Consider the following 72089-nt stretch of genomic DNA (forward strand, 5'->3'; position numbering starts at 1 on the left):
TCTTATTTTTAAGTCTATTGATGTGGTGAATAACATTTATTGATTTCCATATATTGAACCAGCCTTGAATCCCAGGGATGAATCCTACTTGATCATGGTGCACAATTTTTTTGATATGTTTTTGTATCCGATTCACCAGAATTTTATTGAGGATTTTTGCATCTAGGTTCATTAGAGATATTGGTCTGTAGTTTTCTTTCTTTGAAGTGTCTTTGTCTGGTTTCGGAATCAGGGTGATGTTGGCCTAGTAGAATGAATTGGAAGTTCTCCCTCTTTTTCTATTTCCTGAAATAGCTTAAAAAGTATTGGTATTCGTTCCTCTTTAAAGGTTTTGTAAAACTCCGCTGTATACCCATCCGGTCCTGGGCTTTTGTTAGTTGGTAGTCTTTTGATGGTTTCTTATATTTCCTCAATTGATATTGGTCTGTTTAGGTTGTCTACATCTTCCTGATTCAATCTGGGCAGATCATATGACTTAAGAAATTTATCGATGCCTTCACTATCTTCTATTTTATTGGAGTATAAGGATTCAAAATAATTTCTGATTATCTTCTGTATTTCTGAAGTGTCTGTTGTGATATTGCCTTTTTCATCCCGTATGCTAGTAATTTGAGTTCTCTCTCTTCTTCTCTTCGTTAGCATGGCTAAGGGTCTGTCGATTTTATTTATTTTTTCAAAGAACCAACTTTTAGTTTTGTCAGTTTTTTCAATTGTTTCTTTTGTTTTGATTTCATTAATTTCAGCTCTGATTTTAATTATTTCTTGCCTTCTACTTCTTTTGCTGTTGTTTTGCTCTTCTTTTTCTAGGATTTTGAGATGAAGTATGAGATCATTTATTTGTTGGTTTTTTCTTTTTTTTAAGGAATGAAGTCCAAGCAATGAATTTTCCTCTTAGATCTGCTTTCAATGTGTCCCATAGATTCTGATATGTTGTGTCTGTGTTTTCATTTATCTCTAAGAATTTTTTAATTTCCTCCTTGATGTCTTCTATAACCCATTGATCATTCAGTAACCTATTGTTCATTCTCCAAGTGATGCATGATTTTTCCTTCCTTCTTTTATCATTGATTTTCAGTTTCATTCTATTATGATCAGATAAGATGCATGGTATTATCTCTACTCCTTTATAATGTCTAAGAGTTGCCCTGTGACATAATATATGATCTATTTTTGAGAAGGATCCATGTGCTGCTGAGAAAAAAGTGTAAGTGCTTGATGTTGGGTGGTATATTCTATATATGTCAATTAAGTCTAGGTTATTGTGTTATTGAGTTCTATAGTTTCCTTATTCAACTTTTGTTTGGAAGATCTGTCCAGTGGTGAGAGAGGTGTGTTGAAGTCTCCCATGATTATTGTATGGTGGTCTATTAGACTCTTGAACTTGAGAAGAGTTTGTTTGATGAACATAGCTGCACCATTGTTTGGGGCATATATATTTATAATTGTTATGTCTTGTTGGTGTATGGTTCCCTTGAGCAGTATGTTGTGTCCCCCTTTATCCCTTTTGATTAACTTTGGCTTGAAATCTATTTTATTTGATATGAGTATGGACACTCCTGCTTGTTTCCGAAGTCCATATGAGTGATATGATTTTTCCCAACCTTTCACCTTCAGTCTATGTATGTCTTTTCCTATCAAATGCGTCTCCTGTAGGCAGCAATTGTTGGGTCTTGTTTTGTGATCCATTCTCCTAGCCTGTCTCTTAATTGGTGAGTTTAAGCCATTAACATTTAGGGTTATTATTGAGATATGGGTTGTTCTTCCAGTCATATTTGTTTATTTATGTTACTAAACATGGTTTTTTCCTCTTTGATTATTTTCCCTCCTTTACTGTACTACCTCCTACTGTTGGTTTTCATTGTTATTTTTCATTTCCTCTTCCTGTAATGTTTTGCCAAGGATTTTTTGGAGAGATGGTTTTCTAGCTGCGAATTCTTTTAACTTTTGTTTATTGTGGAAGGTTTTAATTTCATCTTCCATCCTGAAGCTTAATTTCACTGGATACACAATTCTTGGTTGGAACCCATTTTCTTTCAGTGTTTGAAATATATTATTCCAGGATCTTCTAGCTTTCAGAGTCTGTGTTGAAAGATCAGCTGTTATTCTGATTGGTTTACCCCTAAATGTAATCTGCTTCCTTTCTCTTGTAGCTTTTAAAATTCTCTCCTTATTCTGTATGTTGGGCATCTTCATTATAATGTGTCTAGGTGTGGATCTCTTATGATTTTGCACATTCAGCGTCCTGTAGGCTTCTAGGATGTGGGATTCTGTCTCATTCCTCAAGTCTGGGAAGTTTTCTCGTATTATTTCATTGAATAGATTGCTCATTCCTTTGGTTTGGATCTCTGTATCCCAATGACTCTTAAGTTTGGTCTCTTTATGTTATCCCATATTTCTTGGATGTTCTGCTCATGGTTTCTTAACAGTCTTGCTGAGCTGTCTATGTTCTTCTTTTCAAGTTAAAATACTTTGCCTCATTGTCTGATGTTCTATCTTCTAAGTGTTCTACTCTGCTGGTAGTATTCTCAGTTGAGTTTTTAAGTTGGTTTACTGCTTCATGCATTTCTAGGATTTCTGTTTGTTTGTGTTTTATAACCTCTATCTTTCTGTATAGTTTGTCTTTTCCTTCTTGGATTTGTTTATGTAATTCATTGTCGAAGTGATCTTTCATTGTCTGATTTTGCTGTCTAAGTCTTCCTTGAGACTCCAGATCATCTGAAGCATGTATATCCTGAATTCTTTATCTGACATTTCATCTGCTGCAGATATTACCTCTTCTAACATTGAGTTGACCTGCATTGCTTATGGTCCTTTCTTTCCTTGTCTTTTCATATTGTTCACGTTTCTTTCTGCTTGGTGAAACTGTTGTGTTATTGAATTTTCCCCCTATATATTTATATTGCTGTTGTATAATTGCAAAGTCTCCCTCGCAGGCACGGGTGGCGGCTCTGCCCCTTCTCCAATTGGGGCAATGTGCCTAACACTCCGGCAGGCCGCTGGGCCTGTTCTGCCGGTTGGTAGCAGGTCCGCCTACCTTGCAGGCGCAGGGAGAGGGGCCGCTTTTCCCCTCCACAGGTTGCTAGGCCTGTTTTATCTGTCGGTTGCAGGTCTGTCTACCTTGCTGGCACGGGTGGCAGCTCTGCCCCTCCTCCAACCAGGGCAATGTGTCTACCACCCTGGTGGGCATCTGGGCCTATTCTCGTGTGGTTATTTCAAGCAGCCCAGTTAGCCCAGTTCCCCTGGATGACCCCCTGAGTGTTTTAGTCATGAATGCAACCCGGCATATATACATGAATATAGTATAATTGGTTCAATCTCTGTGGTAGTCAGTTTTTCATTTCTGTGACCAAAATACCTGATTAGAAAAACTTAGAGGAGAAAAAGTTTATTTGGAACCTACAGTTGCAGAGGTTCAGTCAATGGCTTTTTGACTAAATTGCTCTGGACCTCAGGTGAGACTGAATTACGTGGAAAAAGCTACTTAGCTCATGGCAGATGAGAATAAAAGAGAGAGAGGGAAGGGGAGAGAGAGAGAGAGAGAGAGAGAGAGAGAGAGAGAGAGAGAGAGAGAGAGAGAGAGAAATTCCCAAGGGTCTGCCCACAGTGGCCTACTTCCTCTAGCCATGCCCCGCTAGTTGCCATCCTGAATCCATTCAGATTATTAATCCATCTAATGAGTTACTTCAAAGGTTACTGCTTTTCTAATCTAATAATTTCCCCTATGAACTTTTCGGCTTTGCCACATGAGTTTTTAAAGGGACATCTCATATTCAAATTGTAACAATCTCATACCCAGTACCTTTCTTTTCCTTCCCACATTACTTCCCCTATCTGCTTGCTCTGCTTTACTATATTTTAATTAATGAATCATAATCATAATTATGTGTGTGTGTTTGTGTGTGTGTGTGTGTGTGTGTGTGTGTGTATTTAATGTTGAGAACCTTTTCATATGTCTTTGGACAAATGTCTTCTTTGGGGAAATGGGATTACAGAATGCTTTTTTACTCTGCTGATTGCTTCCTTTGCTATGTACAAGCTTGTAAATATCCCATTTTACAATTTTTTATTTAATTGCTGGTCTTTTTTTAAGAAATTCAAGAAATCATTGTTAAGACCAGTGTCAAGAGGTTTTTCACATATATTTCCTTGAGGGACTTTTATAGTCTCAGGCCTTATTATTTAAATCTTTAATCCATTTTGAGTTGATTTTAGTAGATGTGGTAAGAGATGGTCCAATTTCATTTTCTACATGTGAATAACTAGTTTCTGAGCACCCTTTATTGGAGAGACTGTCCTTTTCCCATTGTGTGTTCTTGGTACTCTTGTCAAAAATCACTTGATTGCATACACATGAATTTATTTCTGGACTCTCTATTCAGTTGCACTGATCTATATGTCTGTATGCTAGTATCACTGCTTTAACTAAATATAAGACATTTGATTTGGAAAGGAAGAAGTAAAATTGTCTGCATATGACATGATTGTATATGTCAAAAACTCTTAAGACTCAAAAAAGAAAACAATAAAACCTCCTATGATTCATGAAAAAAATCACTAAAGTTGAAGGATACAAATTGATTTGTAAAAATTATTTCCATTTTTATACACTAATAGCAAACTATTGTAAAAAATTTTTTAAAGCAGTCTTATTTACAATAGCAAAAAATAATAAAATATTGAGAGATAAGTATATCTAAGAAGGTCAAAGCCTGTATACTGAAAACTATAAAATATTGATGAAACAAGTTGAAGACACAATTGATAGGACAACTCATACTTAGAAATTAGAAGAATTAATATTAGTAAAATTTTATACTACCTCAAATGATGTACATATTAATTGAAATTACTGTCAAAATCCCAGTAGCATATTTTTTTCAGATACATAGAAGTTTATTTTATAAAGTAGATGCAAATTCAAGGGGGAATGGGAGTGATCTCAAGACAGAGCCACTTTTGCAGGTAAAGCAAGGAAAACCCATTCAAGGGATTATGAAGGCTATTTCCAGAGAGAGAGACAGCAACCTGTTGGAGTGGGATGTTAATATTCATGGAGGGATAGTTGCTAAAGGCTGGCCTAGAGGTGGAGCCAGGGCAGAGCCACACAATTTCTTCAGTTTGCCCTGCACTTGTGCACTGATCTCATAGTCTCTCTGCCAAGAAAAGCTGCTGGTTGTGGAAAGAGCCAGGCTAAAAAATCCCTATGTCCTGCAACTGGCAAGGCCAAAGGGGTGGGGCTGCCCAAGCCCTTTGGAGAGAACATTTTGCCTCTGTGTGTCCTAATGCTGTACTTGGAGTTAGTGGACCAGGTTGTCCAGCTGGAATTTCATTTTGCATTGGCTTCACCTCTTCTTTGTATATCCCTTTCCTCCATTTTGGAATTGGAATGTTTATTATGTGCCACTGTATATTTTGATTTTTACAGAGTTTGCTTTGAGTCTCAGATGAGAGTTTGTATTTGGACTTTTGGATAAAACTGAAACTAATAAGACTATGGAGGCCCATAGAGATGGACTAAATTCATTTTGCATTGTGAGATGGGAATGGGTTTCCAGGGGCTAGGGGCAGAATGCTATAGTTTAGATGTAAAGTATCCCCCCAAAAGTTTCTGCTAATGTAAGAATGTTCACAGGTAAAATTATTATATTTTGAGAGCTATAACGTAATCAGTCCATCTTAGTTTGAATAGACTGATTGGATGGTAAATGTAGGCAGCTGGGTTATGACTGGAGGAGGTGTCACTTGGGATGTGTCCTGGAAGGTACATCTTCCCTGTGGCCCCACTCTTTTCTGCTACCTGGTTGCCAAGCCCTGAGTACTTTTCTTTACCATGACCTTCTGCCATGATGATCTACTTCACCTTGGGCCCAGAGTTGGTTTATCATGCTCTGAATCTCTGAAACAGTGAGCCAAAATAAACTTCCTTTTCTAAGTTTTTTTTGTTGAATGTTTTGGCCTGAGTGACCACACAAAAGCTATTCAATTGTACACAACAACGGGGTTCATTCTGACATATTTGTAAATGCATATGACATAGTTTTCTCCATTTCAATCCCCAATAATATCCCTTGCCTTCCTTCTTCCCTTCCCCTGATCCCTGTTTTCTACTCTATTGATCTTCCTTCTTGTTACTTATTTATTTTTTAATTGATGCATTATAGTTATATATGAAATTGGAATGCATTGTGGTAGATTCATACACATACCTAGTATAATCTGATCAACTTCATTTCCCAGTTTCTTTGATCCTTTTTAAATTGAGAAGTAGAGACTTTTCTCTCCCTGTAAAATTGGTTTACCTGTGACTGCTTTGGCCAATAGAATATGACCAATAGAACATTATGTTAATGTTGGTTCTTGGCTTTGAACCAAGTTTTGTCTTTGAGACAACCAGTAGCTTTTGCCTTGAGCTACTGGCTCCCATTAGGAAAGTCTTTACCATTGAAAAACCTCATGATAATGACATGGAATAGGATAGAGAGAAATAGACTTAGGCAGCTTCTGTCTTTTCTATTCTTAGATGTTTAAGTCATCCCAACAAAGGCTCCAGACATTATTGAGCAAAAATAAACCCTTCCTTTCAGTTCCCTCTTCAATTTTGACCCACAAGAATCATGTTACTTATTTAAGTAATTGACTAAGACACTAAATTTTGGAGTATAAAGCAGCACTAGCTAAACAGAATATCAAGGACTTTCTCTAGTTATTAATTAATAACTAAAGAAATTCGAGTCTAAGTCAGTTCTGGCCGTATGGTGCCTTCTCCACATATACGTTCTATCTTCAGCAAAACAGGAATTGAAGGACTGAAGAAGGTTGAGTTTGTTTGGAGATAGAGAAAGTTTGTTCGGAGAAAGAGAAGTCAGAAACAAATTGAGTTTGCCAAAGTGAAAGTTGAAATTTTGAATAGTCAGTATACCAGCTCAAAATAGCTTGCATACTCTTACCTTTATGTATCTTTAAATAATTGTAAATGTTGTTACCCACATCCTTTCAGAGCCAACAGCCTCTTCTAAGTATTTAGAGATGGAGAGAAATATACGTCTTGTCTATTTGTTTTAGGAAGACTTAGAAACTATAACTTCATTGCTTTCATTTAGTATGAATTTGATGCCAAATAAGGCAAAGAAAATTTTGATGAATTCTTCATATTTTCTTTATATTATACTGCAGTCTATCAAAGATAGAATTAGAGAAACAAAACACAAAAATAGGAATACTTTTGAATATCTTTCTTTTCCATGAACAAGGGGATGAAGGGAAAATAACACACCAATGAGATTAAAAACAGATTCTTGAGTTTATTTTTGATTGTTGCATTTTAAATACTTCATGGTAATTTTTGACAGTTTGGTCATTTTACTTTTTAAATTATCTCTGAAGATAACAGGTGCCATAACTATTTAGGTAAACTACTGATCATTTTACTTATGTTAAGCAGTTTACTATAATATCATTTACTTTACTTATTTTCCTTACTGGACCAAAAAAGCAATTTTCATTTGAATTGTGAAATGTGAAAATAAAATCATCAATTAATTTAGTTAAAATTTTTCCTCCTTTCTTTAATTTAGTTTATTATGAAGGAGATGGAACATTTCAGTTGTGTTTCTCTAGCTCATTCTCTCTTCAGCATGTCCTTTATGTGAAATTCTTCTTTTTCTACCACATGAGTACCTTTGGGTGCCCTGTCTTTATTTACTAGAAATCTCTTGGACATGGCATTGGTAAATCTAGCACTTGTGCAGAATTTGTGCATTAAAATAATAAAGAGCATAATTGGCTAATTTTTCACATGAATACACTTTGTGTGGAAGTGGAAAGTTTTAAGTGTTTACGTTACAGTGGGGAGAAACATTTTGTATTGTGTGTATGTCACTAAGAATTGTCTTAACCTCAGCTTCTTCTTTCTCTCAGTTACTCTCTTTCTTGGTTTCAAATAGCCTGAAAATCCCCATAGCAATAACAAAATTATGCAGATTTCTATGGTTCAGAAGAATCTTTAGAACACTATTTGTTACATCTCCAGCTGCAAAAGTAGAATATTTTATGAAGAAGCATGTAGAAGGTAAGCTATTGGCACTGTTCATATTCAGTGCAGTTTAAAATATAAAGTCTTTTTATTGCAGGTGGGAGTGCAAGTTGTTATAATATCTGGGGAGGATACTATGTTAATGTCAATCAGAATTATAACACCTATATCCCTTTACCTAACATTTCCATGCCCAAGAATTTATCCTAAAAAGACTTTCATATATGAAATAGACTTGTATATATACCCTACAAATAGATTTTATACACATGTCATGTACAGGTTTATGTGTTGGAGCAAGACTTGAATTAGCATAGATATGCAGTTTGAGGGGACCAACCTAATAAGTGTGACACATCTGGAAGTAGCATGTAGTAGGCAGGTTAAAACACAAAAGGGAAATTTTATGTACTGATAAGGAAAGACCTCTAAGATACACCTAATTTGGTACACTGATTTATTCACATAACAATATATTTTTGTTCCATTCTTTCTAAAAGTAAATATTTGTACTTGTTGTGTATGAATAAAGGCACTCTGCAAGGAGAGACAAGCAGACACTAATGTTGGTTGCCCATGAGGTTTACCTGTATGGGGTTGGGGGCAGGGAGGGGCTTCTTATTGTGCAGAGCAGTGACTTGAATCATGGTCTTACTGACTCATGGCTGTGTTAGCATGGGGAACTTGCTGTGTGAAGGTGCAGATCAAGATGGCTCAGTTGCTATGGTGATGCCTGCCCAAGTAAACTGTGCAAAAGCACAGATTTATATAACTCTGGACTTTGAGCTCATGCACCAGCTCCTGGGAATAGAGAATTCTGAACATACCAAGATAACCCTCATGTCTCATCAGTCCTGCTTTGCTGAAACTTTCTCAAAAATAACCTTTTGATGAAACCTGTATAATAAATGTGCTGAGCTAGGTCTGAGTCAGTCAAATGCTAGTGGAGTTGGACTTCCCAGCTTTTTCTCTATGTGCTTTTTCTCTGTTTGTCTTTTCTTTATCCCCCATCACCTCTTCTCTGGACTTCTCTGAATTAATGGCTGCAGCTGAAAGCAGAGATGAGAGGGCCATGCACATTACCTTTTTATGTATTTTGAATTTTGAATCATTATCTATTAAAAGGACAAAACCCCAAAATAAATCAGGACATACCTGTTAAAAATTTTCATAACTCACATGTGAATTGATATTTGTTTCCAATGTAATAAACATAGTTTTAAATTAAAATTCTAAAAACATAAAAGAATAATAATTTTATTGATAAGTCTAAAAAATGTGTTAGCCAAGAAGGATCATACAGATAAACAGACATAAATATTATTCATATATACCAAATGTAGGTAGTATACACATATTTCTATACCTGCTTATGTACAAGAACACATTATAATATATTGTAAATCAATATTATCATATGATATTCTTTAAAACAAATTCAACATTAGGGTTTCATGGTTAGTGTTCCATATATAAATGTTTACCCCCTGTTACCTAGGAATATATTGTTTAATACAACTAGAGCACATTATTCCATTTAGTAGTTTTCTGTTATCCAATTTCCTTTGTTGTATACATTCTAAACAATTAGAGAAGCAGTATACTTATATATCTCAACTTTCTCATTGTCTGGTAATTTATGCTTCAGAAGAATTCTCTAGATCCCTTCAGGTCAGGGTCTCTTTCTGATCACCCTAAACAAGGCACCCTTCACTTCCTTATTCCTCAAAGTATAGATCAGTGGATTAAGAACAGGAGTGACCTCACTGTACATGATGGCAATGATGCGATCCTGGTCCCTAGAGATCCCTGAGGTAGGGCGAATGTAGGTGAAGATAACAGGAGCATAGAAAAGAATAAACACCATGAAGTGGGAGGCACAGGTGGACAGTGCTCTGTGAAGCATTTTGCAGGACTGAGTCTTGAGGAAGAGGTAGGTGATAATGTAGAAATAGGAGAGAAGGGTCAGAAAGAAGGGGCCTATGGCAAGGGTCCCTGTGACAGTGTTGAGCAGCCTCTGGTTGAGCTCAGTGTTCCCACAGGCCAACTCCAACAATGGCTTAACATCACAGAAGAAGTCATGGATGTGGTTGGGACCACAGAAGTTCAAGTGAGATGTCATTATGGAGTGCAGCAGGGCATGGAAAAATCCAATGGCCCAGATGGTGATAGCCATCTGGGATTCATGATGACAGTGTAATGAAGTGGTTTGCAGATAGCCACAAAGCGGTCAAATGCCATCACCGCCAGCAACAGGGACTCTGTGCTACCCAGGAAGTGGAAGAAATGAAGTTGGCTTATGCATCCCATGAAAGATATTTCTTTGTGTGTAGAGAGGAAGTTCTCCAGCATCTTTGGCAGTGTTACGGTGGAGTAGCAGATATCTAGACATGACATGTTTCCCAGGAAGAAATACATAGGTGAATGGAGTCTGGGATCAGAGATGACAATCATCAGGATGGCTCCATTCCCAACCACATTCACAAGGTAGATTGTGAGGAAAACTGCAAAAAGAAAAGGCTGTGGATCTTGTATGTCTGTCAATCCCAGGAGAAGAAATTCAATGACTGAAGTCTGATTCAACATCACTTAAAAGAAAAGAAGAAGTAATTTTGAAACATTATTCGTAATGAGGATCAGTCTTTCTAACTGATGATTTTCTTGCCAAGACAAAAAATTTTGAGGAAGAGTGTGGTAGTTTTGCATGAAAGCCTGCCTCAGATCTTGTGTAATATTTAAATGTTTAGGCTACAAGTGTTATGGATCAGTCATTTTTAAAAATTGAATTTTTCATTAATACTTTTCTTTCTCTTAGGAATTTAGAGCAGGTTTTCAGTCTACCATCTTCTCTGGCTGTGAACATCTACATTCCAAAACAACTTTCTTTCCATCGCCTAAATCAGCTGCATGAGGTGATAATATCTTAAGTGTTCTACCACCCCTGTGATCTCCTTACGGAGTGGGAAGCGACCTGAAGAATTTTACTTAAGAAAAATAACCAGGGATGGAATTATTGCATCATAAAGTTCTTAAATAAATGAACAATCCCTAAAACAGGGGCAATAACTTTTCTGTAGGAAAAGGGGCCAGGCTGTTCTCTTGCTCATCTCTTTCTGATCCACATTCTTGGAAAAGTCACAGAGTCCTATTTGAGTAGGAAATGAGACCAACAAATCATTATTAATCTAGATATATTTGAAATTTTATCACTGCTATATCCAATGATGGGCTTCGTTTCTTCTACAATTTGAGCCTTGTATTTTCTCAAGTAGGATCTCAAATCACTTCTTTTATGACAAATGTTATTGTTTTTCTCTTGTTTAGTTGCTCTCAGACTCTTTCTTTCTTCCTTTTTTTAGCTGCTGAAATCCCTGAATAAACTTTCTTCCTCTTATGAGTTAAAGTTTTCACCTTACATTACTTAATGTTATTTTTAAAATTATCTATTCCTTTAATCCTTTAAAATCTTATCTTCTTTTTGACACATTTTATGTCTTATTTTATTTTGCCTGAAATAAATTCAGTCCTCAGTAATAGACTATCAAAGAATATTCTACCTCAATTGGAAATCACCTCCTTGACTTTTGGTTTCTTTAATGCGTCACCAGCAGTTATATCATTTCTCATGCCACCAGAAGTCTGTCTGCTTTGTATCTGCTATCTCCAAAGTTGTCACAAATTTCCAGGTCTCCTCAATTGCTGTTTGTTCTTTTTTTCCCCATTAAATAAAATTCTTGTCTTCTATTAAAGAAATGCATTAATTTTTGTTTCTTTTGCAGAATTGAAATAATAGCATTTTACTTTGTGAATGCTGAGACTCTTGAGGAATTGCAATTATTAATTATGAGATTTGGTATTTGACTACATTGTGTTGTTCACTGAGAAAACTTTTGAATCTTTTCTCCTATAACATTTGTAAAGTACCTGGTGCTATCTCATTTAGCCACACTGAAAAAAGCAGACAAAATTCCAAGTAGCTCTTTGTTTCTCCTTTAATATGTACAGTGAGTTAATTTGCTAATTAGGAAGGGAGGATAAAGGACATGTGGGGAACTTGTAGATGGGGGAGGCACTGAAAGAAGAAAAAGAACTATAAGGAAATCTGAAGAGATGCAGACATTGAGGTGTTTTCTAAAAAAGAGAATCATTTGAGGTTTGAACATTCAGAGGAAAGAAGAAGCTGATTTGAGTAAAAAAGTGAATGACTCCTTTCTGGGAACCTCTGGGACTTTTGTCTTTATTTTGGAGAAGATTTTGGGAAGTTAACTTCTATTATACCTCCAGGAAGAGCTGTCTTCCAATAATTCAGAAAAACTTTCTTAATAGCCATGCACAGTGTGTGTAGTTCAAAAATTTTATCACCCTTTCAAATAAACAAGTGGTCTGCCAAACATAAATCTTGCTTCTGTGACCCAATAAAATTGCATCAAAAATCTATTTGTAATGGGAGTTCATAACCCACTTGAATCAAAGTGTGAAATATGATATATCAAGAACTATGTAATGTTTTGAACAACCAACAATAAAAATAAAAAAATAAAAAAAGAAATCTAAAATTAAAAAAATCTATTTGATAACAGAACAAAATAAAACCAATAAGAAGTCAAACAACAAATTATTTTTTTCCTAACTTCTAAAGAATATTAGCTCTCACACTTCTCTTTGGTTTCTTTCCCTACAATTTCAGTATTTAGAGATTACAGGTTTGCCTTGAGGAATATTTAAAAAACAAAGCATGTTAAATTGATAATGAGGTACATCACTAAAGATGTGGGAAGTAAAGTGCTTTCAAAATCTATATGATGAGGAATCATCATAAGATATGAAACCAGCTTTAAATCCTGAACAATTGGCGATAATGACAATAAGCAGACAGATCATGCATTAACAAAAAATATGGGCAACTTTTCAGCCTTCTCCTATTTCATTCTCTTACTTGATGGCGTGTTCAGAATCACTGAACAATTAAGAAACATTTTCAGGTTTATGGCCTTAGTGATTATACATGATAGAAAAATATTCAAAGTGACATTTCATGATGAGATTTCAGAATACACCATTTGTATTCCAAAATCTCTTCTTTGCTTTCTGAAAATCTGCTGGCCTTTTTAAAGAGCCATGGCTCTCTAGACAAAAATCCTGAGAGAGAGTGTGCCCCCTGATACAAAGAGGGATTCTTATAGGAATAAACAGGTACCATTCCACACTTACAATTATGAGGGGGTAGTGTTATAAAATTTTTCTGTGGAGTTCTATTGTTTTGTTGTTCTTCCTATTTTCTTTTCTTGCTAAATTTTGGTTTTTAATTTCAGAACCATAGACAGTACAAGTATCAACAGCCTAATGTACTTTCTTAGTCAAATTTCCTTTCATTTCCTAAGATAGAGGTGTGGACTTATTTTTTCTTGGGCACTCCCTTAGAACATACTTCAGAATTTAAAGTAAAAAGAAAATTGGTAAAGAAAATTAATCAGTGAGTCACATATCCTATTAATACAGAAAGATGGCTATATTTAATATCATACTCAGTTATTACTATGATTTTAAGGATAGCAAAGAAAAAGGAGTAATGGGAAGTAGTAGTACTTTTATTTTTTCCGACTCTTCACTGTTGGTAATAACTTTTCTCTAATTTTGGCATACAAAAGTTTACATTTTTCTCTGCTTAGGGAATACTATTGGCTTTCCTAATGTGTTCTTTCATTTCTTGTTATATTCTTTAGACAAAAGTTTCTGTCTGACTAATCTAAGGGGCAATCATGTGGATCTGCCATCTATAGAAGGACCTAATAGCAGTTATAAATGTGTAATGTACTTTGTCCATGTTTTTACTGGTTTTTTATTTTTGTTGCTCTGGTAGGAGTTCATTCTATATGAATCACATTAATGGGTCCTTGTTATTTTATATGCTGCAAATATAATGCAAGTAAATAACCTCCACTGCATGCTCCTTAAGTATAAGTTATTGTTCTGAGTTCCTAACATGCAGTAGTTCATTTAATTTTCAGAAAAGCCAAATAAAAGAAGTACTAAAACCATTACCATTTACCAGAAGAAAATCAAGGCTCAAGGATTCAAGTAAACTTTCATTTTTTTTTTTTGGTGATAATTTACAAAACTAAAACTGAGACTATTTAGTTCTAGAAATCACTGAAATATAGTCTTCATTCTTAGAAACATCAACCATCTCAATTTTATCATTTTTTTTGTCTTGCACTGAATTCCACACATTTATCAGATGTAGAGTCTAATATTTGTCATTTACGACTCTAGGCATTTAGAGGTCACATTATACATGCTGTAAGAAAAGAATTGGCTTTACTGCTTTACTTTGTCTCTGTGAAGACAGACAGACTAGCTTTTCCTTCTTCAAAAGTGCATGATATAATCTTTATAATATTCAAGGCCCCCAAATGCATGCTGTATTTCTCCACTTGTTATTTTTTTCATTGAACAACCTGAATTTTAATTAATAATACTTTATTGTGTGTCTTGATATCTTAAAGGTCAAACCTTTACTCTTCTTTTGTAAAAATGCCTCGAAGAGTTAAGACAGCTCTTCTCTCAAGCAATTGTGATATTATAAAAAATTTTGTTTACAGAAGAAAGACCTGAGCCCAAAACAAAGCGGAAGGTGAGAATTGAGGCCAGTGGATAAAGCCAAGGTCTCTGAATATGATAGTATAGTGAAAGGTATCTAATAGACAAAAACCTACCTACAAAGGAAGGAAGTTTCAGAGTTTCTCTTTTGGAACCTAAACTCTCAGTTAAAAAACAAAACAAAACAAACACAATGAATTTATCTTCATCATAAGACATTATCAACAGAATAAAAAAGTCAACCATAGGATAGGAGGATATTTTTTCCATTTATTGTCTGAGGATTTATATTTAGATTCAGATCATATGAAGTTGATTAATAGACATATTAATTAAAAGAAAAAGTGGGTAAAACACTGAAGCATATAATTGATAAAAGAGAATATAAAAGTAGCTAATGAATGTAGTGAACAATTTCTTTATTGTAAGGGAAATTAAAATTAATATTATTATGTGATCTGACTACACACTCATTATAGTGGCTAGAACAAAAAAGAGAGATTATACCAAATGTTGGTGTTGGTGTCGTTCTTTGTTAGTATAGAAACCAATGATAGTACGTGATAAAACTGACAGAGAAATCCTTATTATCCAGTAATTTTCTGCAAAGGGGTAGCGAGAGGGGGAAGAGAGAGAGAGAGAGAGAGAGAGAGAGAGAGAGAGAGAGAGAGAGAGAAATATTCTAGCAATGAGGTGAACATCATTGTCAGGTTTTAAGCCAAGGAATAACACAACCTAATTTGTATTATAGTATGGCTGTGGGGTAAGCCACACTGAGAATAAAATAAAGGAACATTATCCCAAAGTTGTCTTCTTATTCATGATATAAGTTGTAATTATCTGTTTTTTTATTGTCTACTGACTTGTTAACTAATAGAGTATAATATCCAGAAGTGCAAGATATGTTGATAAACTTCATCTCAACCTCCTGTTCCCAGGGGTGTTGCTTCTGGTCACTCTTCAACTTTTAGCATCCCCTCTTGCTGAGGGCCATTACCAAGTAGGAATGATGCATCGAAATTTCCTTGCCAAGCGTACCCCATGCTGCTTAGAGGACATTTGATGGAACATTGCATGCATGCTTTAATAAGGTGACCTTGCTCAAGGACCAAGGCGGATTCGGGTTTAGAGCTGAGCAGGTTTGAGGAAGTAACCGGCTCCTTGAGTTTAAGGCGTTGCCAGTTTAAGATAATGGGTTTTAGGGAAGTTGGAAGTTGAAGATTATTGCTGGGATTAGGGTGTTCCTGCTGCTTGTTCCCATTGAGTTCTCGTGAGATTAAAATGGGATTTGGAGAGAGCCTCATGGAGTAGGTGAATTGTGCGGGTAGACGGCAGAAGGCGTTTGCCCCTGGACCTCTGTGGAGGCGGTGTGAGAGCGGGAATAAAGAATTGCTGTTTGAACCTACAAAGCTGTGTGGTGGCTCGTGATTCTGGTGCCAAGCCGAGACATTGGCCTTGGCACCCTCTCCTTCAAAATATGAGAGAAAATGTCTCAAGCTGGCCAAGTTGATGAGATGAACTGTGTTCAAAGGATTTGGCTGTATCAAAAACTATGAAAATGGTGAAGAAATCACACAAACATGAAAATAACTTTTTCTCAATTGCATGGGTCAGAGAGGACTCTGCAACCTCAAAGATCAGCCTCCCATGCCGGAAAGAGGGCAAGGGGAGCAAGAGAGGCAAACAAGAGAGTGAGCACACTACAAACCCCTCTATTTATTGGGGAAGGAAAGTTCCATCCAAATAAGGCAAGGGTTTGGGTTTCCAAGGGTGGAGTCTTGCTTGGTGATGTCTAGTGGTCAGCAGATTGATTGACATCTTGGCAAGTCATGACCATCTCAGCTGTGTGGGATCACAGGCAGAGTGAGGGAAAAGGCACACGTGGGTTGCATAACCCCAAAAGTGCTTAACCCCAGGCCAGTCCCCTCATATTCTCAAATGCTCATAGCTCACACACAGAGCCCATAGATGGCTCATGACAAGAAAACATACTTTTCTTTCTGAGTCTGGCTTATTTTTATCAAGATTATGGTCTCTATTTCCCATCCATTGTTCTGAAAATGATATAATTTCTTTTTTCTTTATACCTGAATAAAATTCTGTGTATATACCACATTTTCTTTATCTATTCATCTGGTGATGGGTACCTAGGCTAGTTCCATAACTTGGCTATTGTGAATTGTGCTGCAATAAGCATGGATTTATATATATATATATATATATATATATATATATATATATACTGACTTAGCTCTTTTAGAAAAATACTAAAGAGTTATAGAGCTGAACTGAATGGTGGTTCTACTTTTAGTTTTTTGAGGAACCTCCATAATGATATCCATGGTGAATGTTATTAGGGATTTTTATTCCCACCAACAGTCCCTCCCCACCTCCACATCCCCAACACATTTATTATTATTTATATTCTTGATGATTGCCATTCTAATTGGATTGAATAGAATTTCAGGGTAGTTTTCTGTTGCATTTTCCTGATTGCTAAGGATGTTGATAATTTTTTCATGTACTTATTGGCTACTTGTACCTTTTATTTTTAAGTAATAGAGATTTAACTCAGGGGTGCTTAACCACATTCCCAGTCATTTTATGAATTATTTAGAGAAATAGAAATAGAAAAAGAAATTGTGGTATTTTCTGCTAAATGGATGAAAATAAAAACCTTCATGCTAAATGAAATAAGCCAAACTCAGAATTCAAGGGTTGAATGTTTTCTTTCAAATGTGGAAGCTAGAGTAAAATAAAAGAAGGAAGAGATGATCAGATATCATAAAGATATGGGGAATATCAGTAGAGTAGAAGAAGGATATTGAGAGAGAGAGAGAGAGAGAGAGAGAGAGAGAGAGAGAGAGAAAGAGAGAGAGAGAAAGAGAGAGAGAGACAGAAGAGAGAGCTGAGGAATGGGATGAGGGAGGAAATGTGAAATAAATTTTTAAGAAATTATGTGTATATATAAATATACATAAGGAATTTCACTTTTATGCATAACTGGAAAGAACCAACCAAGAATTAATAAATAGATGAGCAAAAGAAAGAACAGTAGAGTAGAGGAAGGAAAACCATTGGTGGGGTTGGGGGGGATATGTAGGAGGGACAGGGAAAGTGGAGAGCATGAACTGAAATTGAATTTTATGCATGTATAATTCTGTCAAGATGAACTCAACTACTATTTAAAACTGTAATGCTCTAAAAAATATAAAGGAAACCCCCTATTTTCATAGTGTTCCAGAGGTTTTTGTGTGTCATATCACTATTTTTATTTGATAATAAGAATTTTTAAATTTCTACCCTGATTTCTTCTGTCACTCACTCATCATTCAAGTGTATTGTTCAATAACTGTATATTTCTATAGTTTGTATAAAGATATTTGGTGCTGATTTCTAATTTCATTCCATTGTGATCTGATGAGATGCAAGGAATTATATCATTTTTTTTTGTATTTGCCAAGAGTTGCCTTATGCCTTAAAGTATGGTCTATTTTGAAGAATGTTCCATGAGTCACTGAGAAGAAAAAGTATATTCAGGTGTTATCGGATGAAATATTCTATAAATGTCTGTTAATTCCATTTGATTTTTAATATTTTTTCATGTCCAAAGAGTCTTTACTGAGTTTATGTCTCACCATTATGTTTAATGGTGAGACAAATGTTGAATTTACCCAGTATTGTCATACGGGAATCTGTGTGAGACTTTAAGTTGTGTCTTTCTTAGGTTCAACAATATTTAGGGGATAAATATTTACTATTATTATATCTTGTTCGATTGTCCCCTTTACCAATATAAAATTAACTCCTTTGTCTCTTCTGATTAATTTTGGCCTGAATTTTTCTTTGTTGGCATGAGAGTGGCTACTCTTGCATGTTTTTGAGCTACATTCACATGGTGTATCAATTTTCATCCTTTCACTTTTAGCCTGTGTCTGTCTTTGCTTGTAAGGTGAGTCTCTTGCAAGTAATATATAGGTGGATCTTTTTCTTTAATCCATTCTTCCAATCTATGTTTTTAATTAGAGATTTTATATGTAGTGTTCGCACAGAGAATGTTTATTGATTCCTCCCAGTTTGATTCATCTCTAATGTTTAATTTGATCCTATTTTTCCTTAGATTAGCTACTCTTTTCATGAGATTTGTGGGGTTTGGTTTTGATGTCTTTTGTGGGAAGTATTTCTATAAGTAAGTTCTGTAGTGCCAGCTTAGTTGTCATGATTTTTTTTTTTTTAGTTTCTGCTTATCTTGGGTGTTTTTTAATTTTTCTTTTGTTTTCATGGATAGTTTTTCTAGGTATAGCAACATTGGTTTACAGTGATTTTTTGTTTGATTGTTTTGTTTTGTTTTTTTTAGGACTTGGAACACATCATTCCAAGCCCTCCTGGCTTTTAGAGTTTATACTGAAAAAATTAAAAGTATTTCTGATTGGTTTGCCTCTAAATATGACCTGATAAGAATTGCTTTAGCTATTCTGGGTCTCTTATTTTTCCAGATGAGTTTCATGATGATTGTTTTTTCTATTTCTATGAGGAATGCCATTTGGATTTTGATCAAAATGCATTAAGTCTGTAGTAGTATGGTCATTTTGGTAGTATGGCCATTTTGATAATATTAATTCTGCCTATCCAAGTGCAAGGTAGATCTTTCCATTTTCTAAGGTCTTCTTTGGTTTCTTTCTTTAGGATCCTGTAGTTTTCATTGTATAGATCTTTCATCTCTTTCATTAAGTTGATTCCCAAGTTTTTTTTTTTTTTGAGGCTATTGTAAATTGTGTAGTTTTCCTCATTTCCTTCTCAGAGGATTTGCCACTGATATACAGAAATACCTTTGATTTATGGGTGTTGATTTTATATCCTGCTACTTTGCTGAATTCATTTACTAGTTCTAGAAGTTTTCTGGTGGAGCTTTGCAGGTAAATAGATGGCGTTGGAGAAGATAATGCTAAGTGAAGTCAGCCAATCCCCCCAAAACAAATGCCAAATGTTTTCTCTGATATAAGGAGGCGGATTTATAGTGGGGTAGGGAGGGAAAGAATGGGAGGAATATATAAACTCTAGATAGGGCAGAGGAGTGGGAGGGTAAGGGAGGGGGCAGGGGTTTAGCAAGGATGGTGGAGTGTGATGGACATTATTATCCAAGGTACATGTATGAAGACACGAATTGGTGTCAACATATGTTATATACAACCAGAGATATGAAAAATTGTTCTGTATGTGTGTGATAAGAGTTGTAATGCATTCCTCTGCATTTATTTTTTTTAAATCAATAAAAAATGTGACCTGATATTTTTATTTTGAGGCTTTTAAATTTTTATTTTGTTCTGTATGTTAGGCATTTTAATTATTTGTTATGGAAAGGCTTTTTTTTAATTTTGTTTATTTGGGGTTCTGAATGCACCCTGTGTCTGCATGACCATATACTTCTCAAGGCTTGATAATTTTTCTGTTATTTCCCTAAAAAGTCTATCCATTCCATTAGCTGCATTTCACAATCCTTTTAATTCTAATGATTATTTGGTCTCTTAATGTCCCAAAATTCCTGTATATTCTGAACACAGTTACTCATTTTCTTTTCTTTAATACTCTCTGAATGTTTAAGGCTAGTCACTTAATCTTCCAGCACTTGGATTCCATATTCAGCAAGGTCTTGTGTATTAGAGAGACTTAGTAAGGTACATCTTATTTGACTTATCATGTCTTTCATGATAACAGAACAAGAGAATTAATTGAAGGTGTTTTTGCTGTTGGAGCGAATGTCCATGAGTGGGACCTGAGGACCTCTCCCCAGACATTCTGATTTGTGGCCTGGTCATTAGTTTGGGTTTTTGTCTCTTTTATTCTTTGTATTAAATATAGCTGAAGTGTGGGTATTGTTAATTTGTGTGTAAAGCAAGGTGTATTTTCTTTTGACTGAGTTTAGTTCAGGAGTAAAATCTACCCTGTGTACTTGCAGTATCTCTGTAGATTCTCAGCACCCTCACAGAAAAGGGGGAAACAAATAATAGCAGCAACTGATGCAAAAAATATACAACGTTAAAATAAACACTTGGTGCTTCCTATGATATCTACAACACTAATTACCACTAAAAAGGAAAGCTGGCGTCAATAATTGCTGAAATAAAAAATAATAAATAACTGTGAACTAGATCTGATATTAAAGTAACTGCAGGTGTCTAGTATGTCACCCACAGAAGCAATAATTGCAACAACATGAATGGTGGGAACAAGTGTTACATAAACCAAATATTTCTAAAAGATAGTAAAAACAGTTTCTTAAGAAAAAAGAAAATGTGTTTGGGAGGTAGAAAAGAGTTTAGAATGTTCAAAATGTGAACAGAGATAACACAGAAGAGAGTAAATGATGTTACAAAGAAGAGAAAAAAATAGTGCTGAGAGCCATAGCCAAGTAGGAATGACACATGGCAATTTCCTTGTCAGCCTACCCAATTTTGCTTAGAGGGAGGACTCTCCATTGTGGAAATGGGCTTGTGTTGGACCCAGGTCATTTGCAGTGACATTTCATGAAAGGTGACCTTGCTCAGGGATTAGGGCGGATCCGGGTTTAGGGTGGATCCTGCTGGTAATAGGGCTTATCCTGCTGCCTCAGGCTCCCACTCCTTGAGTTCCTGTTGAGTTCTCGAGGGTTTCAGAGAGTATTTGGGATGCAGAGCCCGATGGAGGTGAATTTTCCCCAGAACGTGCGCGTAGAGTGCCGGTGAGAGTTCGGGAATAAAGAATTGCTGTTGGAATCTACAAGTTTTTGTGGTGGTTCGGTTATTTTGTGCCCAGCCAGACTATGACAAAATAGGGAAAACAAAATAAAAGGAGAGAGAACAAGAGAATTTTACTCTTAGTGGGAGAACATACACACATATATATTCATTCCCGCAAACCAACCATTGCTGCAAGTTCACCAAAAAGAAATGAAAAAGGGAAAAAGATCTAATTCAAAAAAATGAAAGAATTGTTCCCACTGAGGGGGTCAAAACAGTTAATGAGAGTGAGTGGTCGCTGCCCATGCCCAGCCCAACATTCTTTCTTTCTATTTCTTCTTGGGCTATGGAGAAAGAGGGAAAGTGAAAGCAAGCAGGCAGTTGTTAACTGCTTCCTTTTTTGTGGTGATAACCAAACTTCCAGTTGGAATGGTCTAAAAATAAAGCTTGTTGAAATATCTCTCAGCTTCTCTTATCACCAGTATAAGGCAGGAGAGAATGGGAGGTACTGTCAATTGGAATTTTGTCTGCAGAGGTTGGTGAACTCCCAAGGTAGGAAGGCTGCAGAGTTCTCTGAGGTTAGGTTTAATCAGGCATTAGGGGCTTTGCTGAGTGGTTTCTGCTCTGGAGATATTAGATGAATAACACCCTTAGAACCCAGCAGATGCCAATATCTGCTGAGAGTCTAGATCTTAGGAGCCTCCCAAGAATTCTACTTGTGGGGAAAGGGAGCCAGCACATACACTCTGCTGTCCATGAGCTCAGCCTTTCCAGAATTAGTCCCTGAGTGTTTTTATGCCCACCTCTTCTGATTCTCAGCTCTGTTCATTGGATCACACGAGGCCCCAAGGCTAGAATCTCTGGGCTCCTGCAGCCTTGTCAGCTGTAAAATACAGAGCAGATTTCAAACACCAGTTCACTCTGCAACCTCTGGATGAGAAAAGTTGGGGATGCTTTTCTTATCTAAAAGCATTTTTTCATGCTAAATCTTTCTGTTTTGTTTCTTTCTCTGTTATTTCTCCCCTCTATGGTGAAATAGCATTACTGTCATTGCTGCCGTTGGCTTGACTATAACATATTCTTCCTTGTCATTTGTTCAATGTACCCGAATATCTGAGTCCATAAGAGGTTTTGATGGTTCAATATTGAAATTTAGTGCAATATCTCTCATACCCACCTTTCTGAGAATCAGTCCTCTGGCTATTTGATTCCTGTGCTATGTAGCAACTGGAAATGCAGCCTTCCTCTAACCTGTAACCTGACATCCACTATTATCACTTTAAATGTTTAACATTTTTTTCTAGTAAGAAAAGTGAAATTTATTCAACAATTTTGAAATATGTAATATATTATTATGAACTACAATCATCATAAGTCTTTCCTTAAGATTTTTTTTCCTCAGAAATTGTCATAGTAATGAAAAGCTACCACAGTTCCTCATGTCTTTTTCTCTATATTTTTCTTTACTGATTATGCATATGTTAAATGGATATTTATTATCGTAATATGGTAACTCCTTTAATAATATTTCATTATAGTTTTCTTAGTGGTTGTTCTATGACTTATCATATATGTCCTGTCTTATCAGGAAGTATAAATCTGGAATATCATTATTATACTAACTTAATTTAATTGTGATACAGTGATGTTCTTCTCCGTAGCTCTAACTATTTTTCTTTGGGTTGTTGACATTGTACAATATGTTGTAATAGATTTTTACTTTATGTAGTTTTGGAATATTTCTAAGTTTTCAAGATTTCTGATCTTCTGCAATACAGAATCTACCATTAATCCTATATCCCATCTAGTGTATTTTATATCTCAGACACTTTTGTTTAAAAAACTTGTTTTAATTATTTATACATAACAATATAATGCATTTTGAAACATCATATCCAAATGGAGTGTGACTTTTTATTCTTTTGGTTGTACATGATGAAAAATTACACTGGTCGTGTAATCATATATGTACATAGGGTTAATGTCCAATTCATTCCACTGTCCTTCCCACCCCTACAGCCCCTCCTTTCACTACCCTCTGTCTAAGCCAATATACCTTTCATGTCTCTTTTGCAACTTTCTGAATATGTAGAATATGTTTATGTCTGCTTATTTTAACTTCTGTGTCAGTAGTAGAATAATTTAGATTGATTACTTTTCTCTGTCTTATCCACAGTATTTTCTTTTTGTGCTAGCTGGGCATCAATGCCTGACATTATAACTTTACCAGTTTTATTGCTAAAAATTCTTGAATTTCATGAGTATTCTTGAATTTTTATTACTGAGACAAATGAGGCTAATTAGGAGCTATTTGACTCATTTGTGACTTATTTTTAACACTTTTTTTGGGGGTAAAATTAGAAAGTATTTAGTTTAGGACTAAGTAACCACCATTACTAAAAGAAGACTTTATGAATACTCTATCCAATGCTAGCAAATTACAAAGCTTTTCAGTATTTTAGTGGTAACTGGCACTATTTCCAACCCTATGAATCTTTAGATACCATCATCCCCTGTAATCCTTTTGAATTACTATTTTTCTCTATCTTTGAGTAGTTTCATTCACTGATGAGCTGAGAACCTTAGATGTGCTATCTGAGGATTACTATTGCTTTTTATTTTCATTTTTTCTATGTGTCTTTATTTTGCATATTCTGGCTATCCTAGCCTCTCCAAATTTATAAACTCTATACCTTTAACTCAGTGAGACACCTGGGATATTTAGGGATCCTCCTTCCGGCACTGTGTTCTGGAAACACTATCCAGGAAGGGCAATGGATAACTGTAGTTTCACCTTTTCCCTTTACTTTGTCTGAACTCTACTTTTTTTCCTCATATAAAAACAGTTTGGTCTTCAGCTGTGGATACACATTTGAGTAGCATAACATCTCAACACTAGGCACATGCAGGTCCAGTGTCCAGCATCAAGATGTCAGTGGTGTGAGTAGTGGCATCTGTGTCTGGCAGTAGGGACAGTGAAGCCTAAATAGGACTTGACCTAGAGTGGTATTATGGATCTGTTTCTGGTTGTATAGCCTTAAGGCCAGTTGGTTCTGTGGAATTTTCCAAAATAAAATGAATTGCAATATTATATATATAAAATCCTTTATGTTTAAATGGGAAAAACCAGCATTCTATTCTTTATTGCAAGCTGTGAGTGAGAGATCAGTCTGGGAAATGGTTTGGGACAGCAAAATTTGAGATTTACATTATCCTAAGCTGAGAGCTTCTTTCTGTATTTTCCACTTGGCTGCACCCCTGTAGAGAAAATGGCATTTTTTCTCTCAACAACATATCTCATAATTGGCAAAACATTTATTCCTTATTCTTTCTCAGGAAAAAAAATAATATTTAAATGTGGAATCTCCACTCTAGCTATTCTGATCACTGAATTCAGTAATTCCTGTCTGAGTACCAGGATTGCTGGAGTAAAGCTTATTAAACAATTCTCAGGTCTCTCTACAGACCCACTGTGTCAGAATATTGGTTCTAGATTTTAGAATTCACTTATTTAATAAGTCTTACAGGGGAGAAACATAACTGGGGAATCCTTTTCTATATTCTTGCTCCTGCAAGTATGATTTGCAGACCAGCAGCATCAGTAACACCTTGCCATACATAGCAATCTCCTGCTGTACCTTAGACCATGTGTCAAGGTGACACTCAGGGGATTGCTGTGCACAGGAATGTCTGTGACTCCCTTCTTGAGGTGGTAACAGAACTTTTCAGTATCCTCCAGACCTAGAAGCTGGCCATACCTCCAGGTCTGGCCATACATCTAATTTTTCAATGATTATGTTCAGGACACACTAGATTCTTTGTTCTCCCCAAAACACACAGACAGGATCCTACCCTAGGGGTATCAGCATGTAAGGAATCCCCCCAATCTCCTCTGGCACAAGGGGAGTGGTTTGCCACCAGATGCCCTTAACATATGCCATGTATGCAATACTCCATGCACTTGTCCACACAGAGGCATCCCAGCCCTGTGTCTGCTGGAACAGGAAAGTCTACAGGGGAAGAGAATACAGATAAGTGTGGGGCAAGGGTCTTGATGATCAGGGATGGACTGTTCTTATTTCCTTACATTATGCTGATAGCAACATAGACACATAGATATAGTCAGATGTGAACTTCACAATGAGAAATCAGGAGCTCTTGAAACTATTGTCAGGATGGAGAGATGTGAACAAATCTTGTATGGTTCAATTCTTCCCATGATAGCTGTTTTGCTGTAGAATAAAGTAATCATGAACAAATCAGATCAGTACCTATAAGTGGCAACATTCTGAAAGGTTCAAATTTAGAAAGTCCCTGTAACCCAGTCATGTCCTCTTTGCCCCACCTTCTTTCCCTCTTCATGCTTTCCAGTGACTCACCTCTTCAAGTTGTGAGTGACTTATCAGATCCTACGGGAGATATGGCTAAAGGAGAGATTATGGAGTCGGTTAACTCCCCCATGGACTCCCAAATATACTATCCCAAGGGTCTTAGGATCGACCCCTTTAAACCTAGAGGCAGGCTGAGCATAGCTCTCTCTTTTTCTACCTTTACAAAGAAAAAAAAAATCCTGTGAGAGACCTAGGAGGAGACAAGGCCAAAAGTGTACAGGAATGTGCAAATCCTAGACCTAGGGAAGTTTCCAGAACTGTAATTGCAGACCCAGGGAAGGATCAGAAGGCACCAGGACAGGAGATATGCAGGAACTGAACCAGTTGTCCTCCTGAAAGTCTGACCTCAGCAGGGCTTTCTCTTCTGACCTCTGGCTTTTAGGAAATAAGTCTGTATCACTACAATAACCGGGTGATAAATTTGTCCTTCATTTTCACATTGCTTTACAGTAATGTAAATATCAATAAACAGGCTCCAAGCTGGGTAAGCATCTGTGTGTGGATGGTACTTCCCAGTCTGTGCTGATCATATTCTGAAAGTCATAATCTTCAATGCTAGAAACTGATGTGTTAAATTCTGAAACATTTAAGTCTTTAAAGTCTAAAATCTTAAAAATCATAACCCTCAACAATTAAAATCCCAAATGTTAAAATGCTGAAAGCCGATTTCCCACTGTAAATTCCTTTGTGGGAAAAAGGCTATTTATATTAGAGGGGGTAGAAAGCCAAATTCTGGGGAATTGGCCAAGCAATACAAGCTACAACAAAAACATGTATAAGAGTGTGTCATTTGTCTACATTGGCATCTCTTCAGGTGATGAAGCTTTTAATGAATTAAAGATGTTTTTGTCTGAAGGAGCCAGTGATGTTACTGATAATTATATAGAGATGAAGACATTTAATTAATGGTGTACAATCACCAGTATTGCTTCTGCTCAGCTTGTGATGTTTTTGAGTGCAAACAGATGGGTTTCCACACACCCCAAACAACACAGAAGTGTTGCACAGCAGATTGCAAAAATTAATAGGGAATTATTATATCAGTGTATATCAAATCTTGGAAGAATTCAAAAACAGTATTGCCACATAAAAAAATGAATGTGAACATATTCTCCAAGAAAAGCCACAGCTTAAAAGAAAAAAAGAGCCACTACTCATTATGATACGAGAGTTCAGAATATAGTTAATGATCATGAAAGTGTATCAGTTTTTATGAACTATGTCCATTAATTATTGTATTCTGTCCCTGTAATTTTTTCATATTTCAAGTTCTTCTTAGTTTCCCCCCACTATTTAAAACTATCATCATTATTTAAAATTTTTCCTGTTTTTTATTTTATCTTTACAACATCTAATAATGGAGGTGTAAACTGTATAAGGCTTTCAGAGAGTCTCAATTTATTTTATGATTTTTGCAAATGTGACTGTGAAAGTACATTATCAGAATGTTGGCTGTGTGTAAGCATTGTTACATGTATGTAAAAACACTGAAATTTTCTTGATGAATGAAGAAATGTCCTTTTTGTATATCTACATTTGTGAAAGACAAAAACTTCTCAAGGTTTTGACTTTCTTTTTGATAACTGCATATTTGATGGTGATTTCTTGTGCATTCTCATTTACCTTGTCAAAAGATTTAGGTTGTCTAATACAGTATTTCAGATTACTGCAGGCATAATACTGGGATACACAGTTACTAACTATAGTGATAGGTATTCACACATTTTGCTTGTTCACCTATTTAGGAATATGGTTCATCTGCTCATAATTGTTATACTTGTGCAAATGTTGTTAGTATAGCTGCACATTTATTCATTCAAAAATATGTTATTGCATATTTAATGGTGTAAAGTAGTTTCTGACATGTTCTGTCATGTCTCTAAAATAAATCCCTTTTGAAAATGCTAATAAATATCTTTCAGTGAATTAAAATTAAATTTTTTCCCCAGACTTATAGTTTTGGAGTTTTAATCTTTTGGAGATTTAAACATTTGAGATTATGGCTTTCAGTATCATGTCTTTTGTGGGTCAAACCCTTCTTAGTTAAAAAGTCAAGAAAAACTACCTGGGGCTTGGAATCCTCACTGGGAAAGAAAACTGAGACCTCACCCTTACCCTACCTGAGTTCTTCTTCCTCCACATCATAACAGCAGCAACAGCTCCAAGGAGAACCAGGCCAGCAACCATTACCACAAAGGTGATGGAGAACTGGGGAGACCTCTCTGGGAAAGGAAGGGAGGATAAGTGACCCTGGCTCTCAGTTTTCAGCTCTGACCCTGCTGAGGGTCTCCAAAGAATGGCTCCTGTTTTCCTGACCACAGGCCCTGTGCCCTCATCCCCTCCTTACCTCATTTCAGGATGAGGGGCTCAGGCAACCCCTCATGCTGCACATGGCACGTGTATCTCTGCTCTTCTCCAGAAGATACCACCACAGCTGCCCATTTCTGGAATTTTCCATCCCCTGCAGGCCTGGTCTCCACAAGCTCCATTTCCTGGGTTTGGTCCTCCCCATCCCGTTGCCAAGTGAGGGTGATCTCCGCAGGGTAGAACCCCAGAGCCCAGCACCTCAGGGTGACCTCATGGTCAGAGATGGGGTGGTGGGTGATATGTGTCAATGGGAGATCTGCAGATAAGACTCAGTTAATTGGGACATTTTGCATGGGGCACTGAAGAATGGACAGGACAATAGGTGTGAGGTGGGAGCCCAACACCCAGACACTAAGCAGGATTCAGGAATCTGGGATAATATTCCTATTTTTTCTTATATTCTAGAATTAGGGTGAGACAGCCAAGAGGAAGATGCTCCAAGCTTCTAAGAAATACTTTAGATTCTGAACTGAGTGGAGGCTGACAGCTGAGGAAAAGATGGTCTCAGACTTCCAAAGTCATTGGGTTGGGATAAAGAACAAAGCCTGAAAGTCACCCTGGGATGCCCGAGGTTGCTGCAAGAGTCAAAGGAAACTGATCACTTATTTTAAGGATTGTCTTCCCTCCAGCCCTAGGACCCCTTGGTGTAATTAAGAGAAGTGTGGTTCTTAGAGTCACTCTCTGGTACAGCTTTTGGAAACCAAGTTGAACTCATACCCTTTTGGATCAGAGGGAGGACACTATTCTTTACTTGCAAGAGGCGCATGGGGGAATATACAGGAGATCTCCAAGTTGCCCCGCTGCTGCTGATACCTGTGCGCTGCAGCGTCTCCTTCCCGTTCTCCAGGTGCTTGCGGAGTGTCTCCAAGCACTCCCATTCCAGGAAGGCCCTGTTTGTCTCCGTCACTCCCTCGGCCTCCCACTTGCGCTGGGTGATCTGAGCTGCCGTGTCTGCCACGGTCCAGGAGCGTAGGTCCTCATTCAGAGCAATGTAATCGGTGCCTTCATAGGCGTACTGCCAGTACCCACGGAGGAGGCGCCAGTCTGGTCCCACATCGCACCCGTACACCCTCTGGAAGGTGTGAGACACTGATCCCGTCCCACGATTAGGTTCCCCCCCAGCCTACTCCCGCCCTCGCTTCAGACGACTGGAGGTGACTAGTGAGATCTTTTCCATACTGGAAACAGTAAATGAAACCAAAGCCCCACATTTTGCATAGGTGAGCGGGTCTCACACTACTGCCATGAGTCTCAGACCACGAGGAGTTTCTGGAGGATTTGGCAGGGAAGTGGGAGAAGAGGAGGGGTCGTTACTTGGAACCCTGGCCAGAGGTCACTCACCGTCGTCGCTCTGGTTGTAGTAGCTGAGCAGAATCTTCAGGCCTTCTCGGTAAATCTGCTGTAGCCTTCTGGCATACTGTGTCTCCCGGTGCCAATACTCCCTCCCCTCCAGCTCTATCCAAGGAGTCTGTGGCTCCATCCTCCGAATTGAGGCGTCGTCGAACTCAAATCGCAAGAATGGCGTGTCGTCTACGTAGCCTATTTCGATGATGTGAGGCTCCCCGCGGAGGGGTCGCGACATCGCAGTGATGAGAAACTTTAGAGAATGGGAACCTGGGGGAGGGGAGCGATTGAGACCTAGCGCCGGACCTTGGGTTCCAGGCTGAGAAAGCCTGGAAAGAAGTAGCAGGGCGCCAGGGCTTGTGAGATGGGAAGCGCGGGGAGGCAGAAGGGAGTGAGGGAAGGGGCCACTCACTACTCAGGAGATGGGGACCCGGGGAGGGGTCTGGGTTTGTGGTCAAGAAGACCCGGCTTCCCAGAGTTCTGCGTCCGCGTGGTCCCCTTGCCTCTCCTGAGCAGAGGTCTTCCCCCCCTCCCCCCGCCCCCCATCTCGCACTCACCAGCCCAGGTATTGGTCAGTGCCAGGGCTCCGAACAGCAGTAGGAGAAGGGCTCGGGGCTCCAAGGCTCTGATCCTTCCTGTTTGGGGACAATCAGTCCTGCTCCCTCCCTTTGTATTTCATAACCAGGAACCTAAGGCCTCCTTGACTGGCTTCTCTATGAATCCTACCCGCAATAGGGGTTCTGGGGCCCTGTCACGAGTTCCAGGCAGAAGCAAAAGTGAAAGCTGAGGAAATCCCCAAGGTATTTCCCAACTCTAGGCTTCTTTGCACACCCTCCTAGATCCTGGGACCCTGAGAGCCATGCCCGGGACCTGGGGATTTTGCCTAGTTTAAGCTCTCTCCTCTTGCCTTGAAGACTCTTTAGGCACTTAGTCTTTCAAAGTCCTGCCTCAGGTGCTGTCAGCAGTTCTTAAACATTTTGGTTTCAGGATCTCTTAATTCTTAATTCTTAGGAATTAAGTAGGCTCCCCAAGGTAATTTTGTTTATGTGTATTATAGTTATCAATGTTTATCACATTAGAAATTAAACCTTTTAAAAATAATCTCTCTAGCAAATTAATAACTTATTGCGTGTTAACAGAAAAATAGTTTTAGAGAAATAATTATTTTTTAAAAATAAAGTAATAAAGTGGAAGCTGGACTTTCTTTACACTTCACATTTTTATAAGTCCTTTTCATGTCTGTTTTGTTAGAAGACCTATGTATTTTTGTATCTATTTCTGCATTTAACCTATAATTTTGATTGAAATATATGAAAAAAAGCTAACCTCATACCAGTATGTAAGAGGAACCACTTTTAATAATGTTTTTGGATAATTGTGGGTATTCATCTTTGAATGAATACCTAAAATGACATGTCAACTTCTTAAAGGTTATTTGCAATGCAGATCCTGAAGCATTGTCACTGAACTTTTGGAATTCTGTTGAATTAAAATCTATAGATGTGTCTATAGAGTTTAATGTCAGTCAGATATGCAAGTCTAAATAATCATAGTTTTTCTGTCATTCATTCTTTCAAGTAAAAGTGATATTCTATAAAACAAACTGATACTGTTTAAAAAATGATTTCATTGACATAAACATCCCAATTTGGAATATAGTAGGCTTTATGTGTATTTCCCATTTAATCATATAAGATATTTTAAAAAATGTGAACCCTAGACTAGAGACTTACTGTAGTTAATATTTTTTAATCCTTCAATCTAGACATGTTTATATGAAAGTGACTTCTTCTTCTTCTGTAATTAAGAGGTGGTAAAAAAATTACAATAACTACTCTTAAAGTTTAGTACTGTAGCTCCATTCTTGCTGAATTTTATTTCAGTGAAAATAATGTTTTAGTAATGTTATAAAAATAGTCTTGACCTTGTAGATCCTGTGAAAGGATCTCAGAAATTATAAGGGTTCCATATACCATACTTTGAGAACTGCTGCTCTGAGTAAACCACAGAGAGTACTCCACTGCCCCCATCCTCTTTGCCACTTCATTTCCAAGAATTTCTCTTCTTTAGATGGATTCCTGCTTCTCAAACTTCATGCTCTGTCCCTGGACTCTTCTAGAGGATAATTCATCCCCTAAAAATTTGATGTCAACAAAGTGTCTTCAGACTGAGAATAGAACTGAAGAAACATGTGTTTTTCTTTTTGGAACTGGGGACACTTTGTTTTTAAAGGCATTAGATAAGAGATTCACTTATGACCCATTTCAGTTCTATGTATTCACACTCCAGACAGAAATCTTATGCAATCTGTGCAAGAAATAATATTGGCCCTTTCATTTTAAATGGATCTTATTGACTTAACCTGTGGCCCAGATAGCATCAAGAGCAGTTAACTTAGTCCATGAGGTTGCTATATATAACAAATGTACTATACACTGGGTAGCTTATAAACAAAAGAAATTTATTTGTTACATTTCTCAAGGTCAGGAAGTTCAGAATCAAGGTTTTGGACAATCTGTGTGGTGAGGACCCTCTTCCTCATAAATAGCTGTTTTTTCACTGTATCACTGAATGGTGAACAAGGGGCTAGGGAGATTTTATAATGAATGGGATTAGAACTATCATAAGAACTATTATAAGAGCTCTGCTCTCATGATCCAATCACATACAGTAAATCCTACTTACAAATACCATCTCATTGGGGATTATCTTTTAACATATGGATTTTGGGGATACATAAACTTTTAGTCATTTCATTTCAGCATTATTGTACAACAAAACATTCTAAAATAATGAAATTGTGCTCTATCTGCAGTCCAGGATGATAACCACAGTTAACATGTGGTTATTGAGCACCTGAAATGTGGCTAGAGTGCTAAACAGTTCACTTTTTAAATTTTATTCATCTTAAATATAAATAGCCACATGTAACTACTAGATATGGTTTTTGACAGTGCTTATCTGAAGTCTTCAGTTTACAATCTCCTATTCCAAAAAAGGTACATTGTAATTTATAGATTGAAGTACAATCCTCATATGGTCCATGAATGATTGGTTTCAGGGCCACCCCCCAACCCAGGGATATAAAAATTCACAGATGCTTAGGCCTCATAAAATGTTAGGTGGGGGAAGATGGCAGAAGTGAATTGAGCAGCAAGTCCCAATGACTTCCTCACAACAAAGAAAGGAGGCAGAGAATAAAAGCAGACTTTAGAGGTGGGTGATAAAATAAATGCTCTAAGACTCAACTACATAGTCTGAGACCTGGAGAATCTGAAAAGTTGGTTACCAGAGGAGAAAACAAAACTCAAGAGCATTCTAACCTGAACCTGAGGATTATGTGTGTGTGTTGGGCACATCAGAGAGAGAAAGAGAGAGTGGGGAATGGACATTCTTTTAAACTCACTCACTTAAAAGAATTGTTGAAAAACTGTTGAAAAGATTAATAAAATTTAAAATTCATAAATTTTAAAGTTAAAATAGCACAAATTACTTACAACCAAATCATAAAGATGAAGCTGAGGGTGTGGTGCAGCCATCTTTTGGAGCCTGCAGCCCACCAGTTGTCCTCTTAAATTAGCACAACATCTTTCCCTGCCTACACAGCTGCAATGTAAACCAGAGGGAAGCCCCCACTGCAATGGGCTCTTTTAAGAATCTGGAGAGAAATTACTTCTAGCGGGACCTCTACTAGCCATAAATCTCTGAAAGTCCCTCCTTACTGTCCAATTCCCCCTGAACAAATGAATGGAGTGAGCTGGTGGGGACCTGGGCTGGGGAAGTGTACCTCACCCTGCTCAGCCTCCTGGGACCCAGGCAAGGGCGAAAAGCTCTGCACAGGCTTATTGAACTCAAAGGCTACAATGAAGCCCCTTTGGCCCCAAAACCAAAGAAAGTTGATTTACCAGGCCCTGACCTCTAGTACTTAGAGGAAGCATCATGGGAAGCCCAGGGATAGTCCCTGGGATTGCAGCACCATATTAGAGGTAAGCTCCCTGAATATCCAGTGACTAACAGACCCAGTGGAAAATTGGCAGAGGCTACACAGTAGGAAGGGTTGGATATATCCACAATAGGTACCTGGCCTGATCCCTTGTCATAACTGGCAAGCGACAGGGCATTATTTGGATACTTGCAGGAACTTACACCAGACTTATTAAGCACAGAAAATCAATCCCTACCATTCATAACCTGGGGAAATGTCAACTGGATTGCAGGTGAACCATCAGAGACCCTTCATCACAGCATCTCAGAGAGCAGAAGCAGCAGGGGGAACACCTCTGTACCACAGAACACCTGTTGAAAATCCACAACCAGTGTTCTGCACACACAGAAGGCTATCAGGATCTTCAATACCATAAAAAGAATCTAGTAGAGGGGAACAAATAGACTGGTGACCAATAGCAAACACAGGGGCACATCAGAGTCTGCGTCCTGAACTTCTGCAACATTAGAATCAGCCCACTCACAAAACTACACCCTCCTAGAGTATGAACAACTGTAGTGTCAACTTAGATTATATAAATAACTTCTTAACTTGAATGATAATTGTTAATGCAATAGTCAACATTGTATCTCCAACCCATTTGAATATATTTCATATAATGGTATAAAGGATTAATTGGAACCAATCTTCCTAGCATTGTTTTTCTAACTCTAGTTTATTCTTGCTTCTCTTACCCCATACATCCTCTTGCTACTACCTTAAATAATACCCATTCACTTATTTCTCCTTTCTACCTTTGTGTAAGTACCCTTTTATAGTTTTTATTACCCCCTTCACTTACTTTTTTTTCTGTTTTTTCCTTCCCCCATTTGCCTGCACTTTTTTCCTCTCATCTTTTAGAACTTACGTAAGGTTATAGTAAGTTTACTAAATTTAACTACTAAATTAATTTTTATATAATTAATGAAATTTTACTTACTATATAACTTTTATAGTAAGTGTACTAAATTTAACTACTAGATTAATTTTTTTACCTATTCCAGAACTTTATTATAGGTTTATACCTAAATTTGAGGAATTACAGTGAATAATTGCAATAAGTTTTTGTTCTTACAAGGTTGTATCATATAAGATTAGGGTCAGAAGTGATTATAGTTAAGAGGGCTCGATGGTATCTCTTAAAGTGGAGCTGGAATTGGGATCAGCAGAAGTCACACATTGAATTAAAGTATTGTTATCTAGACATCCATCCAACCCAGGGCTCTTAACAAATAGAAGCTCCATAGTAGTTATTCACTTAAAAGAAGAAGTCAGAACTATACTGATAGGTGGGTATATATAAAAACAATATAAAAAATCAAGGAAAAACCATCCCAAACAGCCCATAATGCTCCAACAATTGACTTCATTGACACTACAGTGGAGGAAATGTCAGAGAAGAGATTTATAAAATTCATAAACATTCTATGAACTAAAAGATTATGAAAAGAGTGAAATCAGAGAGGAAATACAGGAGGTGAAAGATTACTTCAATAAAGAGAGATTATTAAAAAGAATTAAAATGGAGGGATCCAACATGGTGGCTGGCCAGGAAGCAGCAATTCCAATGTCTCCACTTTAACGGGATCAGAAGGACCAATTGGAACAGCCGCAGCCTACCTATGGAGGAACTTCTAGCAATATTCCCTTAAGAGGAGAGGAGCCGAGAACTGGTAGGTTTATTGGAAGAGACAGTTTGTCCCAGAGAAGTGGGTCTTGGCTGGCCACGCGGGCACAGAGGTACAGTCCTGCAGACATCAGCCGCTCCTGCAAGCGGCTCTCCCGGGAGGCCCAACTCTCGCTCTGCGAGCGGCTGCCCCACCCGCCTGGCTCTTAACCACGTGGGCCGCAGCTACCCGGATCCACAGGCGGCTCCACGGCGGGTGCAGGAGTTCAGTCCCGCAGCCAGCACCCGCTTCTGCAAAGCTGCGCGGCCCGCCCCGCCTGAACCGGCAGGTGGCCTCCACCATCCGGGCTCTCACAGGAGGCCCATCTCTCGCTCTGCGAGCGGCTGCCCCACCCACCTGGCTCTAACCACGTGGCTGCAGCTACCTGGCTCCACAGGTGGCTCCACGGAGGGTGCAAAAGTCCAGTCGCCCAGCCAGTACCCCCTTCTGTAAGTGGCTGGCATCCAGAGCGACGCGGCCTGCCCCGCCCAAACCGGCAGGCGGCCTCTGCCATCTGGACTCTCACAGGAGGCCTGGCTCTCGCTCTGTGAGCGGCCGCCACACCTGCCCGGCTCTTAACCAAGCGGCAGTATGAAAAGACAAGGAAAGAAAGGACCACAAGCAATGCAGGTCAACTCAACTTTAGAAGAGGCAATAGCTGCATCAGATGGAATGACAGATAAAGAGTTCAGGATATACATGCTACAGATGATCTGGAGTCTCAAGGAAGATATGAAACAGCAAAATCAGACAATGAAAGATCACATTGACAAGGAACTACATAAACAAATATAGGAAGCAAAAGATCAATTACAAAGGGAGATAGAGGTAATAAAAACAAACAAACAGAAATCCTAGAAATGCAGGAAGCAATAAACCAACTTAAAAACTCAATTGAGAATACTACCAACAGAGTAGACCACTTAGAAGATAGAACATCAGACAATGAAGACAAAGTATTTCAACTTGAAAAGAACGTAGACAGCTCAGCAAGTCTGCTAAGAAACCATGAGCAGAACATCCAAGAATTATGTGATAATATTAAAAGACCAAACTTAAGAATCATTGGGATACAGGAAGGCACAGAGCTCCAAACCAAAGGAATAAATAATCTATTCAATGAAATAATACGAGAAAACTTCCCAGACTTGAGGAATGAGACAGAATCCCAAATCCTAGAAGCCTACAGGATGCCGAATGTGCAAAATCATATGAGATCCACACCTAGACACATTATAATGAAGATGTCCAACATACAGAATAAGGAGAGAATTTTAAAAGCTACAAGAGAAAGGAAGCAGATTACATTTAGGGGTAAACCAATCAGGATAACAGCTGATCTCTCAACACAGACTCTGAAAGCTAGAAGATCCTGAAATAACATATTTCAAACACTGAAAGAAAATGGGTTCCAACCAAGAATCGTGTATGCGGCGAAATGAAGCTTCAGGATGGAAGATGAAATTAAAACCTTCCACGATAAACAAAAGTTAAAAGAATTCACAGCTAGAAAACCTTCTCTTCAAAAAATCCTTGGAAAAACATTACAGGAAGAGTAAGTAGAAAATAACATTGAAAACCAACATTGGGAGGTAGGACAGTAAAGGGGGGAAAGTAATCAAAGAGGAAAACAAATCAGGTTTAGTAACATTAATAAACAAATATGGCTGGAAGAACAAACCATATCTCAATAATAACCCTAAATGTTAATGGCTTAAACTCACCAATTAAGAGACACAGGCTAGTTGAATGGATCACAAAACAAGACCCAACAATATGCTGCCTACAGGAGATGCATTTGATAGGAAAAGATATACATAGACTGAAGGTGAAAGGTTGGGAAAAATCATACCACTCATATGGATTGTGGAAACAAGCAGGAGTGTTCATACTCATATCTAATAAAATAGATTTCAAGCCAAAGTTAATCAAAAGGAATAAAGGGGGACACTACATACTGCTCAAGGGAACCATACACCAACAAGACATAACAATCATAAATATATATGTCCCAAATAATGGTGCAGCTATGTTCATCAAGCAAACGCTTCTCAAGTTCAAGAGTCTAATAAACCACCATACAATAATCATGGGAGACTTCAACACACCTCTCTCACCACTGGACAGATCTTCCAAACAAAAGTTAAACAAGGAAACTATAGAACTCAATAACACAATCAACAACCTAGACTTAATTGACATATATAGAATATACCACCCAACATCAAGTAGTTACACTTTTTTCTCAGCAGCACATGGATCCTTCTCAAAAATAGATCATTTTTTATGTCACAGGGCAACTCTTAGACAATATAAAGGAGTAGAGATAATACCATGCATCTTGTCTGATCATAATGGAATGAAACTGAAAATCAATGATAAAAGAAGGAAGGAAAAATCAGGCATCACTTGGAGAATGAACAATAGGTTACTGAATGATCAATGGGTTTTAGATGACATCAAGGATGAAATTAAAAACTTCTTAGAGTTGAACGAAAACACAGACATAACATATCGAAATCTATGGGACACATTGAAAGCAGTTCTAAGAGGAAAATTTATTGCTTGGAGTTCATTCCTTAAAAAAAGAAAAAACCAACAAATAAATGATCTCATACTTCATCTCAAAATCCTAGAAAAAGAAGAGCAAAACAACAGCAAAAGAAGTAGAAGGCAAGAAATAATTAAAATCAGAGCTGAAATTAATGAAATCGAAACAAAAGAAACAATTGAAAAAATTGACAAAACTAAAAGCTGGTTCTTTGAAAACATAAATAAAATCGACAGACCCTTAGCCATGCTAACGAAGAGAAGAAGAGAGAGAACCCAAATTACTAGCATACGGGATGAAAAAGGCAATATCATAACAGACACTTCAGAAATACAGAAGATAATCAGAAATTATTTTGAATCCTTATACTCCAATAAAATAGAAGATAGTGAAGGCATCGATAAATTTCTTAAGTCATATGATCTGCCCAGATTGAGTCAGGAGGATATAGACAACCTAAACAGACCAATAACATTAGAGGAAATAGAAGAAACCATCAAAAGACTACCAACTAAGAAAAGCCCAGGACCAGATGGGTATACAGCGGAGTTTTACAAAACCTTTAAAGAGGAACTAACACCAATACTTTTCAAGCTATTTCAGGAAATAGAAAAAGAGGGAGAACTTCCAAATTCATTCTACTACGAGGCCAACATCACCCTGATGCCTAAACCAGACAAAGACACTTCAAAGAAAGAAAACTACAGACCAATATCTCTAATGAACCTAGATACAAAAATCCTTAATAAAATTCTGGCGAATCGGATTCAAAAACATATCAAAAAAATTATACACCATGATAAAGTAGGATTCATCCCTGGGATGCAAGGCTGGTTCAATATACGGAAATCAATAAATGTTATTCACCACATCAATAGACTTAAAAATAAGAACCATATGATCATTTCAATAGATGCAGAAAAAGCATTCGACAAAGTACAGCATCCCTTTATGTTCAAAACTCTAGAAAAATTAGGGATAACAGGATCATACCTCAACATTGTAAAAGCAATCTATGATAAGCCACAGGCCAGCATCATTCTGAATGGAGAAAAATTGAAGGCATTCCCTCTAAGATCTGGTACAAGACAGGGATGCCCTCTCTCACCACTTCTATTCAACATAGTCCTCGAAACACTGGCCAGAGCAATTAGATAGATGAAAGAAATTAAAGGCATAAAAATAGGAAAAGAAGAACTTAAATTATCACTATTTGCAGATGACATGATTCTATACCTAGCAGACCCAAAAGGTTCTACAAAGAAACTATTAGAGCTAATAAATGAATTCAGCAAAGTGTCAGGATATAAAATCAACACGCATAAATCAAATGCATTCCTCTATATCAAAAATGCATTCCTGTATATCAGCAACAAATCCTCTGAATCGGAAATGAGGACAACTACTCCATTCACAATATCCCCCCCAAAAATAAAATACTTGGAATCAACATAAGAGGTGAAAGATTTATACAATGAAAACTACAGAACCCTAAAGAAAGATATAGAAGAAGACCTTAGAAGATGGAAACACATACCCTGTTCATGGATAGGCAGAACTAACATCATCAAAATGGCGATATTACCAAAAGTTCTTTATAAGTTCAATGCAATGCCAATCAAAATCCCAACAGCATTTCTTGTAGAAATAGATAAAACAATCATGAAATTCATATGGAATAATAAAAGACCCAGAATAGCAAAAATAATGCTAAGCAGGAAGAGCGAATCAGGCGGTATAGCGATACCAGACTTCAAATTATACTACAGAGCAATAGTAACAAAAACAGCATGGTACTGGTACCAGAACAGGCAGGTGGACCAATGGTACAGAATAGAGGACACAGTAACCAATCCACAAAACTACAACTATCTTATATTTGATAAAGGGGCTAAAAGCATGCAATGGAGGAAGGATAGCATTTTCCACAAATGGTGCTGGGAAAACTGGAAATCCATTTGCATCAAAATGAAATTGAATCCCTTTCTCTCATCATGCACAAAAGTTAACTCAAAATGGATTAAGGAGCTTGATATTAAATCAGAGACATGACGTCTGATAGAAGAAAAAGTTGGCTATGATCTACATACTGTGGGGTCTAGCTCCAAATTCCTCAATAGGACACCCATAGCGCAAGAGTTAACAACTAGAATCAACAAATGGGACTTACTCAAACTAAAAAGTTTTTTCTCAGCAAAAGAATCAATAAGAGAGATAAACAGGGAGCCTACATCCTGGGAACAAATCTTTACTCCACACACTTCAGATAGAGCCCTAATATCCAGAGTATACAAAGAACTCAAAAAATTAGACATTAAGATAACAAATAACCCAATCAACAAATGGGCCAAGGACCTGAACAGACACTTCTCAGAGGAGGACATACAATCAATCAATAAGTACATGAAAAAATGCTCACCATCGCTAGCAGTCAGAGAAATGCAAATCAAAACTACCCTAAGATACCATATCACTCCAGTAAGATTGGCAGCCATCATGAAGTCCAACAACAACAAGTGTTGGAGAGAATGCGGGGAAAAGGGTACACTTGTTCATTGTTGGTGGGACTGCAAATTGGTGCAGCCAATTTGGAAAGCAGTATGGAGATTTCTTGGAAAGCTGGGAATGGAACCACCATTTGACCCAGCTATTCCCCTTCTTGGTCTATTCCCTAAAGACCTAATAAGAGCATGCTACACGGACACTGCTACATCGATGTTCATAGCAGCACAATTCACGATAGCAAGATTGTGGAACCAACCTAGGTGCCCTTCAGTAGATGAATGCATAAAAAAATGTGGCATTTATACACAATGGAGTATTACTCTGCATTAAGAAATGACAAAATCATAGAATTTGGAGGGAAATGGATGGCATTAGAGCAGATTATGCTAAGTGAGGCTAGCCAATCCTTAAAAAACAAATGCCAAATGACTTCTTTGATATAAGGGGAGTAATTAAGGACAGAGTAGGGACGAAGAGCAGGAGAAGAAGATTAACATTAAATAGGGATGAGAGGTGGGAGGGAAAGGGAGAGAGAAGGGAAATTGCAGGGAAAGGGAAGGTGATCCTCAGGGTTATACAAAATTACATACAAGAGGAAGTGAGGGGTAAGGGAAGAATAATACAAGTGGAATAAATGTTTTACAGTAGAGGTGGTCGAGAAAGAAGAGGGGAGGGGAGGGGAGGGGAGGGGGATAGTAGAGGATAGGATAGAGAGCAGAATTCATCAGACAATAGAATGGCAATGTGTAAATCAATGGAAATGTAACTGATGTAACTGATGTGATTCAGCAATCTGTATACGGGGTAAAAATGGAAGTTCATAACCCTTTTGAATCAAATTGTGAAATATTACATATCAAGAAAGATGTAATGTTTTGAATGACCAACAATAAAAAAAAGAATTAAAATGAAAATCCTTAAAATGAAGGAATCAATACATCAAATTAAAAATTCAATGAAAAGCATCACCAGCAGACTAGACATCTTTGAGGACAGATTTTCATACCTCAAAGATGAAGTATATAATCTTGAAATTACAGTTGACCATAAGGAAAAGTGTTACAAAACCACGAATAGATTATTCAAGAAATCAGGGATATCCTTAAAAGGCCAATTTTAAGGCTTATTGGGATAGATGAAGGCTCTGATATACAAACTAAAGGAACACACAATTTTTTTTCCAATGAAATAATAGAAAAATTTCCTAAAATTAAGAATGAAATGGAAATTAAAACACAAAAGGTATATAGTACTCAAAATACACAAAATCAAAACAGAGCCACTCCAAGTCACATTATTATGAAAATGCATAACACACTGAATAACAATAGAATTTAAAAGGCTCACAGAGAAAAATGACTGGTCACATTTAGAAGTAAGTCAATCCAGATTTCAACTGATTCCTCAACCCAGACCCTAAAAGCAAGGAGAACTTGGAATAACATATACCAAACTTGAAATGAAAATAGATACTAATCAAGAATAATATCCACAGAAAAATTAAGTTTCATAATTGAGGATGAAAATTTAAAAAAAAACTTTCCATAATAAATAAAGCAAAAAGAATTTGTAACTAGAAAGCCAGGACTATAAAGCATACTTGATATAATATTTCATGAAGAAGAAATGAACAATAAAAGTGAAAACAAGCAAAGAGAGGAACAACACTAAAGAATAATCAAAGGATAATTGAATTCAACTTAAACACTAGAAATATATCAAATAGCAGGGAATAAAAATCATCTTTCCATAATAACATTGAATTTAAATCATCTTAACTCTTCAATCAAAAGACATAGGTTGGCATATTGAAATAAAAAACAAGACCCAACAACATGCTGTCTGCAAGAGACTCACATCACAGGCAAAGAATCCACAGACGGAAGATGAAAGAATGGGGAAAAAAAAAACATACCACTCACATGGATCTCATAAACAAGCAGGGGTTGCCATTTTTTACATCAGATAAAGGGGATTTAAAGACATAATTAATTATAAGAGATGAGATAATTTTATATTGCTTAAGAGAATCATCTATCAATAAGATATAACAATTGTAAATATTTATGCCTGAAACAATGAGGTATCTACTTACATTAAATAAACCCTTTTCAACATTAAGAATCAAATACACCACAGTACAATAATACTGGGTGACTTTTAACACTGGATAGATCATCCAAACAAAAATTAAGTAAAGATTCTATATAGCTAAATTATACAATGAATACTTTGGGGCTAACAGACATCTTTAGAATACTCCATCCCTCAATGACTGAATTCACTTTCTTCTTAGCAGCACATGGAGTATTTTCTAAAATAGACCACATTCAGGTCACAATGCAAATTTTAGCAAATGCAAAACAATAGAGGTAACACTTTGCATTCTTATCAGATCCTCCTCTATAATTGTGCTGGTCAGATCCTCTAGCCCCAGCAGCAAAAAAGCTGACTAAAACAAACAATAAGAAAAAACAGAAGCTACTCTAACACCTGGAGATTAAGTAATATACTCTTGGATGATGAATAGATAGCAGAAGAAATTAGGAGACATATAAAAAATACTTAGATGTGAGAACAATGATACAATGTACCAAAATCTCTGGAAAACTATGTTCTAAGAGGAAAGTTCATGGCATTGACTCCAGGAAGCCATGGGTGAATTACATGAGGGTTCTCTCTCTCTCTCTCTCTCTCTCTCTCTCTCTCTCTCTGTGTGTGTGTGTGTGTGTGTGTGTGTGTATATATATATATATATATATATATATATATATATATATATATATATATATATATATCAGGCATGGGCTCCATTTTGCCATATAGAAATTCGATCCGTCTGATTGGCTTGCCTCTACTTTTGAAACTATTTTCTGTATCCTGTGTATTTTTTTCCTTTGTTCTATTTTTCTTAGCTTTTATTTCTCAGCCAGCCCATTTCACTGCCTGTGCAGGATGCAAGTGAGAATTGATCTCATACATTAAAATAATGGACAGATATCAAATAAATAAAATAACATGACAGCTTAAGGCCTTAGAAAAAGAAGAACAAACCAACACCAAAATCAGTAGAAGAAGGAAATAGTTAAAATGAGACAGAATGTCCCCATGCCATGTGCCCCAGATCCCAAATGTCAAGCTATAAGATTTGTTTGCCAGTTGAATTTTAGTATTGCTTTGGTCCTATCCTTTTTTTCTATGCCCCTATTTGTGAATGAAATAGTTTACTCTGTACCTTTATATATTGGATACTTATAAATTATTTTTGATTTTTACAGGTGCTTACAATGTAAGCTTGTCCTGAGTCTCAGAGGAGACTTTGGACTTGAACTTTTGGGCAATATGCAACTGTTGAGACTATGGGGACTTGTGGTATGCCACCCATGAAGCTACTTGAGTGGTCTTTTACACTATACTGAATAATGGGGACATAGATCTCCCCTTGGGAAATGATCCTGGGCATTCTTGTGTGTAGATGGCCCAAGGTGTGAGATCTCTGCTCTCACTGTATCAATGGAGCAGCTCTCATAGCTCTGGACTTGGATGTTACCCATTAGGCTTAGATAGCCCACTTTCTACCTTATTTGTCAAAAGAATAGTCCATCAAAATTATTTTGAAGCTCTCTTTATATAAATATTGAAAATGCAGGTTCTCTCTCTCTCTCTCTCTCTCTCTCTCTCTCTCTCTCTCCTCTCTTTCCTTCCAGTGTTGAAGCAGGAACCTTAAGATATCAGAGCCATTCTCCCCCTGCATTTCAAAATTATTTCTGTGTCATGTGATTTTTCACTATATTTCTCAGCCAGCACATTTCACACAAGGGAAACCCAAAATTCATAGCCCACGCGGGATGCGAGAGAGAAGTATAGGAATTGATATGAGTAAGAATTGAAGGGACTCTTGAAAATGTATAAAATGTATTTGTGTTTTGGAATAGTCATGAGCTTTTGGGGATCAAGGGAAGATTGTTATGGTTTGGATGTGAGGTATTCCCCCAAAACTTTATGTATGCGACAATGCAAGAACATTCGGAAGTGAAATGATTGGGTTATGAGAGCCTAACCCATTGGTAGGCAGTAGCTAGCAATGGGCAGTGAAATGCATGGCTAGGTCACAAATGTTCTTTAAATTACTTTAGGGTCTTTTTTTGGGCAGGGAGGGTACTGGGGTTTGAACTTAGGGGTACTCAACCACTGAGCCACATCTCCAGACCTATTTTTTATTTTATTTAGAGACAGGGTCTCACTGAGTTGCTTAGAGCCTTGCTGTTGCTGAAGCTGGCTTTGAACTCACAATTCCACTGTCTCAGCCCCCAGAGCTGCTGGGAGCACCTGGCTAGGGTCTTCTTTAAACAACTTTCAAAATGGCTGAGAAAGCAAAGGGTGGTAGTTAATTTCTATAAAATAAAAGAAACAAAGGAGCTAATGGGAAAACATGTCAAAAGAAAAAGATTAATGGGACTAACTCTTGGCACTGTTCATTGATGTTGAGGTAAAGCTAGAATTTAAAGGTATAGGTCGCTCCATTTGTCTGGGAAGGAAGATTCCTTTCACAGTGCAGGCACACTAAGGTAAATTCTGACCAGCTATTGATCCCAGTACCCACATTAACATTGCAGATGAAGCCTCCCTGATAGGATGACCATCATGACAGTTCTGGAGAGGATCAACTAAGGTAAAAAACTCCACCATCTGATGTGAAGGAGGAGTCGAACACCTGATTGGCAAAGAGTACAGAAGGTGGTGCCTAGATATCTTGGTAAATTTCAAACACTAATAAATTTGAAATAGCATTGGTATTGGTATTGAGATGATGGAGGGTTGAAATTATTAATAAAGACAAAATCTAGTGTTACAGTTAGGAGAACGTGGCTAAGGTAGGATGCAATGATTACCATACTATTGAATCTTAAGGAAGAGGGGAGGTAAAGGATGTTCAAGGAAAGGGGCAAGCATGAGTGAAATCCCTGTTGGAGAACACTTTGGCACATTTGTGGAACTGAAAACTACCAAGGATGATCAGACCTGAGGAATAGCAAAGCATAGACTGCAGAGCTAAGCCACAGATGGATCCTGGAGGGTTTGTAAGCAAATGCAATTAGAAGATATTAAAGTGGTTCAAATAGAAATGTTATAACATTTGGGCTATTTCAAACTTTAAATATTATGGATAATAATTCTATAAACACAGTTTTTTTTCTGGGAAGAATACCCAGATGTATAATTGTTGGGTCATATGATAGGTTCATTTTTAATTTAGGAAGAAAGTGACATACTTTTCAATATGGCTAAGCATGTACATCTTGGCTAATGTTAAATTTGTGATCCAGTTTCCCTGCATCCTTACTAGTATTTGGTGTCATCACTATTTTTATTCTAGCCATTTTGATAGATGTGTTGTGATATCTTTCCATTATTTTAATTTGCACTGTGCTAATGAAAAAATGAACATCTTTTCATGTGGTAGTTTGCTATCTGCATGTCATTTTCTGTTCATATCTATTTATGTGTTTTGATGATTTTTTATTGGACTTTTTGGTTTTATACTGTTGAGTTTTTAGAGCTCTATGGAATATGTGGTTTGGAAATATTTTCTCCCAGTCTGCAACTTGTCTCTTTCCATTCTTTTAGTGCAGTGTTTTTCAGAGCAATATTTTTGGAGTGTGCGTGTGGTGAGGTAATTGTTTAAAATTTCCTCTTTATGGGTCATGCCTTGGGCTTAAAGTTTAAGAATTCTTCATCAAGCTCTAGATTGTCGATTCCCATGACTAAACACTCAAGATCACTCCAGGTGAACTGGGCTGGCATGAAATAATCACACAGACACAGAGAAATACCTTTTGCTTTTGGTCTTGTGATAGCTCCTCTGACCTTAGAGGTCTGTGGAAAGAGAGAGAGCAAGGAGCACCCGCTGAACACTTTTATTGAGGAGAAATCACTCAAATGAGGCAAGAAGTCAGGTTTCAGGGGGCTGAATCTGCCAGGTTGACTGACATCTAGGAAGGCCACACCCAAAGTCAGAGAAAAAGAAAGGGACACACAAAGGGTGTTTCCATGGAACATTCTATCCCAAACAGGGCAAAGAGGAAATATACAAAGGAATAGATGAGCATAGCTCAATCCATAAGGTGACATGCCTATGTCTGAATAGGTGTCCTCAACCTCCAGGACCCAGGCAATGTCCAGGTCACTACGAGATGTAATGACAGTCAGAACCTCTCTGCTTAGGGAAGGAGGATGCGAATCATTCAGACTGACACCCCATAGCTAATGATGCAAATTCTGCTGTTTTTTTTTACCCCTTTTATTTACACAATAACTTGAATTTTGTGGGCTTTTATGTCTCTTATTTTCACTGAAGGTTTTGGTTGTCAGGAAGGATGTGTCTATCTCTTGTGAAATTTTTGCACCTTAGAAGTGGAAAAAATCCTACTAAATTACATCTATATTACTGCTAGAACCTGCAATCACAAATTGAATAGCTATTTCCTTTTTATGTTTAAAACTTATCTAAACTCTAATTCTAATGCAAGACATGAGGTTGTGGTCAGGTCCCACATACATTAAAAAGTTCCTTTTATTCATATCTGATCTATTCATAATATGATGCTTTTATTAGTCTAATGTCATTTTATTGATGTACTAGGTATGTTGACCTTCCTTAATTTTGTTGTTCATAAACCAGCTTTACTATTTATTTTTGGGTGCTGGGGATAGAACCCAGGATTTCTAGCATGCTAGATAAGTGCTCTATCACTGAGCTATATCCCCATCTCTTTGCTATTCTTAAACATTACTGATACTGTAGTTCACCCCTAGATTAATCCAAATAGTAAACTGGCTTAACTTAAGCCCCATAGCTTAAAAGTAAGTATTAGAAAAAAATAACTAATTAATTTTTTATTTGCTCCCCAGAGGGATAGAGAATGTCCCTACAGTGGATGAATTTCTTTTACTCAGCCTGACCAGTATTCAGGAGCTGCAGCCAGTCTTTGGGAGCTTCATAATTATTTACCTGATCAACTTGGTTGAAATGGAGCGATAATAATGATTGTAATTTTGGAACCCAAACTCCACTCCCCTATGTATTTCTTTTTGGGAAACCTTTCTTGTCTGGATATTTGTTATTCTTTGGTGACACTGCCCAAGGTGCTTATGAACCTGCTCTCCACTCGAAGGGTCATATCTTTCCTTGGCTCAGCTACACTTCTTCCACTTTCTGGGAAGTACTGAGGCCATCTTTCCAGCAGTGTTGGCCTTTGACCATGTTGTGGCCATCTGCAACCCATTTCTCTACACTGTCATCATGAACCCCCAGCTGGTGTTCTGTTGGCAGCTGTGGCGTGGCTCATTAGCTTCTTCTATGCTCTGATGCATTCTGTCATGACTGCAAGCCTGGACTTTTGCCATTCTCTGAAACTCAACCACTTCTACTGTGATGTGAAACCCCTCCTGAAACTGGCCTGCAGTAACACAGAACTCAACCAGTGGCTTCTTTCTGTTGTCACAGGGAGCATATCTACAGGAGCTTTCTTTCTCACACTCCTCTCCTACATCATTGGCTTCCTTGTGTTGAAGAACAGGTCCTGCAGGATACTCCATAAGGCTCTGTCCACTTGTGCCTCCCATTTTTTGGTGGTGTGTCTCTTTTATGGACCTGTAGGTTTTACATATATTCTTCCTGCTTCAGCCACGTCCATGAGTGAGGACCAGACAGTGGCTGTCATATACAGTGCAGTCACCCCAGTGCTGAATCCACTGATATACACCCTTAGGAATAAAGAAGTGATGTTGGCTCTGAAGAAAATCTTTGGGAGGAAGCTCTTTAAAGACGCTATTAGCACCTAGGGGACTAAAAAGACTTATATCTGTTTTACATTAAGATTTTCATTACTTAACTATAATAAATAATTATTTGTTTTCCTATTTTTCTCTCAGGAATTTTGTGCATGCATTATATCATGGAGTTCAACAAACATAGGAGTGAACAAACCAAATTCCACAATCTCATAAAAGTTACCTTTTAATGTGGTGGGGGAATATAATAAACAAACCCATAAGTACCCATTATCAGGGTAATTAAGACCAATGGAGAACTAAAAGAGTAGGATGAAAAGGGAAAGATGAGAGTAGGAACCTGATGTATAATAAAGAACTTGTCTGGTCTTTGTCTCTGATTCCTAGTATAGAGCTTTTAAAACCCTAGGAATTTCCAAGTGGCAGAAGTGTCTTGGTTATTCATGAACCACCTGGATCATACTTGTTTATCCTCATGTCATGATTTGTGGTTGGCCCCAGGATAGCTTAGGATGGGGGCTGACCATGCTCGAATGATTATCCATGTCATTGGAGATTTGGGGCTTTGAATCATGGTGATAGTATCCTGACCTTCACGAGTGGAGGAGGGAGGCTAGAGATTGAGTTTAGCTACTTGGTCAATAATTCAATCAACTATGCCTATGTAAGAAAGCCTAAGTAGAAACTTGACACTAAAGTTCAGGTATGCTTCTTGGATGGCAGTATTGTTCATAGTTTTGAACACCAGTGTGCCAGAAGAGTAATGTACCTTAACAAGACAGAAAGTTTGTGTTTGGGACCCTCACAGAGCTTGCTTGATGTATCTCCCCTTTGTGTATTCTTTTCTGTGATAAAACTGTAATCATAAGCATATCACTTTCCTCAGTCCTGTGAGTCACTTGTGGGTGTGCTAGAGACCTCCAAATTTGTAGCCAGATGTCCATGGGTGAGGATGATCATCTCTGATCCTGAAACCTACAGATTATACCTGGAATAAGGACAGTCTTTTGGAGGACTATGCTCATAACCTGTGAAATTTGGTCTAATTTCATGTAGTTGGTATCAGAAGTCATTACAGTCTTTCACTTTTCTCTCTTACACAGACACTTGTACCTGTGTGCACATACATGTACTCCCCCATATCCTTAAACTATCATAATTCTTCTACACTTTTCAGCCATATGTTATTCTGATAATATGATGATGCTGGCCCACAGGTATGAGCTGATTGTTGGTGGAGAGAAACACTGTATTCCCTTAGAGATGTGATTAGTAGAATATCTGTCAGACAAAAATGGATGAAATTATTGTAGCAGGCAGCAAAGTTGGAATGACAATCAGGGAATTTTGACTTAATGGTTAACGCTAATGACAAACTGATCATGGGAAAAGTTCTATTCAAACCAGTATGAATATTGGCTGCTTGCTCGGTATCAGGAGTGGATGAGCTAAAAGTTGATATTAACTGATTCAATGGAAAAAAATCACAATTCCTCCCTCACTTAAGTTTCCAGTCCTGAGCCAGTTCTCAGAGGTTGTCAATTGATGGAGATGCAGGGTACTTGTGAAGGAAGACCTGCAGTGCCACAGAAAGAATATATAGTAACAAAATTTTTCCTAGCTTTTGTCCAAAAGAGAGCTTTGTCTGTTTATCTGAATGATTGCACACTTTAGAAAGACAAATATTCAGGTCTTTTAGAAGCTTTGGTTACAAAGCTTTAACCAAGACTCTTTTTATGGTCCTCTGTTAGACTGGAGAGTAGGTGTTGCTGCATTAAGGTCAGGTGATAAAAATATCACTTTTCTAAGTCCACCTCACAGTGGGTTCACAATTTCCACAGGACACCACTAGCCATTTCTAGGTTTCTGACCATACAATTGAGTTGTGTATACTTGGTAGTTGTCATGAGTGATTTGGTGAATGCATTATTTTCAGCACTCATTAGTAAGAAGAATCAGAAGTACTTTGTACTTACTTGAGATTAACAACAGTCCACATTCACAGTCTTGTATCAAGGCCATATTAATTCTCTGAATCTGTCACTGAACAATCCAATTGGCTATTGATCGTCTGAAAATTGAGTAAAAAACATTACTGGTTTACTAACCATTACTGGACCTATTGAGCTGGAAGGGTGCAGGCTTTCATAAGAAATATGTACTCCACAGGCAGAGGGATAAACTCTCTTCTAACTGATAAAGTGTTTCAAGGTGTAGAGTCATCTGGAGAATGTTATGCATACTATTTAATGAAAAAAACCAAGTCATCAAATCTGGCACCTTCTATAACTTAGAGACATTTTTTGAGTTCTGGAGACAGCATAAGTTATATTTAGGAGTACTTTTTTGGCCCATTTATTGGATGCTTAGAAGACCAACAGCAGTGAGTAGAGCCCAGAATAAAAGAGGGATTTTTAGGCAGTCCAGATTCTACACAAGTGACCATGTTGCTTAGAGTGATAAAATCTAGGAGATTCCACAGTACTAGTATTATCTGTAAGGATAAAAATTCCATGTCGTTTCCCAGGAAAGACAACAGGAAAGTTGGGTCTTGGTCAGCTGTTGTCCTTCAACTGCCAAGTGCTTCAACTTTTAGTGACAAATGGAGTATCTGTGGGGACAAAGAAAGAAGCTATATGTGGGCCCATTTGCATAAGCTATATCCCAGCAAGGTTAATCTAGGTACTCCCAAGTATATGACCTGAAAGCAGAGAGAACAAGCTTAGCTTTTTTTTCTTCCTACAGGGTTTGTGTCAGCACCAATTTCTGATGACTCAGGGAAGGTCTGATGTGTATTATAACACTTCACAGCAAGGCACTCACCTTTCTATGTAGTCACTGGTGTTATCAATAGATATTATTACTTTGTTCCTGCTACATAGTTGAGAATATAAGAAGGTATGAAAGTACAAGTGGCCTATGACATCATTACTTATTTTCTCTTGAGTGCTTTATTCCTCTTGCCTTGCAACTTTAAGTTCAATGAAAGCAGAGGTTTTATCTAAGAAGGGTAATGTTTCCACTAGCAGATACAACATGATTTTCACTAACCCCAAAACTATAGATGTTATCTAGTCACTTTTAACTATTCATATGATGTATCAGCAGACAAAGAGTTACCCTAATGATAACTGACCTTAATCATCAGAGGTGATAGAATTACTGCTGCATAGTAGGGATCACAGCAGTATATTTGAAACTCAGGGGATCCAGTGTTGAATCACTTGAAGTTCTGGTGTGAGGTTTAAAGAAAGAATGACAAAATTAGCATCCATAGACTAATAAGGGAAAAATAATAGTGGTTCAGGTCCTTTGGATTAAAAAAATAATAAAACAAGATGAAAACTTAGATAAACAGGAGTGCTGGCATGGTTAAGGGAGTTTAAATTAGTGGTAGAAGGTGGAAATGATAAATATCAGTAATGACCTAAGGTTCACCTTTAGGAGTGAACTACTTTTGTCCTCAGAACTTCACTGGTTATTCCTATTAGAAGAAGTTTATGCCAGATCAAATGGCAAAAAATAAAGTTTTCAGAACTCAATCCTAAGTATCACACAACATAGAGAAATGGGCTCTGGAGCACAGAGCCAATAGTTAATCAATCATCACAGACTCTTATATTTCACATGTCCAGGTGTTACCTGACATACGACTGTACCATGGGAGAAGAGGCGAGGCTCCATTGCATTCATCCACAAATATTTGTAGTCAAATTGGTAGGAAAACAGGGTTTATTCAAAGCTGTCTTTGAAGGAAAATAGAAGAAACATTTTTATTGTTGTTGTTTCAATTTTCTATTTTGGGGGAGTTTCTGGTGGGGGGGAGGAAAGCTTTTGAAAGAGAAGAGGTGGCAAAATGAGATGAAAGGTAGGAAGTGTACATATGCAGATTTAGTTAGCCTGTATTGGGCAGGATAGAACAGGGAGAAATCTCTGTTCTTAGCTTCCCTCCTGTCCCCCAGGCCAGGAGTCAGCCCATTTAGCCTTCACTTTCAATATGAGGAAGTGACCCTCAATTTTAGAGGGGCCCTTAATTTCAGTCTGTTTCACAGGTAACAAATAAGGCATACAGAATTGATCTCCACCTCATTAACACTTCTACTCAGAATCAACCACTTTGGCTCTTTTGTCTTTGGCAAAATTAAGATACATGGACAAAATTAAGATTCTGGACTCCAGAATGCCATGAAAAGCCTCTGAAGACATCTACTAAAGTGAATACTTAGTGAACACAATGAACAGGGGATTACAAATATTCAGGGATCTTCTGTCCTACATGTTTGATTTCCTTCCATAGCCAGGGGGACATGGTCTTGGATCATATTGGGATTGAAGACTTAGAATTGGCTTCAGTATAGTAACCATTTTAGTACCATTTTACCATTTTATATGTGACTTATGTTTTTAGGTAGTATTTAGTAATGAATAATGGAATAAAAACCAGTAACATAGTAGGGTCATGTTTTTTTTTTTAATTCTCTTTAAGACCAATTAATAATCAAGTAAATTGTAGAAAAACAACAGGTGTACTAACCCTGGAAATAAACAGGTGGAAACAAGGTCAATTAAAAATGTGTCAAGAAGAAAAGGTTTGTGGGGATAATTGTACTGGGATCATTGTAAAGGAAGGATTTATAGATATGAGTTTCTTAATGTATACCTGAAGGGAAATTTCATTAGGAGCACTAAGATAAAGTTTGCCTGGTGGTCAACCCCAGCACTCACGTTAACTTAGGTTGGACTTGTGGATGAAGTCCCCCTGAATGGGATGGTCATCATAACAGTTACTAAAAGGACAAGAACAATCTTGCTCAATGTGAAGGAGGAGTTAAGTGTCAGGATGGTGATGATTGCAGAAGGTGGACCCCCATTTTCCTGGCAAACATCAAAACAGTAATAAATTTGGAAGAGGTATTATTTTTCCTCCACTTGGATACAATTCACTCTCTCTTGTGAATGTTTTTGTTGTTGCTTGAAACTTACTTCACTTAAAATAAAATTTTCTTGCTTGGCTTTTTGTGTCTGACTTTACATTTTCTTTTGTTGGAACACAAGAGATGAGACTTGAAGTTTCCAGTCCCCATTTACCCATGACAATTTTGTGTACCTTAAATATATAAATACAATACTTAAAAAAAACAATTGGGTTTGGAATCTGATTCTACTAATAACTACCTGCATAACCTCAGATAAGCTCCTTGTTTTTTTGGACTTTATTTTTATTTTTTAAATAAATGGGGAGAATCCTTTCTCACAAGATTTCTGGAAATACTAAGATAAAGGTATTTTATAAAATACAAAGTGCTCTTCATTGTTCACATAAATATTTTTGTTAAAATTCTGATAATGTTTTATTAAAATATTATTAAGGTTTATGTTGTCTGAGTCTCTTAATTCTGTCTTTCACAAAAGACTATGACAAGGACAAAATTTACTTAAACTCTTTGTTAGATTCTAACAAGGATAGACTTTACTCCAGTTCCCGGTAATATATTTTTCATTTCTGCCTGACACATCATCATGATAGGCTTTACTGTTCATATTTCTATCACCATTCTGTTCGTAACCACTTAAGTAGTCTCTGAGAAGAGAGGATTTCCCTACAACTTTTCTCTTCTGAGCCTGAGTCCTCACTGGAATTGCCTTTAATGCTCTTACTGTCAGTCTCCCTTTTTGCTACATGTATCTCAAAACCTTTCCAGCCTTAACCCCCTACTCTGTTTCAAAGCTATCCTTCAATTTTAGCTGTTTGCTATAGCAATACCCACCTCTTGGCACCAATTTCCTTTTCAGTTCATTTGTGTTTCTATAACAAAATCTTTGAGACTGGGTAATTGAAAATAAATGCATTGTTTTTCCTTCTCCTGTTTCTGAAGGATAGGAAGTCCAAGATCAAGACACTGTAAAGTTTGATGAGGATGAGGGCTGCCCTCTGCTTGCAAAATGTCACTGCAGAGGAGACAAATGTGTGTCATCACATGGCAGAAAGATGGAAGGGCAAAAAAGGTCTTAGGACTCTGGTCACTAAGGTCATTCATGAGGACTCCCCCCTCATTACTTTATTAACCCCCCAAAAGACCACATCTCTTTATACTCTAACATTGTGCCTTAGGTTCTAATGTGAATTTTGGGGTGGGAAGACATACATTCAATCCAAAGCATATGATAATATAAAATAAATACTATTTGTGCTTATTATAGTAGTATCAGTGCTTTATCTACCTAGACCATTCTCAACTAAATATGATGTTATTTTGTTAAATTTACAGTAGTGAAATGTCAAGGGCCGCCCTGCACAGGAGCTAAGCACTATCCCCATCAGCCTTGAGTGATGAAGGTATTGAACTGGCAGTGCATGCCACAAGCTGTGCGAGAAGCAAGTGGGCCTTACCTTTGCTGGGCAAGGAAATGCTTCAGCTCTGTGTTTGAGTGTTACCCAATGGGACTGGACAACCCCACTTTTCTGTTACATTATCCTCTGCCTTATTGCATGGAATATTCTATCAAATGTCTTTTCCCTAGTACATAGAGGGGTTCCAGGTGCACTCACTCTCTTGTTCCCTTGCCTTCCTTCATAGAAGAGGACCCCTAAAGTCAAAAATTCGTCCCAACTCCACTTAGTGAAAAAGGTACTTCCATGTCTGTGGTCTTTTCGTCTCCCCCTAAACCATGCAGAGTGATCCTGATTCATCATGCTCAGGATGTGAGTCATAGTGAAAAATGAGAAATTGGAGATATTAAGCAACTATCTTAAAGTTATCGTCAGTGAGGATGGGCTAGGGATTACAAACCTCAATATTCTGATTATATATGCTGCTCTCTAAGCTTTAACTTTAAATCTGGAGAATCTACAGAAAATTGAGTATGAAATTAAGTAATTTTAAAATTCAGCAGTTTATCCCAGATTATTTAACACTAGTGAAAAAGACAGACTTAAATTTGTGAGGTTGGAAGTTGTATCTGGGACAGGAGAAAAATGAATTTGTTTAAATCTGAAGGCACTTACAAGACCTGTTCTCAGCAGCCATAGACCACAGCAGAGACCAATTGCTTCAAAAGCTTAGGTTTCCTGAAACATTAGTGCACTGTGATGCACTGACAATGATCATGGATTTTGTGTGGAGAGCCAGAGCCTAGCAGTGTCTGTGCAAGTAGTTACATTGAAAACTGTCTATTGGGGAGTGGAACATTGTAGTACATTATGGTACAAGGCATGGGACCTCATTAAGAAAGTAAGTAGGCAACTGTGTATTAGACAATTATGTGCTACAAGTTAAATGGGTCCACATTTACATCCACAAGGCTGTAATACTTAATTGTTTTCATTATTGGGATTATTTTCTTTGAAGAGATCAATAATGCTTCAACCCACACCAAATTTCTTATTAAAATAGTTCCCAGAAGTTATAACTTTTCTAAAAATTCCCTGATGTTATTAGTGAAACTCTGGCAATTAAAAAACTCTGCCCCTGCAAGGCAGGCTAGATAACAAGCAGCATTTAAAGAATTGTTCATAATAAGATGTCCCAGAGGGAAGCAAGCTCATGACTTGCAGATGATTCACACATTTTACAATTGACAAAGTTAACTGTTGAAAAGGAAAATAGGGTTTTCAAAACCCTCCTGGGGGTATATTATGTCTCAGTACATAAAAGCTTCATATCACGCTGATAATCATTATAGCACACACTGACTTATTTATAATTTATACACTGAGTTTGATCTGTCTTGTCAAATTATTTCCACCCCACCCCCATATGGGGATTGAGCCCAGAGGCACTTTTTCACTAAGCTACATCCCAATCCCTTGCCCCTTTATTTTTTTAAATTTTAATAGGAGATCTTGCTGAATTGTTTAGGATGTTACTAAATTGTTGAGGCTGGCCTTGAACTTCTGATCCTCCTGCCTCAGTCTCCTGAGTTGCTGGGATTACAAGTGGATGCCACTTTGCATGGCTCACATTATTCTTGTATTGATAAAAATTTCCATTAGGAAACAGCCTCTTCATCCCACTGTTTAATTGGGCTACAGAATAAATTCTATGCATGGAAGTAAACCCATTCATCTCTAGTCAACTGGTTGTTGATAAAGGTTTTAAGAGCATGTGCTAGAGGGTAGTTTTTCAATAAATGGTTCTGGGAAAACTGTATCTTCAAATGAAGAAAATGAAATTAAATCCCTCTGTCTCACCTGATACAACAATCAACTCAAAGTAGATTAAAGACTTAAATATAAGACATGAAACTACAAGAAGAAAACATAGGGACGTTGAAAATTTTTGGATAAAATCCCCAAACCACAGGAAACAAAAGGGAAAATAAGCAAATGGGATTATAAAATCCAAAAAGTTTCTGCATGGCAAAGAAAACAACAGAGTGAAGAGACACCTATAGAATGGGAGAAATGTTTGAACTCATATATCTGACAAAGGGTTGATATGCAGAATATGTAAGGAATTCCAAAATCTCAATAGCAAAATTTAAAAAGATTAAAAAATGAGCAATATTCTTAAATAGACATTTCTCAAAATATACACAAATGTCCAACAGGTATATGAAAAATATTCAACATTACTAGTCATCAGGTAAACACAAATCAAAACCACAATGAGACATCACCTCACCTCGGCAAGAATAACCAATATCAAAAGAAGTAAAGATAACAAACCCTGGCAAGTATGTGGGAAAAAGGGAATCCATTCACATTGTTGGTGAGAATGTAAATTAGTACATCCATTATGGAAGAGTGTTTAAAGTTCTTCATAAAAGTAAAAATAAAACAACCATAAAAGCCAGCAATCCCACTCCTGAGATATATCCAAGGGAAATAAATCTATGTTGAAGAGACTTCTGCACTCCCATGTTCATTTCAACACTATTACAGAAATGGAACTAACCAGTGTCCATCAATTCATGAGTGGATGAAGTGGTACCTATAAACATCAGAATACTATTCAACTAAAGAAAAGGATGAAGTCTTGTCATACGCAACATGGATGGAATTAGAAAAGGGAAATGAGCCAGGTATAGAAAGACATGTACCTCCTGATCTTACTCATGTGTGGAATCTAAAAAAGTTGAACTTACAGAAGTTGACAATAGAATGGTGATTGCCAGAGTCTGGGAGGGTAGCGGGAGGTAGAGATGAAGAAAGTTGATGAATCAGTACTAAGTTAAACAGAAGCAAGGTGTTCTGGTGTACTATCACACATCAGGGTGACTATCGATAATAGTTATATGCTGTGAATTTCAAAAAGCTAGAAGAAAATACTTTGAAAGTTTTCACTAAAGAAATGGTAGGGTATGAGAAGAGAGATTCTATTTAGCTTGAAAAAACTATATGCATGTTGTAAATTTATGCATTCATAATTACAAAAGTGTCAGACTAACTTTTTGATTTTTAAGTGCTTAGGGTAATAAAAAACTATTTTTAGTCACCACAGAAAATAATGGAGAAAGAGATTAGAAGGATAGAGTACTCACTCTCATTACTTTTAAGGTTTGCTAAAGTGATGGACATTAAATCATATTTTAATGTTATTTTAATTTCAATAATTTTGATTTTGGGAAGGTGGGTATACACTCATTTATTAGTCAACTGTTTTCCTTTGTGAATTTTTTCTTTGTCAACTTTTCCATTTTTGTTTTCCTATTTATGCTTTATGAAAGTTCTGAATAATTGTTGGTAACCCAATATTATCAGGTTTTTTGAAAAATACAGTCTGGTAAACTTCATCTTTTAACTGTGGCTTATTGCCTTATTATTATGCCTTTGAAAAACATAGAAAACATAGAAAAATTTTTCTATGTTTATAATCTGTTTCTCTTCATACCTGTAAATTTTAATATGTTTTATCATTCTATTCTTTTTCCTCCTGTTATTCTGGAAATTTTGTATTCTGCTTTCTTCTTTTATCTTTTAGCCTGAAATTATGACTTGCACCTTTTATCAGTAGGAAGACTTTAAAACACTTTTACACTGTAGAAACTCAATTTGTTTCATATGCTATAAAATATGTATTTCTTTTTAGCACCAACAAATTTTAATAATATTTTATACAAATTTTATTTAAATTTTTCAGTCATGGACTATGTTTTTTTGATATTTATCTATTCTTAAAACTCACAATTTCCCCCTTTTCTTCCAATTAAACTATATTCTTCAGAATCTCTTTTAAGTGAGGGTTTACTGGTTTCCAGTCTTATGATTTATATTTTGTTCGAAGATATACCAATTTTATTTTTCATTTATGAAACTTATGGTCTTTGGACATGCTATTCTACATGGATGGACATTTAGTCTCCCTGACTTCTGTTTCCTGTTGTTGCCAATGATCTCAACTGTCCTACTGTATAACAATCTGTTGCTACTTTGAAGGGACTCTAACTTTCTTCCTGCTCTTAAAACTCTTTTCTGCTTCTGTTTCTTTCTCTGTTTCATATTTCTCAGGTCAACTCATGCAACTTCTATATGCCCCAAGGCTTCACTTTAAAATTATCATTGTTTAGGTTTTCAAAATTTTTCTAGGTGAGGATCCATGTTGCATCCAATAGTTATTAAATTTCCAAGGCTAAGGCTGTGTCCTTTCTTTTAAATTCTTGTTTTATTTCTCCTTTAGTGAGCAACACAAAGCTCTGCACAACAATTACTTAAACTTTGCAAAAATTCCCCCAAATAATACAAAAATTTAAAAAATCAATACTTTTGGAGAAAGAAAAAATAGACAAAACAAGGTCTCAAGAGAAGATTCTAAAGACATTTATGCCTGGGACACCACTTGTGAGAGTCAGAGGGTACTCAAGCTTATTTATTTTGTGGTCAGACTATGAACAAAGCCAAATCTTGTGTCATTTATTTTTACACTTAATTGTGCAAAGTTCATAACAAGGCTTTGAGCAACCAAAAATCTCTATTAATTCTATTCAAAGAGACAATCAAAGCTTTATAACCTGATTCTTAAAATTACTTAAGTACAAAAATATCCATATATTGCAAGATATTTAAAAAGAAAAGAGTAAGATGAATTGGTCAGGGAGAAGATAGTTAAATTGGAATGATTTTTTTTCTTTGATAGAAACAAATTGAGACCATTAAATGGGCTAAGTCAAAGTACTTGGGGAAAACTTCTTGAATTTAGGTTATGGAAACTACTAGATGGAACAAGTGGGCTTATGGCACAGGGCATCAGTTAGAAAATCTTGGAATTTACTCATTTATTTAATCAGTTTTTCTTTCAAATGTATATATATAGCTGTTTATGTGTATTTACATGTATGTGTTTATAAGTGTTTTTTTTTTGTGTGTGTGTGCATGTAAATGATTAAGGTGAATGAATAGCTACAGTATTTGTTTTAATATTTTCCATGTACTGGAAATTAAACTATAAAGTTTCCTGAGGTCATTTAGTTTGAGTTTCAATACTTAAATCGATATCATGGTAAATTATGATTTTTGACATATGCAAACACATCTAAAGAACAAATTCGGGGAAGTTGAATTGCTAGTTCAAAGTATATGAACATTTTCATTTTTGATAGTTATTGCTAAATTGCCCCTTAGAGATTGAGTTGATTTATATCCCCACCTGTATTACACTACTCTTAAGCTAATATGGTGCATTGTCAAACACTTTGATCTTTGTTAAAATTGCATATCATTACATTTTACTTTGCATTTCTATTTTGCTTTTTATCACTTTTCTTTTCTGGTGAGATTTCTTCCATTAAGAAATTATGACTTTTGTGGCTGGGATTGTGGCTCAGATGTAGAGTGCTCACGTCATACTAATGAGGCACTGGGTTCAATTCTCAGCACCACATAAAAATAAAATAAAGATATGTGTACAACTAAAAAATAAATATTTTTTAAAAGAAGAAATCATGATTTTCTATTTTTTATTTTCTTTCATAAGGGTTAGATTAAAGGGAATTTATTTATTAATTCTTTTGATTAACATATAGTAATTGTACATATTCATGAGATTTAGTGTGATTTTTCAATGCATGCATACTGATCAAATCCAGGCTCCCTCTAGCTGCTGGCTTCCAACTGCCCAGCCTCTTGTAATCATTATTTTATATTCAGGTTGTTTTTATTTATTGATTTTTTTTAAGTGAGGAGATTTGAATCTAGGCTATTGCCATGCTCCTACTTAGAAATAATGTGTGCCTATTAAGTCCATTAAAAAGTGTTTTCTAAGTTTACTAATGTATCTTTGACATGCTTTAATTAGATATACTAATTGTAATGCCATACATGAAGCTAGCATTAAATCTTGTTCCTTTTTAACATGTTTTCTCTGAATATCTACCTTAATTCTGATGAGCTTCTTTTTAGGGTTAACTGTACAGTATGAGTAGCCTTTTTACTTCCATGCATCAGATATCACATTAACTCAGAACTTGACATGTACTTTCATTTTCCTCAGTTATGTTGCAAATGAATTTACCTCTGGAATGCTGTTCACCACAATTTATCCTTCTTTTTTTTTTCCAGATGATAAACATGCTTCATTTCACCCTACACAGTGTACCAGGATGTGTTTGCTAATTGTCACTGTCATCTTTCCTTGCCCAAAGCAATGGAGAACATCACTTTAGTGAATGAGTTTCTTTTGCTGGGACTAACCCAGGTTCGGGTGCTACAGCTTGTAATCTTTATCATTTTCCTCATTATATACATGACAAACCTATTTGGAGATGGGGCCACATTAGTGATCATCATCTCAGAGCCAATACTCCACACTCCTATGTATTTTTTCCTGAGAAATCATTCTTGTCTGGATACTTGCTATTCTTCAGTGATAATGCCCAAGCTAATGTGAAACCTCCTCTCCAGGCACAGGGTCATATCCTTCCTAGGCTGTATCACTCAGCTACACTTCTTCCACTTTCTTGGTTGCACTGAAGGTGTCTTGCTAATCATCATGGGATTTGATCAATTTGTGGCCATCTGCAACCCACTTTGCTACACTGTCATCATGAGCCCCCAGCTGTGTGTCCTGTTGGCAGCTGTGGCATGGTTTATTAGCTTTTTCTATGCTCTGATGCATTCTGTCATGACTGCACGCCTGAACTTTCTCCACTTTCAGAAACTCAATTACTTCTTCTGTGATATCAAGCCTCTCTTGGAACTGGCTTGTGGTGATGTAAGTCTCAATAAGTGGCTCATTTTCATTGTCACTTGCAGCTTAGCCATGGTGGCTTGTTTCCTCACTCTCCTTTCCTATTTCTCTATAAGTGTCTTTTTTTTGTTGAAGCACCGGTCCTGCAGAGTATTCCGCAAGGCTCTATCCACTTCTCCCTCCCATTTTATGGTGGTATATCTCTTTTATAGAACTGTGAAGCTCACTTATATCCCTCCTCCCTGTGCTGCATGTGTAACATAGAAACAATTTATGGCTATCATACACACGACACTCACTCCAGTGTTGAACCCACTGATATATATCTTTAAAAATAAGAAAGTGATGTTTGTTCTGAGCAGAATTTTTAGGAAGAAGCTGAAGCTGTTTGCCTGAGGAAAATCAGTCACAATAAAATACAGAGGAAAACTGTATGCCATTTTTATGACATTTATTTTCTTTCCTATAGTAATTCAATATATTTCTTAAAATTTTTTTCATTTTAGATATTTGTTTAGTTCATAACCAGGTTCTTCATTCATATAATTTCAACCACTATTCATATAATCTTTTAATCATTATTTGAAATATCTTGAGTAAGTCCTGATCCATATGCACAACATACCCCAGTGGAAAAAGGTCCACGAGGCCATTAATGGGGATGTGGATCCTACATTTTTGTTGAGGGGGCAGGTAATACATAACTGAATAAGTAAAGGTGCCTCTGTCAGAAGGTAGAATGTATTATGGAAGGTAAGGGAACAACAAAGGACTTTCCAAGATGTGACATTCAGGCAAAACACCGAAAGAAATGAGGTGGAGGGTCACACAGATATATGAGGTTATGTCATTTTATGAAGAGACAAAAGCAAGTGAAATAGCATTGAGACAAAGTGTGCTTGTTGTTTTGAGGAAAGCAAGACGGCCAGTGTGCCTGGAGCTTGGTGGGTAATGGGGAGAATGGCCCAACATGAAGTTAGTCATCTGGTGGACCCATGACACAGGCATCTTAATCATTTTAGGGATTTGGGTACTGTGCATGATATTGGATGACTTTGAGGCATTTGAAACAAAGAACTGACTTGATATAACTCCTATATTTAAACAATCACATTAAATTCTATGTGGAGAATAGAGAATCAGTTAGAATGCCCTTAATCCTTTGGGTAAGAATTGAAGGTAATGCAAGTAAGGGTGATGGTGGTGGAGATAGGAGAAGTAGTTAGATTCTGGATGAATTTGAACACAAAACTTTCAGTATCTGCTGAGAGCTTAGATATATTGTGTGAAGTCAAGAGACACCAAAAATCATTCTTAATTTTTATTTATCTTTATTAAGTGGAAAAATGACCATGATATCAATAAATTAGGCTATGAATATAGCACAAGTGTGATTGATATAGGTTTGAGTTAGCTTTGCACATCAGGGGAATAATTTGAATGGAATTATTTCTTCCTATTAATTAATGCTTTTTATGCCTAGAATAATATATATTTAAAACTTTTATTTTCAGATTAGCATGTAGGTTTTATGGTCTTTAAAGGCTTTAAGATATTTCTATCAAATTATCAATCTATTTGTAATAATTTAGATTTTTCGAAGCATGATTATATTCAATTTTTAAGGTAATAAGAACAGTAAAATGTTGTTTTTTGTTTGGAGCAACATATACTTTACTATGAAGAATTAACTCAGAACAGAAACAATTAGCAAATAAGTCAGAATATAGCAGGTGGAATATGTTATAGAAGGTAATTGGAGATGAAATCTACAGTGAATACAAATTGTCTAAAGTATAAGCAATATCCTACTTGACAATTGATACTATAGGTCAAGTATACTGTGCCACATTGTAAATGATGTGAAAATAATCATTGATGTTTGCAAGAATGAATTTTTTTAAATATTTTCTTTTGATCTTTGGATATTTCTTAGACACACTTGTTGCATCATCTTTACATACACAGACAACCCATCCATACACAATTAAATGTTTTACAGTTCTGTCTTTCTACCTCTTTCTCTTTGTCTCTTTAACCATATTAATTTTTATAAAAGTTGTAGTCTAAATTTCTGTTAATAACCTGATGTGGAAGTTTCTAGTTAATTTCTGAAGTTGAGGGACTTTGTAAAGACATAGAAATGTGATTTCTAGGAATCTGTTTACTAAGTATATCTGTGTGTATATGAACTAGAATGACAAGAAAATGTTTACGTATAATAAAATATCCACTTCTACCTAACTCTGGTTTCTTTGCACATCAATGAAAGGCCCGAGAGAAAAACATAAACATATATTTTGAGTGATTTTAAACAAATTATTGCTAATTTTTGTCACATTTTAATGACATATTATATATAATGCATTTATATATTTTTATATTACATAACATATTATGGAAAGGGGTATATATCCCCCAAAGATAAACTTAAAATAACCCTTTTTTAAAAAAATATTACACTACACAATACATTACATATAGATATATAAAGTATATTTTCATTTGAGATTTATGCTTTGAAAATGTAGTCATCAGGATTGCACCAAGATGGTACAGTAGCAGGTTCCCTGACATGTATCTCCCCTCACCAATATTAATTTGAAGTAATTCAAGGATAAAAGTGCCTTTGTGGGAGCTTTGGGACCAAGATGGTTTTGAGTTCAAGACAAAAAATAAAGGGGTTATTTTGAGAAGTCAAGCCTATGCCCAAATGACCACAGGATTACTGACTGGGTCTCTCTACAGTCCTGGAGAAAGCCCCACCACATGGCCCTATTTATTCTTGGTTTGCCATTAGCATCATATGCCAAGGAACCCAGCAAGAGATTATACAAGACCATGATCCAGGAAACAGTCCCATTGACCTTGGTACTGGCTGTGGACTCTAGGAGCTACCCATCATGACCTGGCTCCAGCATCTCTCAGCTGCCAGGAATTGGCTGAGATACACAAACATCCATGCTCCAATACAGGTCTTATGACCTCAATTTGACTAGATCCTGAAAACCCTCTGTAACTAAGCTGTAGCCACTTTCAACTACATACCTGGAACATTCCTTCTTGCTTAGGACCCACCAGGAAACACTTATTCATACTCCTAAGGAAGGCTCTAGACCTTTGTCTTACTGCAGGTCTAGAAATAATTTTGTAGCTTGGATCCAGTACCCTGATACTTAACACATGCGGAGCAGCATTTTTTTTTCAGGTTTTTAAAATAATTTTTATTTTTTAAAAGTAAATTGTACATTACAGGAAAAAAAAACACAAGCAAAGAACAAAGTCATCCAGTCACACGAAGCTTAGTTGGACGTGTCCCTCTAGGTTGTGTGCATATATACACAATATCCCATTTTGTGTGATTGAGATTGTGGTGTGTATTATGCTTTTCCACACATCATGAATATTCACCAATTCAAAATCCTGAAGCTACATGAGTATTTTTTGATAACCAAGAATACACTATACCAACTCAATCTGTTATCCTTTCTTGGGGACAAAAATTTCACTGAAGACAGAAATGGCAACAGGCCTCTAGCTGACATATTGGCAGAGTTACAACTAAAACAATTCATTCCCTTAATGCTCAATTTAAAATGAAACAGCAACAGAATACACCAAGCTTGTTTCATTAACAGATTTCTATTACTAAAATATTAGCAAGAATGTATGTTTCCATTGAATTAAAATATTCCTATAGTACAGCCAGAAGATGCACACACACCAGTGGCTCACATCAAAATGTAAATCTTTGAGCACTTGCTTCCATCTTTCTGTGTGTTTCCCTGTGCCCCTCTGCTGCCAGCCTAATGAACAAGTCCTGATACACAATGCCCAGAGATAAAACAATTCCATGTCCAAAATGCATCTTTTCTATCAATTATAACAAAAAGATATTTACAAGTTGGCTAATTCACTAGCACTACTTTTTATGATTCACTGTCACCTCAAGCATCTAGAAAGCTTAGATATTGTGAAATGAAGTATGAACTTTGTGCACAAAAACACAATTTACCAAAAATGTACATATAGATATATGGTTATAATCTAAACCTGTCTTCCAAATATGGAGACTTTAGCAAAGAGCACTTCCCCTCCCCTTCCTCTTCTCCCTCTTCACCACTCCAGTGACTAAATTCAGGACTATCTCTAGCTCCAAGAGCTGGATTAACAAGGGTCACTCTCAGAAGAGATTTCTTTCTAAAAACCAACAAAAGGACATTTATATAGGGATTATTTTGCTATTGTTAACAAACTTTGGGCATTAGGACTCATCCTTTAATACCCAGCAAGATTAACTAAAATGCACATATAACAATGGCTAGACAATCTGAACTAAAGGGCACCCATTGCTTCTCTATGCATACTTTCTCCTTCCCCTACCCCCTGACCCAGTAAACCTTCAACCTACCCTCCAAGACATCAAGTTCAACAATTCCATTCCCCTAAATGGCAACCATTCCTAAGTAGTAACAAAACATACTTAAAGGGCATTACTTTAGCTCTCTACTTTTCCCATGTGTTGTGCACTTTTCAACATCTAGAAACACTAGATGTTCCCAACAAGGACTTAAGTTTCCAACTATACATAAAGTAGCACTGAATAAACTGCAACACTTACTTAACAAAGGCTATACTTTGAAGCAAAACTCCCCCCCACCCCTTTTTTTAAAGGCTAGAATTTGAAAGTATCTTCCAAATAGTAACATTCTGGCCTAGAACCCTTCCCCTTCTAGTCTTATCAACCAATGGGTCAGTATATGCATCTGTAATGCTTAGAGATGACTTTTAACAAATTTCACTTTCTAAGTAGTTTTAATTACAGTCTTTCCTATGAATTTAACAACATGTACTCAGTGTGTTAGTTTACTAACTCTACTTTTGTCATACACTGGCAACCTCTTTAGCATCTAGATTGACTAGTTGTAAATTAGGACTCATTTGTCCTTTATCTACACTATTTACACAGAATAGTAAAACAAACCCCACAAATAAATATAAGGGACAATGGTCAATTCTGCTTCACAGAAAATACATTGGTATAAAGCCCTTTATATTTTCTTTTCCTTCTTCCTCCCTGAACCAGCACAGATATAATATGTACTGTTCAGAGAAGTGTTTTGATCATTCCATTTCCAAAAGACAGTTATTTCCTCATGAGTTTTTTAAAAAAGATATATAACAAAATGTTTTATTTACTACCTCTACTTTTAACATACTTTGTGCACTTCTAAACATCTAGAAAGACTAGATGTTTCAAATAAGGACTTAAGTTTGTCCACTATGTACATAGTAGTGTTAAATAAACTACACACATGTAACAATAGTTATATCTGAAAGTGTCTTCTAAGTAGGATCATTCTGGCCTAGAATCCTTCATTTCTTCTACTTATTTCTCCTGTTGTCACATGTGTCACATCTGAGTGTCACATGATATGATGTTACAATTTCACTTCCCAAAGTCCTTTTCAGAAGACTGCCTTTCTATGAATTTTAACACAAAGTGTACAAAATGTGTGAGTTTACTAACTCTACTTTTGTCATACATTGGCAACCTCTTTAATATCTAGAGACTAGATATTATAAAATTAAGACTCCTTTGTCCAGTATATATACAATATATACAGTACAGCAAAGTTAAATGAAATACAAGGCAATGGGTAAGCTGAAGTTTTTTAGCACACTCTAACAATATTAAACACCTTTTGCAACTTCTTCCCTCCTACCTCCCTCGACCCAATCAACAAGTACAACAGACAGTATTCTGTTAAGAGGTGGTTTAACAATTCCAAACACAATATTTCTCATCAGTTTTAAAAAGCTATTTACAAAAAGTTTCAATTCTACTACTTTTACTTTTAAATATATAGAAGGACTAGATATTCCACATAAGACCCTGTCCACTATTCACACAGCACTGGTAAATAAAATTGCACGCGTGGCAATGGTTAAATATGAGGTATCTTCTAATATGACCATTTTGTCCTTGAACATCTCCCTCCTCATTTCCTTCTATTTTCAGTCCAGTAGACAAGTACAGGCATATGTAACACTTAGAGATGGTCAAACAAATCCATATCCAAAAGTCTTTTTACAGAGGACAAGCTTTCCTATGAATTTCAACAAAAAACGTACAAAATGTTCTAATTTTACTAACTACTTGGTCATACACTGGCAACCTCTTTAACATCTAGAGACTAGATGTTGCAAAATTGGGACTTACTTTTCCATTATATACAATATATACACAGCAAAAACAAAATGCACAAAACATAGAAAACTGATGTCTGAAAATGTCCAAATATGAACATACTAACCTTTTGCAATTGCTTCCCTCCCACCTCCTCCACATCACTGAGCAAATACAGACAGTACTATACCGCTCACAGAGGTGGTTTAATAGTTCCATTCTCAAAAGACTATTTCATATGAATTTTAGCAAAAAGATATTTACAAAGTGATATTTTACTACCTCTATGTTTAACATACATTGGGCACTTCTAAACATCTAGACAAGACTAGATGTTTCAAGTAAGGACTCAATTTGTCCACTATGTACATGACAGTCTTGAATACACTGCACACATGTAACAATAGTTCTAATTTGAAAATGTCTTCAAAATATGAGCATTCTGGCCCTTCACCGACCCAGTGGGCTATAATGCTCAAATTTTCAGAAGACAATTTTTCCTAGGAATTTTAACACAAAATATTCAAAACTGGTTTACTAATTCTACTTTTGTCATACACTGGCAACCTCTTTAACATCTAGAAAGGCTAGATGTAGATTAGGAGGACTCATTTTTCCTTTATATACACTATGTACACAGCAAAGTAAAACAAAACCCACAGACAACTCTTGGCTCTTGGTAAGCACACTGGCATGGTGCTCCCAAGTGAAAGGAAAGTGACCACAAGAGAGGAAGCGCACGCAGGAGAGAGAGAGAGCAGGAGAGAAAGAGCAGGAGAGAGAGAGCAAGAGAGAGGGGGGCCTGGCAGGAGGGAGTTTTTATAGCCCAAATCTAATGGGGCCTCTGGGTCTGCAAGCTGCCTTGTTGGCCCAAGGGGGGTTGAGTGCTCAGCCTTGAGCCGGACTTGACACAAACAGGTGATAAAGGACCAGATTGGGGGGGGGGGTTGAGTGCGTGGGCTATCTTGCATCCAACATTTGTTCAGCCTGCCCTGCAGACAACACAGTTCAGCCTGCTCTGCACCCAACACCCAGGACCAGCACACAACTGTACTATTCAACAGGGATTTGGCTATTGCACCTCCCCCCAAAATAAACCATTTCATAAGAATTTTAACAAAAGAAATTTACAAAATGGGTCATATATTTTACCACTTCTACTTTTAACATATATCAGGCACTTTAGAACATCTAGAAAACCTAGATATTAAAAAAAAAGTATTTAGCATTTTCAACTATATATACACTAATGAGGAATAAAATGCACACGCAAAACAATGGTTATTATATGAAAAATGTCTTTTACGTAAAACCAGTCTGGCACAGAACCTCCTTCTCACGATCAGTCTTCTCCATGTCCAACAACCCACTGAACAAACGTGGACAAGTGTCGCTCCTAGAGGTGGTCTAACAAATTCATTTCAAAGTCACTTCCAGAAGGCATTTCTGATTTTTTTCAAACAAACGGACATTTACAAGACGTTATTTTCTAACTCTATCATAGGCCAGGCATCCTCTTTACATTTAGAATGTCCAGATGCAGCACAAGTTTTAAAAGGTTGGGGGGCAAGTTGAGAGCAGCTTTTTCATATTATATACACAGGCCTTTTACAAAGGGTCAGGAAATCTTCCCAAAGGGTGGCGGGCGTTTCCAACTGGGTAGATGCGGCTTGTGACTCTACCGTTTCTGTCTTTGGTAGCAGGAACACCAACCGCCAGAGGCTGCTAACCTTTCCACCCGTGGTGGTCTTCCGGAGCTTCGCTCATCTTCCAGGATGGGCCGGTCTTTGTTGGCCAACGCAAGGTGCGGTCTCGAGGAGCTGGCACTGAGCGCTCACGGAGAGCCCTGGTCTGTGCAGCTCCGCTGTCCAATGCGTGGTCGAGCTTTCAGGCGTCCATCCTCCTTCTTGGGACCTTGAAGACCCTGCCGGCCTCCGCAGCGTTTGGGCGGCCGCCATTCTTCTCGCCATGCCACGCCCGCCGCCACCCAAAGGCGCCACATCCCGGGTGGCGGCTTCAGCTGGGACGGGCACATTTGAGCCAGGAGACCCGGCAGCCCTCGGGGTCCGGGGCCGACAGGTCGCCGCCGCCATCAGGTCATCCATCTGGGTGGCAGGCTCACCGGTCCTTCACAGCCAGGGCCAGCCAGTGGGCACTCGCAGCAGGAGCTCAGGGGATCTGCAGGAGAGGCCACGTCCTGTCCTAGAGCCCCCCCAGCTCACCTGCCGGCCTGGGGCCAGGGGCCCCAGAGGGCCCTGGGGAGCAGGCTGCACTCCCATTTCTCACCACGCTCTCCACAGAGCAGCATTTGTACTGCTTCTCAGCAATATGGAAAGACAGAATTCACAGAAATTCAATATTGGACAGTCAGAGACTAAGAGATCCAGAAATTTGAGTATTTTTAATAAAGAAAAATAAAGAGTACATTGCAGTCATGTCAGTAGTGACAATGGCAGCAGGTCACTGCAGAGGAGAGTGGTAGCACAGATAGAGAAGCATAGCAGACAAATTTGGTGTAGGAAAATTTGTAGAAGAGAAAAACAGTATGAACTCAGTCAAATCAAAGGCTATACAGTGAGCTGGTGTTTGAAATCTACTTAATGTTTCTCAGCTGGTCAACAGAAAGCCAAGGTAGGGGGCCATCTTGAGGAGGTCACACTGGAGATTTTCGATGCAGAAACCCAGGAGACCATGGCCAATGTTGCCACATTATCTCAACCAGTTTTTACTGTGTGGCAGCATGTAATTGAAATGGGCACCAAGATGATTGTACCCACAGGGCATTCACCTTGGAGACATGGAGGAGAATTCAACTTGCCTTCCCTTTTAGTCTGGGAGTTCACACTACCAGCTGATGAAGGGTGGGAAACTGAACAGGTGAGTGTGGTTACACTTGGGAGTTGAGCCTGGAAAGGCCATAATTAGGGAAGAGAGTGAAAAAACTGTGCAGGATTTGTTACCCAACCCTGTGAGAAGAATTCTTGGGTGCACTCTGAGATTCAGACTTCCAACAGAGAATGGTCTGTGCCCAGTCATAGGGTTGGGTGGATATAAATTTCTTTTGAGTAGATACCACCTAACAAAGTTCCTAAGTTTTGATTAGAGTTAAACCTCTCTGGAACTTATCATTTAGAACTCTGAATCCACCTCAAGCTGATAGACTATCTGGGCAAAACTCCAATTGACAGTGCTTTCTATCTGTCCTACTTTACATTAGTGAGAAGGGAAGCCAAGACTGTTCAGCCAGTTTCTGTTCAGGCCACTTCAGCATGCAGGTTGGTGAGCAACAGAAAAGAAGAGAGAGTTTGACAATCCCTAGTCCTTTGTCTTTCTAAGGAATACATAGCCAAGAAAGAAATGGAAAGCAGAACAGTCTGGCACAGGCAGTGAACATCCATCCTGGTAAACAGTTTTGAATTAACACCAGGTTTGTTGTTAATTGCTGAACTCACCATTCCTGTTTCTGTGTATTAGTGTATTTGATTTCATAGTAGGCACCTAATATTTATTTGAATGTTGTATATTGTTTTTTTCCCTTCTTTTTACTGTTGTTGGTTCTGTTTATTTCCCCCTTTCTGTGTGGTGCTGGGAATCTACTGTTAACACTGAGTTCATGGAGTAGAAACTTGGCTGCTGAGCTACACTCATAACCAGATATATCCACACCCCAGCCAAGAGACAGCACACCTTGATCTAGACAAAACTATCCCCACTCAAATTTTAGCAATATTTCAACATGAACAATAGGGGAGAGAAAAACTCCAAACTGATGGCCAGTTCTCAAGTAGGAATGGCTAGGGGGCCCTCAGGTCACACTCATGGACACCCATACTCCTAGAGCAAATAGAAAGAAATAACCTGAAGTCTGAGGACACCACACTGATGAAGGGGACTCAGTCTAGATTTTTCCTATATCTTTTTGGAGTATGCACAGAGTTGTGCAGTCTAGAACAATTGCAGACTGTGCATCTCATATACCCTGCTGTATAGAACACAATTGCCTGACCTATAGGAAGGCCCCCACACTTGTGAGACATTAAAAAAAAAAGGATCCTCAAGCTCTGACACAATACATACTGTATCAAGGTAAACTAGTCATGAATTAGACTAAATTTGGGGTCCCTCTAAATGAAGAGAAACTTGTTCCTGTTGAGAGTGAAACCAAGCCCCAAAGACCTGATGGATGCCAAGAAGTTGGGAGTGGAGATTGCACTCTTCCCCCACCCATCTAGAACATGCTAATCATATCTACATATGCACACTGCCTACCTACTGTCTCACTTTGCTGTAACTACTGCCTCGTCTCCTTTAAAGTTCTGCTCATATTTTGAAGATGAAACCTTTAAAATAATAGTTTTATTTTGTCTTCTTTCAAAACTGGCTTTGAATAAAATCATTTTCCTACCAATTTGATTTCAAATATTCCTGGAGCAGTGAACATTATATATAGGACACAAAGTCCACGCAAATTTCAAGGACCACAGCACTCACCGGAATCCCATGCAACAGATGTATTGTCAGCAGCATGGAGCAAACTGACAAGGCTGTCCCTTTGAGGGGGTCCCTTTCAGGGGAGTAGCAGCCTGTGGGCATTCACAGAGCAGCTTGATAGACCTCAAGGGGAATTTCACAAGCATGCCTAGGGGTTGTGTCATGAGCTGGGTAGGGTTAACCTTTTATCAGGCACATTCAGAAAAGCAAACAGAAAGCTATAACCTGAAGGCTGAGGACACCACAGCCTGGGATCCCTGAATAAAATGACTCTTCAATCAAAACTTAGGAGTCCCTAGATAAAAATGACTCCCAACCTAAAAATGGCAGAT

General features: G+C 37.3%; 1 protein-coding gene and 4 pseudogenes across 1 annotated transcript; 2 read left to right on the forward strand and 3 right to left on the reverse strand.

The window, feature by feature from the left end:
* Nucleotides 1-9614: 9614 nt before the first annotated feature.
* On the reverse strand, nucleotides 9615-10618 carry LOC101960732 (olfactory receptor 12D1-like; annotated as a pseudogene).
* Nucleotides 10619-27196: 16578 nt separating this feature from the next.
* On the reverse strand, nucleotides 27197-29352 carry LOC101961020 (popy Class I histocompatibility antigen, A-1 alpha chain). Its single transcript, XM_078018547.1, has 4 exons — nucleotides 29347-29352; nucleotides 28745-29229; nucleotides 28617-28681; nucleotides 27197-28374 (listed from the first exon to the last, which is right to left on the reverse strand). The coding sequence occupies exons 1-4, from the start codon at nucleotides 29350-29352 to the stop codon at nucleotides 28088-28090; spliced, it is 843 nt and encodes a 280-aa protein (XP_077874673.1). The 3' UTR covers nucleotides 27197-28087.
* Nucleotides 29219-29922, reverse strand: LOC120888985 (class I histocompatibility antigen, Gogo-B*0201 alpha chain pseudogene; annotated as a pseudogene).
* Nucleotides 29923-44006: 14084 nt separating this feature from the next.
* Nucleotides 44007-48003, forward strand: LOC101961306 (olfactory receptor 12D3-like; annotated as a pseudogene).
* Nucleotides 48004-60533: 12530 nt separating this feature from the next.
* On the forward strand, nucleotides 60534-61472 carry LOC101961592 (olfactory receptor 12D3-like; annotated as a pseudogene).
* The last annotated feature ends 10617 nt before the right edge of the window (nucleotides 61473-72089 follow it).

Source organism: Ictidomys tridecemlineatus, chromosome 8 (genome assembly GCF_052094955.1).
Source record: "Ictidomys tridecemlineatus isolate mIctTri1 chromosome 8, mIctTri1.hap1, whole genome shotgun sequence".
Lineage (NCBI taxonomy): Eukaryota > Metazoa > Chordata > Mammalia > Rodentia > Sciuridae > Ictidomys > Ictidomys tridecemlineatus.

What these genes read in the sequence shown, in the direction of transcription:
- LOC101961020 (XM_078018547.1), bottom strand. An exon ending in TCTCTTAATTACACCAAGGG is followed by an intron (nt 28,682 to 28,744) that starts GTCCTAGGGCTG and finishes TGACTCTTGCAG; the next exon opens with CAACCTCGGGCATCCCAGGG. An exon ending in CCAACCCAATGACTTTGGAA is followed by an intron (nt 28,375 to 28,616) that starts GTCTGAGACCAT and finishes CAATTAACTGAG; the next exon opens with TCTTATCTGCAGATCTCCCA.